The sequence below is a fragment of the Tamandua tetradactyla genome, chromosome 19 (assembly GCF_023851605.1).
Source record: "Tamandua tetradactyla isolate mTamTet1 chromosome 19, mTamTet1.pri, whole genome shotgun sequence".
Taxonomy (NCBI): Eukaryota; Metazoa; Chordata; class Mammalia; order Pilosa; family Myrmecophagidae; genus Tamandua; species Tamandua tetradactyla.
Genome location: NC_135345.1, coordinates 69,719,071 through 69,776,586, shown reverse-complemented (window position 1 = coordinate 69,776,586; position 57,516 = coordinate 69,719,071). Strand labels below are relative to the sequence as shown.

Below are 57,516 nucleotides of genomic sequence, written 5' to 3'. Positions count from 1 at the left end.
ACTCAACTGGATTCTATACCATTTTTAAGGAAATACATAGAAATACTTTATTTTTCTAATAAGTTCTCTCTATATGGATGCAGATAGTGATGTAAATATACGCACACATAAGGATTATAATATTTAATCATTTTATTTCTCAAAAATGAGTACCTATAAAATAGATTTCTTCGATTATCTCATTCCTACAATAGTGTACTGAGTGAGCATACGTTTCTTTTCTCACTGCACAGAAAGGTTAGGGTCCATTTTCGTGGGTACATTTTTAGCCTATTGTCCTTATTGATTATTGAATTCAAGCTGTGGCTTTATAACAGAAGGCTATTTTGTCACTTGACAAAATAACTTTGTCAAGTGAAAATGTACAAACATAAAAAATAATACTTAAATAATTTAATTTGAAAGCCAAATGTGTCATTTAAGTGAGGGTTTTCCTCATCCTCTGTGATTGTACCTTAGCCTCTTGGCATTCAGCACAGTCGGTGTAGGTTTAGGACTACATGCAGGAAAAATGAGAAGACAAATGGCCCCAAAACAGAATAATAGTAACTGATGTCTTGGAGGTAACATAATTCCAGAGTTAAAAATGTATATATCTGCATTCATATATTCTTTTTCTATGATTTTGTATGTATGAGCATATATATTTAAATTAGACTTAAAACAAAAATTAATCTGCATTTGTATATGGTTAGGTATTTTTTACAGGAAAATGCCATGATAGTTTATCTCTACTCTATTTTTAAACATTTTCTATCCTATCAAAATTGATACTTAGAAGTCAGTATTGTAAACAATGCTAAAAATGAACATCCTTGTGGCTAGTTCTTTGCACACATTCAAAAATGTTTCCTTAGAATAAATTCTCTCCTGTATAAGCACTCTCACAATTTCTGAAATACCATTCCATAATTATCAACTGTCTATATCCTAAACTTTTTTCACTGAATATTTCCTTTACCTCCTAGTTGAAATATAGTTCTTAACTCAAGGCACAACATTCTCTATAGCCTTCTCAAGTGAAGGTTTCTCATCCTCCCATGCTCCAAGATGCTTTAGGATTGAAGACTTAGTTTGTATCTGCCTTACATTAAGAAGTAATTGATTATTACCACAGATCGTTGCTATCCATACACTTGCAAAACCCTGTTGCTCCTTTGAGGCTCACACGATTTTGCCAAACCACCCTCTTTCCTCACTCATTGCTAAACTTACAGATTCTGTGGTTCCTCTACCCATTTATTGAAGACCTGACACTTGCTTCTCTACTCCTTTAAGTCCTACATTTACCCTCAGTGCCATGAGCATCTATGTGGTTGATTTTCAACATCCAACTCATGTATTGCCTTGCCCTTCTCATCTCTATAATCTTCTCCTCAACCCCATTTCAAATCTATTCTTATGTCCAGACTTTGTTATCAATTGGAAATACTCTATCTGAGTCATAACTTTGGATATCTCTTGAAATCCTAACCTTCCTTCTTACAGTCCTAGTTACTTCTAATGGATCAGCTAATTTTCTAACTCATTGGCTCTTCTAATTTTTAAATTCTTCACATCCATCACTGCCCATCCTCACTGAACACACACTCACAAACAGTCATCTTAGTTTTCTTCTGATCCTGAGGTTCATCATTTCAACAATTTTTTAATGATGTCTTAAATTCCACTAAATTCTCTTGTCCCATGGTCTTTTCATCATTCATACATGACTGAATTCCAGGGAGAATATAACTATCTGAAAAATGACTCACCTTTGCCCAAATCACCTCAGCTCTCTGGAGAAAGCTCCAAAAAAATGTCACAAATATGCAGGAACTTTCAATTCTTCTGGGCCCTCAACTTTGCTCACATTCTTAGTATATCCCTTTAGTCTATTCCCACTTTCCCCAATATCTGTTTCCAACTTCTGCAGTCCCTTCAAATCTCCAATTCTTACCACCTGCCCCTTCATCTTTCTACATATTTAAAAGAAATATTATGAACAATCAGATGAGAATTCCTTCAACTTACTAATATCCAACCAACAAACCTACCTACATTCATTCATACTTTTAAGAGGATGCTCACAGTGTGTCCATGCTCCCCAATCTATTAGGTTGACTCCTATGAAAATACCAATATATAACCGTTTTTTACCTACAAGAATGACAGTTTCATAGCGGTTAGTCTAATAGTTTAGAATTCATGGTCTTTAAAATGTGCTCTGGATCCAAACCCCTTCCCAGTTCAGGATCTGTACTGGTTTGTTTCCACCCTTGCAAGGCTGTCCAAAACTCTATATAAAGCAATAATAGCAATGATACTCCACCAATTCAATGCAACTTGTTGCTTTGTCCTCTCTTCTCATCCATAGTCAAACTTTACCAAAGCTTTTGTTGATATTCACTGTCCTATATTCTCCCTTCGATTTTTTTCCTCAAACCCACTGCAGTTTGCCTTCTGCCCACACTGATATGCTGATCTTCTTGTCATGGTCACCAGTGACTCATCTTTACTTATCCCAATGGAGATTCTAAATTTTTATCGTATTTGATAAAACAACATTTGACACTGTGGACCAATCTCTTCTTAAATACCCTCTATCCTTCATTATCATAGCACATTTATTTCTCCTTATTTTCTTCTTTGATCTCCAGGCATCTTCACACTTTGCCCATGTATTAACTGTTGGTTGCTTGAGGATTCTTCTCTGGGTCCTCCTCTCATTCTATTCGTTCAATTAAAAATATTCTTGAGCATCTGCCATTTTCCACTTGCCAAAACTACAATGATGAATTTGGGACTTTGACCGTACCCAGCTTGTTCACCAGCAGTGTTCTTAGTGACTCTTAGGATGTGGCATAGTATAACCTTGTGCAGCGAGCTGGTATATGGTGCACTATGGGAACACATGCTCAGGCAGAGATTCTACACAAATGACCAATTTATTACATACAAAGGACAAAGGGTCAATAGAACAGGGAAAAAGCTCCCATCATAGGTAGTCCCTGGAGAGGCAAACTGCTTCAGGGGTCAGCGTCGGTGAAGGGCAGCTCCACCAGTCCCTCCTGCTTCACGTCAGAGATGAGGGAGCTTGTGCTGCTTGAATGCTGTTTTTTTGTGTAGCCCATGGGGAAGAGACTCTACCACTGATCAAAAAGCATATCAAGCAACCTTTATTTAGAGTTCCCCCCATAGAAAGCAGCTAGGGATGCTTGTTCTTGGTTTCAGGTTCAGAAATAGAATGGTCAAGTCATTCTATTTCTGGGTGGAATGTTTTTCAAGGAGAAGCATGATGCTTCTTCAAGGCTATGAAATGAGTATATATTGAAGCATCTGCAAACAAACAGGCAAAAGGAGAAAAAGAGGTGGGTAGGTGGGGACTAGGAGATGGTCTCTGAGCTTGTCCAGAACTTCTCCAGCAGACCCCAGTAATCCCTTTTAAAATGGTAAAATTGTCAACATTGTATAATATTTAAAATGTCCCTGCAAGAGTTAGCAATGTAAAATAATGATTTTATTTTATGGACTTATAAAGGAGTAGTTTTTAGTCTTAAATTACTATCCATATACTATTAAACTCTTGTTCAGATTATATTCCCTTATTTTACAAGTACAGAGCACAGGTTTGTTTTTTTTTTCTCTCAGTTTATTGGCCATCTATGTGGGACAGTCTTCCAAATATTCCAGGATTTGATATTTTACCAGGATACAATGCAATCTTTGACCCTCAGTTTTGGTAAATGGTTCAGAAACAATTTCAGTCTCATATGCAGGGGTTGCAGTGAGTGCACACTGAGAAAATTTCTTATGTCAACCAGGAGTCTAAATAACAATAATGTGAGCCAATATTATTTCATTTCACAACAGCAAAAATGTTTTCAGTCACTACAAAATACAAATCTTGTAACTAGGCACATATAAGGGGAAAAAGAAACTATAATCATGGTCTCTGGTTAGGAAAGAAACTGAGTGAGAGAAAGCAATGAGAATCAAACACAATTTAGGATTGAATAATGGTTAAGCATAGGTATAATTAATGCACTTTCACAGTATCCAGACTTCTGGTTATATATGAGATGATTTGGGGTAGAATAAGGAAGGATCATTTTTAATTTAATGATTATATATTTACTTTAATATATATTAGAGAATATAGCTACTATGCTTAGCATCTGACTATATTAAAAATGAGATTTTTTTTAATCTAAGGATATTGATACTATAGGTGCTAGAGAATATAGCAAAATTTGTGATAATTACAAATGAAATTTGGAAAACACTCAAGAAAATAACAATTATATGTAAGTGATATAGAAAATGAAAATTTCAAATAAATAGATGGGTGAAATCTTAAAGATGAATACATTTTTTATAACTTGAGTAGCTGGCAAGAGGCATGCCAGCCTGGAATTATCAGACCCTGCTATGGTAACTAGGACCACTCATCGTAGGTTATGTAAGAGGTGTTTTGTTTTAAATTTTGTTACTGTTTTGACCAAATGTTGACATCCTCAAGAAAAAAACATAAATCACAAATCCTTTCTTTTAAAACAAATATTGATTTTATAGGTTTGTTATGTGGGAGTTCTTATATGCTTCAGAATGCCTTAATATATATCACAGGAGAAAATGCTATGAAAGATTTGATTTTGTAGTTTCCTTATTTTTTCTAAAATTACTATAATTAAATATTGCTTTGCTTATCATTTGACATGACTAGTTGAGTTTTCTAAAACTTTCCAATGTATACAAATGGAGTCCTCTATAATCCTTGCAGTTCAAGTTCAAATATCAACTCTGGCACCATATTCATGTCTTCTCCAAAAATTCTCCATTTTTCAAAAAAAGGAATACATTGAAACCAAGAATACTGAAATACTCCCATTACAAAATAAATAATGGTTTAGAGCAAATAGCATGGAAAAAGTGCTATATTTGGGGTCAGAGCATCTGGCTTTGAGTTATGACTCTTCCAGCTAATAATCTTTGTGAACATGTTTTTACCTCTGTAATGATACCTGAGATAAACACCATGAGAACTACAAAGTTTGCAAATGGAATTGGCTTTCATTGTCATGGATCCAGTAGGGGTGCTTGTGAGAATAAATTCAGTATATTTTAAAACAGGATTTGGCCATGACCTTTATGCTCAAGGCAGCTGTGAAATAAATGACCAAGTGACTTTGTAGGTTCTATTGTACTTTTTTGACTTGATTGCTACCCAGGTACCTGAGAACAGACCGAACAAAATGGTTTATTGGACCCCTACTTGTAAGCTAATTCATTCTCTTCACCAAAGGGTTTTAGATCTCTCCATTGGGAATAGTCATTCCCTGGAATCCACCTCTTTTGGGATGTCTTAAAAGTCACAGTGCAGGCAGACAATGACCTCATTATCATGAGACATATACCGTGTGACACAGGTGTGCCTCTCCCAGGGGGTCTCCTGGATGGCTCCACTGTGAGGGCCTGGCTGCCATAGTTACTCTACCTAGTCTTAGAAGCTCTTAATTGCTGCCATGTGCTATTCTATAAGTCTTGGGGCAATTCTAAACCCCCTGAATCTTGGCTGAACATACTAAAGTTATTTCTTAATACAATTATGCTCAGCAAAATTTACTTCCCTGTTTTCAAGCTTCTATGTTTCTAATATGTCTCTTTGACAATTGCTATGGTAATTTTTTATTCAAATCTGTGTTGCACAGGGAAATTTTTTCTAAGTCAAAGGCAGGGAACTTAGATGGACTCAACTAATTCCTACTTTTGTGATGTCAGACAAATTCCATTAGCCTCAGTTGTCTCAATTGGAAAATGGGCATGATAGCACTTACACTGTGAACCTTACATAAGTATTGGGTAGGTCAAGTGCTCAAGAGTAGATTAAAGCCATTTATAAACTTTAAAGGGCTATATAAGTGGAAGGTAGTAATTACCATCTTTATTATTATTTCTGAGGTGACCTGCGTTTCACCCTTACGATCCTCATGCCCTTACACCTCCACCTCTTTGTTCTCCCAAACTTGTTTGGATGAGGTGGTGCAACCATCAGTAAAGGGCTACTCCCTAGCTTTTCAGAAGCCAGAAGACTCTAAAGGCAACCTCTTGAGCTTGTGATTACCCTGTCCAAATTTATCAAGCACAGATAGAAAGAACCCTTAACAACTAAGGTAGCTTACCATGCATATACAAATGCCAAGTAATAAATACAACTTCTGGCAGGTATTTACCTTTAAAATGTGAGGGTGAGTAATCAGGAAGTGGAGAAGAGAACTATCCAAGTAGAGATCCCTTGGATACCATGTTGGCAGAATTTCCAAAATGATCATAATTTTTATGCCGCACCTTGACTGCCTTGAGCCAAGCAATTATCAATCTTTGCAGTTTTCAAACCACCTAATTGTGTTCAGCAGGGTCAGTCACAGCCAAAACCACTTCTTTAATCAAGTGTGATAATATAGTTAACATTGACTAAGCACTTGCTATCTCTCTGCATCCTCAATATATCTCAGTAGGGATCATCTCTATTATACAGATGAATAAACTCAGGCTCTGATAAATGAAATAATTTTCCCTAGGTCATACAGCTAGTGAGTGCTAAGGCATTCTGTCTGAGAACAGCCCAGGATTTTTCCACCATCCCTTTGCCTCTCTTCAGAGGGCTGGTGAGAGATTTATTTGACCAGGGCAACCTTTTAAGCAGTAAGTAAAGTAGGGAAAAATTGTTTGGTTTTTGTTAAAAATTTTGCTAAAATTAATTGGAAATAGCAGGATATAATGCAAAAAAACTACTTTCTTTCCCTAAAACCCATCAATGCATAAAGTAGAACATCACTGCATAGTCTTCAGGCAGTTAAGAGAAAGGTCTTCCTCTTAACTCCCTAAATAATTCCATCAATTCTTTACTTTTTTTTCAAAGCAAATCTGATCAATTGTAGGACAATAAAACTAGAACCCAGTCTTTCAATCCCTATCCCATACTCTCCTCACTTGCATTGCATTGCTTCTGCAGAAAACAGAACAAAGACAGTTCAACCAATCAATCAGGAATTTATTATCCACCTTGATACCGGCACTGTGCTAAATATTTCTTTGGCAACAGAAGGAAAGACAGAGAACATGGGCATGCAACCAAGATGTAAGAAAGACACAACAGAGCAGATATATTAGGGGGAGCTTGTGGATGCTCTTCTCTGATTATTTCAACTTTCTCAGTAAAACGGAATCAATGCTATCAGCTGTGGGCAAGGATGGAGGAAGAGGAATTGGAGATTTGAGAAAGGAACTTATTAAATAGCTATCTATTTCTCACATTAAGAGAGGGTGACTAAATTAGTGTGATGACCAGAAAGTACTGAAGACCTCTTTGAGGTTGGTTGTAGTGAATTTCAAATGAGGTTCATCGGCACTTTTTCCCAGCCATGTATTTGTAAACACAAGTGATATTTAACCAGGGTTGAAGTTTTGCTAGACCATTATTTTAGTGAGAATGTAATAGACTGACGGTCTATGTCAGGGAATGAGTATGACGAGGGACTGTGGGATTTAAGGTAGGTAAGGAGGGCACTGAAAAGATACTGGTGGAAAAGACACAACAAAAAAAAGGTGGTAGGATCTTTGGATTGTAGGTCCCAGTGAGATAGATGACAGACTAGTAAGGCAGTGAGTTGGAAGATGGTAGATGAAGAGTTGGATGATTAAAATTGAGTTTATGGAGAAATTGCAGTTAATAGTAATGACAGGGTATAATGAATGATGACAGGAGTGCGCAGCTGAGGTAGGGAGAAGGAAAAGGTCATTGGCATAAATAGCCAGAAGAAAGATAGCACATGACTAATGCAATAGAACAGGTATGGACAAAGCAGTATAAGAAGCTACAAGATAGTTACTAAATGGGGTGGAATAGCTGTGAAAGGAATTAGGAGGGAGAAACCATTTGAGAAACACATTGAACGACTTCCAGAAATGGAAATGCTGACAGCTAAGAAAAGGAAGATAGAATTACAGAGGTGGAGAGGGCATTTTACAGAGAGAAGATCTTGTTAGCAAAACACAGGAGTGGGTAAATGTAAAGAATGAAATAGTACATATGAAGGGACATACTATACATTAAGATATCAAAGGAAGCTTAGACTCATCAAATGAAAAGCCCTTATTTTAAAAATGGAAATCATATAATGGTCCTCCCACATTTAAGATCATCCACTGGATTCCTGTAACAGTCACAACAAATACACCTTGCCATGGGCTCCAAGGTCCTTTTGATATGCTCCTTGCTTTCCGCTTTGACTGAACTTTCCCCTACTCTTCCCAGGGTTCATCATGATCCAGATATAAAGGCCTCCTCTCTTCTGGCAACTCGACAAGTCCACTACCGTTTCAGCTTTCAATATTTATTTCCCACCTAATTGTTCTTTCCCCAGGTTTCCTTATAGCTGTGTCTGAATAATTGACCTCTCAGTTCTCTTCGGTGATGATTCCCTTGCTCCCTACTTTCAGTCACTCTCTATTATGTAATGCATTTTAGCTATACTAGTTGAAATTTATTTTTTACCTTATTTGTATTCTGTCTGCTTCCGTTAGCCTGTGAACACTATAAGAACAGTTGACCCTGTCTTCTTCACCACAGTTTTTCCAGCAACAAAATCAGTTTTTAACACATAATGGGATCTCTATAAATATTTTTGAATAAGCAAATGGATACTAAGGCAAAGGGTTTACAGGCTATGTAGTGAGAGTTCTATAAGGTTTTTGTACTAAAGTCTCATATAGGCAGAATAGTATATTAGGAAATGCTTTGGGCAGCGATCTCATAGGATGTCTTGAAAGGGAAATTGTCTAGAAATAAAGAGATTGGTTAATGTGTACCCTAATTGCTCAGATGAAACACATTGAATGGCTAAAATGGAATGTTAGGGAAAAGAAAAGAAGAGGGAAAATAGGAACAATAATTCAGATTAGATGGAAGAGCTGTGGATTTCAAGATTTAGAGAGTAGGCAACATGGAAAATTGTGAATAATTTTATTAATACTTATTTTGGTTTTAAAAATGTGATAAAAAATGTAAAAGGAAGGAAGGGAGAGGGGAGTATAGAAATGAACAGAATAAGGAATAGAGAGTAAGAAATAGAGAAAAAGGCAGAGGCAGTGGAAGAAAAGAGACAGAAAACCACTATGGGACATAAAAGAGAGGAAGAAAAGATTGGTGAAGATGTGGAGAATTTGTAATCGTCATCTATTGCTGATGGGAATGTAAAACAGTACAACCTTCTTGGGACCCTCTGATAGTTCCTTAAAAGGTTAATCATAGAGTTACAATACAATCTGGCAATTCTACTCCTATGTATATATCCAGGACAGATGAAAACATATGTTCACTCAAAAATTGGTATGTGAATGTAGCAGCATTACTCTTAGTAGCCAAAAAGTGGAAACAATCCAACTGTCCATCAATTGATGGGTCGATAACATGTAGTATATCAAGATAATGAATATTATTCAGCAATAAAAAAAATGAAGGGTGCACGGGTGGTTCAGTGGTAGAATGCTCGCCTTCCATGCAGGAAACTCGGGTTCAATTCCCAGACCATGCACCCACCAAAAAAAAAATTAATAAAAAGAAATGAAGTCTACATGCATGCTACAACATGCATGAATCATGAACAATTTGTGCCAAGACCACAAAGTGTATGATTCTATTTATATGAACATCTACACTAGACAAATTCATAGAGACAATAAGTAGAATGATTGCTATGGGGTTGGGGAAAAATGGAGAGTGACTGATAATGGATATGGTTTCTTTTGGGGTTGATGAAAATGTTCTAAAATTGATTGTAGTGATGTTTGCACAACTGTTTGAATATGCTAAAAAACATTGAATTGTACGATTTAAGTGGGTAAAGTATATGGTATATGAAGTATATCTCAATAAAGTTGTTTAAAAAAAGAAGGAAGGGAAAGGAAAGGAAAGAAAGAAAGAAGGAAGGTAAGTCGGTGGAGAAGGGAGGAAGGTAGACAGCAGACAGCTCTGGAAGTGCAGAAGTGTGTTTTCATTAAATCAAAATGCTGTCGCTCTTCTTCTCTGAATCTTTCAGTCACTTATCTAGTGTTATCAGTCTTTGTGGCAGTCACAGGACTTATCCAGCTATTCACATAGTTCTTTCAATACCTCTTCCTGACTCAAGAAAGACCTTAGTTGGTTTTCTCCTCAAATTTGAAATTTTATTTTTTAAATAAAAACTTATTTCCCAATGGCCAGATACAGTGATAACAGGACTTCTTCATTAGCAAAAAAATTGTAAACAATGCATTTGTGCATGTTTCAACTTTCAGAATAGCCCCATTTATAATGGAATAAAGACGTGTGGTTACGTAGTAGTACATGAGAGATGACTAAGAATGAACTATGCTTAATTGAAAACCTAAGCCGAAAGCAGGAAACGGTAACAACAATAACAAAAACACCCCGAAACTGAAGCAGTATTGTCAGAAGTGGAGGGGAAGTACTGCTCTGGCCCATCAACTTATCTTCAATAGCCTGAGTCAAAGGCATATACATCGTTTTTAGTCATCGTCATGTTTGTTTTCATTATCTTCAAAATCTAACATTTCCTTCAAGGAACAGCTTCTCATGGAACGCCATCATGTAAATTTGCATTAATGAGCAGAGCTTTGAAGGGTAGCGTTCAGACCTTGATTATCCTGCTTTGATCTACTAAAAGACCAGTTATTTGAATTATTTTTAATTATGAAATTTGTTAACTTTCTAGTTATTAAACAGTATGTCTTTGCTATTTGCACAGTGGAAGTTATGGAAACAAAACACAGCTTGTCAAAAAATAAAATGTAAAAAACACTCAAATCTGCATTTACTCTTTTGCACACTTTTAGCATTTCTGACCAGATCACAGATTTTATGGAAGTCTCATCGCATTTAGTGGTATAATTAAAATAATGTCCATCGGCCTTAGTAAGCCACTGTTATGAATAATAACATCACCATCCCCTGATTTACCTAACAATAACACCTTTCTAGAATTATTCTGTCTTCTCTAGACAATGGCATAAAACTCTAACTAGATGATTCATCCATCTTTTCCTAAATCTTTCCATAACCATGTTTTTTTCCCAGTAATTCTTTCCCTGTAAGTGCTCCAAAGTGTGTGCACCACATATACTGAATCCAGCAGTTACTCCTGCAGGCTCTTCCCACCAAGCTAGAAGTCTTTTTTGTATGCTGGATCATGCCATGGGAATAGGCAGGATTTTCCTAGGCTCCTGAGCTACTTCATAGTCTGTGAGTAGTTTGTTAATATGATGTTACCACTCAGATTCCAAGGTCCTGGTCACCAGTCCCCACTTTTATTTCTTCCATTCCACAATCCGAGTCTTACCTGCCACCAGCTTACTCCACTCTATCTCGGCAAAATCCTTGGTATCCTTTCTCAGTTGCTTTAGAAAAATTCGATTTTGTTGTTCATTTTCCCTGGATAATAATAATAATAAATAAGTCAAAACTCCTAAGCTCCTCCCATGTTTCAGTTACTGTTGTTCTAAGTACTATTAGATATATAAGTTCTTTTAATCATTACAATGAACTGATAAGGTGGTTATTATTAACCCTATTTTACCAATAAGGAAACTGAGATGCAAAGAGTTTTAATAATTGCCAAACTGGGGAGCCAGGAAAAGAACTCTGGCATCAAAAGCCACACTCTTAACTGCTATGCTGAACAATCATTTTAGGGGCCAAGAGTCCTCGAAATCATATGGCTGTTGTTGAGACAGTAAGAAATCCCTTTATTCACTACCTCAGAATTGTTGTTGAATGATACCTTTTCGGTACAAGAGAGGATTTGAAAAGCTCTGGGAAAAAGGAATCTTTCCTAAAAGATTGTAACATCAAAAGAAAATGGTTGGCATAAAACAGAGCAGAAAGAATTCTTTCCACTCTGCTGAGGTTTATTTCAAGAAAGACATTCTCATAAAGTGGTCTGTAAATAAGGCACTTGATTTTAAAGGTAGGGGAGGGTTAAAAAGACACTTTTTTAAAAATGATTTGACTCTTCTCTTCCTGAAAGCCTTTCTAGACGGACCTGCTGAATGGGTAGCTTTTGTCACAGCTCATTTCATTTTGGCAGAATACCTCAAGGGTGAGGTCACATATTTTTCTTTTGTTTGAACATCTGAGGTTTCTCTAAGGCTGGATTTCCTGCACTGCAATGAACTTGTTTAGTTGTCTCACTGGGATAATTTACAGTCTCACAAATTGTAAAATTAATTAATTAATAATTTATTTAATTAATAAAAGAAAATTAAATTATTTTTACTGGAAGGAGGATGAAGAAGGCAAGAAGGGATTTTTAGGTATAAGATTTGTAACTGTACTTTGGTTCCAGATGAACATTTTATTTCATTTCTCTTCCTGCCACGGATGGAGCAATTCATCACTAATAAGATTATCTGCTAAAAGTAGTTGCAAATGGCTTAGGAATATATAACCTTAAAACATATTGCTTCATTTGGTTGGTGTAGAGGGTTGAATTGCGTCCCTCCAAAACACATTTTCCAGTCCTAACAACCCCTAGTAACTTGTGAATGTGACCTTTTTTGGAAATGATATCATACTAGATTGGGGTGGGCTCTAAATCCAATGCCTGTTATCTTTGTAATGAGAGGGAGATAATTAGGAATATGGCCATGTAAAGAGGGAAGCAGAGATTGGATTGATGGCAGTCACAATTCAAGGAAAGCCATATATTACAAACGGTAGCTAGGAAAAAGCAAGGAAGAATTTTTCCCTAAGGTCTTCAGCAAGAAGATAACCTTGCTGAAGATTTCTGACTTCTGGCCTCCAGACTAGTTTGAGGATAATTTTCTGTTGTTTTGAGCCACCCAGTTTGTGGTAGTTTGTTATAGCCACCCTAGGAAATATTACCATTGACAAATATTTACCAAGTAACCATGAGGGGCAAGCTCTCACCAATCTACCACTGAACTTAGCAATTGAAAATTAGTTAAGGTATATGGTAAAGTTAGATAAGTGCTAAAGAAATTAGGAAGAAAAAATTTTATTTCTTAAAAAATCTAGGAATATTTTAGGAAATGTCTGCATGATTATGGCCTTAAGTAGAAACAATTTCTCACTTGTGACCCATATGTAAGACTGTAATTCAATCACAGTGATGTTTGGGGTATTAGAAGTGAACAATTCAACATGTAACCACATCCTTTAGAAGACAAGAATTTTGTTGCAAATCAAACTCCTTCTTTACAGACTGTTTTCTGTGCCTGAGTAAAAGGGGAGGACAATGAGATGGGTCAAGTCTTTTCAAGCTTTAAAAAATATATATTTTCCAGCCATTTTTTTTCCTCCAAAGAGAAACAATTAGTCCTTCTCCAAAGATCTCTTAGAACTTGATCTGCAACTTTTATAGCAATTTGTTTCCGTACTCCTCCTTTATAAGAATATAAATTACCTGGGAGGAAGATTCCTCTTTATATTCCCCTGTGTTTTATAGTAGTGATGCTCAATAAATATCTGCTAGATTAACTAACGAATAAATGCATTAGTTAAGTTTACCTCTACTCTTTCTCAAAATGTCTTAAGCTCTTATATCTCCTTATCTTTGCTTTTGCTGTTCCCTCTCTTTGAAGTATATGTGACCCTTGTCAATTTCTCCTCCTCAGTTCTCATGATCCAGTTCAAAGGACACCTTCTCTAAGGCAAAACCGTTTGTATCCACTCATCTTTCATAGCTTATTGAGCATAATTATAATTTTTATTACTTATATCATAGTAGTTACTGAATGGGTCTCTAGATTATACATCCTTGAAGATAGAAGACTGTTTCATTCATTTTTTAATTTCCAACAGCAAGTGTTTGAACACACAGCAGAAACTCAGTAACTGTTAACTAAGTCCACAATTGTCCATGGTGTTCTGTTAGTAAAGGTGATGGATTCATTTATCACCTCTTGCCTGTGCCCTAGTACTATTTCAGCTCTGCTGCAAATATGTCAGAGTTCGTAGATTGTAGTGCTCTTCTTTTGCCATCAGCCAAAGAGTAAGAGGTCAGAGTAACTTTAAATCCTTCCAGAAACACAGAAGAACTCAGAATGAGATATTTACTCAGCGCTCAGATGGATCGTTCTGGAATGAGGAAACTGTCTCTAGGATATCCTTTACTTAGATCCCAAAGATACCAGGGACATACACAGTCCACTCAGATCAACAATTCACAAAAGTGAGCCTAAACTGATACCTTCAATCATCTGGTTGGGACATACTGCCAGACTACCAATTTCAGGGAAAGTGATTCTTTCTACCCCTTTTTGATGTGTAATTTTAATAGAATAACCAGCAACTGACCTACATCCACCGGTGGTCTATACTCAGTACCATATATCTGTCCATTTCTTCTCTGGATTAAATCTCTCTGGACAACCTATGCCTATCTCATCCTAGCTGGTCTCAGCTCTACAATTGATCAGATTTGGTCTTTAGACTACGGCCTGTCACTGAGATGGGGACAGAGATTTGTTACTTTTTTCTGTTTACACAGGGTTTCTCGTGCTTTTGTTTTTGGTTTTATTTTTTGCCATATTTGTATACCCAAATACTACTGTTGTCTTAATATTTTCTTTAAATGCACTCGCTACTTTATTCAAGCAAATGTAGCCTAATCCTAAGCAATAACATCTATTAAAAAGCACAGATTTAATCATATAACCATATTAAAGAGATACTTATCATATACTACTAGTGGTTCTCATGCTACAATGTTCTTGGAACCAAAGTCTTGAACTATTGTTACTTGTTTGTTATATTAATGATATTGAGTTGGTTTTGCTAATTGCTTCTTCTTCATGGCTGCTTTTCTTCTATTTCCTTGTTTTTTGTCTACCCCATTTTAGATGTCCTTCATGTGCATTACGGATCGCTTGCCCTTTAAATGTGAGCCATAGAGCTCAAACAGCTCGACTCCTAGTTCTCACTCTCCCAATAGCCACCTTTGGTTCATTCTGAGCCTCTGTATATTCACTGTAGAAGAAGAGGAGTGACCCAGCTGCCCACACTTTCGGAGGCCCATTGTGATTTGAAGCATATGAATCACTTATATGGTATTAGCTCATTCACCAAGAAAAAAAAACTTCAAAACTTCTAGTCTAATGGTTCAGGAAGTATATGAAACAGTGTATTGAGTAGTGAAATGTAGTATAATGCTGAATTTTTATCAAAATATAAAGTCAAATGTCAATTATATTTTTATTGGTAATATTTTTTCAGTTTTTTTAAATAGAGAAATGTATTCAAATGTTACAGAATAACCATGAATTCAAATTAAAAAAATCTGGAAGTGAGACTCTGGTGTTAAAGTCCTATTTTTTTTTAATATACAACTCTCTCTCAAAAGACCAGCAATACCAGATAGAAGAGTAAATTCATTAAGACCATGGATGATTGCCGTTATAACTGCAGCTGTTGTGTTGGTTCTGGCAATAATCGTCGGTCTCCTTGTTTATTTTTTGGCGTATGGTAAGTATCTATCTCATATTGTTTTGAAAATTTGAAGACTCACTCATTTAAAACCTTGGTATTTTTTAGTATTTCAGAATGCAATTTTCATTTGAAAAATTCATATACATTTGGAAAATGATAATCTTTTATGTATAAAAATTACTTCTAGCATTACAATTAAGCTTAGTTCATTATAATGTTATCTCTCGAGCAGCACAACATGTAATATGAATCAATAGATTCATATCCTATGTCATTTTGTGATTTAATGATATTTAATACACTGACAGTAAAACTTATTTTAGTGGCAACTTTAACTTCAAAGTTAATTTAATGAGAAGGGGGTGCAAAGGTAGTTCAGTGGTAGAATTCTCACCTGCCATGCCAGAGACCCACATTCGATTCCCAGTGTCTGCCTATGTAAAAGAAATATATATATATATATATATATATATATATATATACACACAAAGTTAATTTAATAAGAACGTTGCATTTTATCATCATTTAATTAGAAGCTTAAATTTACCAATTATTACCAACAGGTGATAGTTGGGTTAGCACACAAGTGATAACTATGGTGACTATGGTGACTATGAGAACTTGACTAAAAGGGGTTAGAAGTAGGTATTGTCAGTAGCTATTGAATGTTTAATTCCCATGAGTTCACCAATTATATGGCATTTTTAATATAATTCCCTCTACTTCTTATATTTATGCAATCCAACTAGACTGAAAAGAAACCATCAATTTTTGTTATCCCTTCCAGATCAGAAGGCTCACTATTACCAGGCTTCCTTTCAGATACCCAGTATTGAATATAATCCTGATTTTGCAGTAGAACACTCAAAAAGTGAAACTGGCTTGAAAAAAAAGATCAGTAATGAGGTAAGCCTGGGCTTTGCCAACATCATCTCTACCCCTACAATACTACTGTGAAAAAGGAAGTTAAAGTAAGTAGCTAATTGAGAACATGCCTGTAAAGGGCTGAAAGGGGTCTCCCTCAAAAATATGTCCAAGTCCTAACTCGCAGCACTTCAAGATATGACTTTATTTAGAATAAAGGTCATTGTGTATATAAGTTAGATATGGATCTTGAAATGGGGATACTGAGTTAGGGTGAGCCTTAAATCTAATCATTAAGTTCTTATAAGTGACAGAAAAAAAGAAGAGAAGGTCACACGAAGAAAGAGACAGAGACTGGAGTTTTGAAACCCTAAATCAACTGTGGTAGATTGAATCATTTATCTCAGAAAAGACATGTTCTTAATCTTAATCTGTATTCCTTTGAGTGTGAACCAGTTTGTAAATAGGACCCTTTGAAGAAATATTACCAGTTGAACAAATGGGCGCACTTGTGAATAGGCCTTCTAAAATACTAGTTAAGTGTTGCCGAATTGAATCAGGGTGGGTCTTAATCCATATTACCAAAACCTTATAAAAAAGAAGGCAGAAATCAGAGAAAGCCAAGGAGACCAAGAGCATTGCTACGTAATAGAGGACTGCCATAACCAAAATGCTGCCAGCCTAGAAGAGAGCATGCTTTGTCAAAGCCTCACTTTTGTACTCTTCTAGTCAAACTGTGAGTCAGTAATTCCATTGCTAAGACAACCCATTGTGTGGCATTTTTGATAGCATTTCCATGAAACCAAGGCCATTTTTGGTACCAGAAAGCTGGGTACTATTACACAAAGCCTAAAAATGTGGAAGTGGCTTTGAAAGTTGGTAATGGGTAGAGGCTGGAAGAATTTTGAAGTGCTTGATAGCAAAAGCCTGAATTGCTTTTAAGAGACATGAATATTAGAAGCATTTCTGACGAGGGCTCAGAAATAAGTGACAGCTATAGAGAAAGTTTCTATTGCCTTAAAGAAGACACATAATGTCATGAAGAAAATGTTGGTAGAAATAAGGATATTAAAGGTGCTTCTGGTGAGGACTTCATAAGAAATGATTTGTCATTGAAAACTGGCAATCCGTGTTATAAAATGGCAGAAAACTTGGATAAATTGTGTTCTGATGTTAAAAGAAAGGCAGAACTTGCAAGTGATGAACCTGGATATTTATCTGAGGGTATTTCCAGGTTAATCATGAAATTTACAGACTGTTTTATCCTTGTTGATTATAGTAAAGTGAGAGAAGAAAGGGATAAACTCAGTACTGAACTATAAAGCATAAAGGAACCCAGCAACTGATGATTAGGAAAGTGCTCAGCCTACCCAGTTAGTATGTTCTGGTATTGGCCACCAACAGTTCTATCAGGGCACTTCCTGAGCTCCTGGATAACAGGGCCCCATGCTAAGATTTGGCAGGACAGTCGTTTGCTAGAGAGGTTAGGCCTGTAAACTCACAGGTCCAGTCAACCATCTCAGAAGAAGTCAAGATTAGAAATGCAGTTATCTAGGAAGACTCTGTGGAAAATACTTTTGTCTGATAGCTTGGAACCTCCTAAACAGAAAACTAAGAAGATTTTTGAAAATATTGTGTGAGCAGAAGCACTTCCAGACCGGACTGAAAGGGACTGAGATGAAATGAAATGAAAGAATAATGACTTCAAGGGTAGAATCAAGAAAGCAAAGATCTGGACCAAAGAGCTTGCTTTGGACCAAGAAAGAAGAGCTCCCACTTCTGCTTTTGTATAGCATGTGGCTTTCTCAAGCCATTTGGAGGAGGAGGGCCTTCTGCACCATTGTTTATCTACTGTTCCAAGAGGATAGGAACTATCCTCAGTGTTTAGGAAGAGTTCTGACCTAGTATTTGGAAAGAGTGTGCTGATACTCCAGCAGATGAGGAAAACTAAGTGTTGATCCACTGATTAACACTGAGAATCTAAATTCTCAGATTTTAGAATCCAACAGTTTTCCCTGCTGCATTTCAGTCTTGTTTGAGACCAGTGACCCCCTTTTTTCCTTCCATTTACTCTGTTTTGGAATTGGAATGTCTATTCTATGCCTATTCCACCATTGTTTTTTGGAAACAGATAATTTGTTTTCTAGGTTGCAAAGGTCCACAGATGGAGAGAACAAGCCAGGAAAGCCTCAGGATAGACCAAACCCGTAGCTGATTTTGATGAGACTTTTGGAGATGTAGGAATGGGGTGAGCATTTTTTGCATATGGGAAGGACGTGTCTTTTGGGGGTTCAGAGGGCAGACTGTGGTAGATCATATCATGTATCCGAATAAAAGTCATATTCCTAATCGTAATCTGCATTACTGTGAATACCAACCCGTTCGTAAATAGGACCTTAAGACGATTCATTATTATCAGTTAAGATATGGATTTACTTGTGAATAGTACTTTCTGAAATTCGATTTAGGTGTCACCAAAGGCAATCAGGCTGGGCCTTAATCCATTTACTGGAGGCCTTCTAAAGAATAGTCAGCAGTCAAAGAAAGCTGCAGGAGAACAAGTATATCGATATGTGATGGAGGACTGCCATTACCAAAATACCTCTAGCCCCAGGAGAAAGTTTAGCCTTGTCAACACTTCAATTTTGGACTTCTAGGCTCTCAAACCATGAGACAATAAATTCTTGTTGTAAAGCAAGCCCATTTTGCGGTATTTGTCATAGCATCTCTGGCACACTCAGACAACTAGGAACTTTGTAGGTTGCTGGCAGCCACTAGGGAGAGACATTGAGCAGATTCACCCTCAGAGTCTCCAGAAAGAACTAACCCTGGTGACAATTTGAGTTCATATTTCTTGACTCGAAAACTGTAACAAAATGAATTTCTGTTTATTTAAGTCACCAGGTTTGTGGTAATTTGTTAGAGCAGCCTCAGGAAACTAATGTGCCAACTGTACCAACATTAGTATTTTCAGATAAAAATAGAAAATGCCCAATTAAATATGAATCCAAAGTTTCCCTTTAAATATAACCCATGCAATTTTTTGAACATCCTCATACAAAAAAAAAAAACAACTATTAATTGTTTATCTGAATTAAATTTAACTAGATATTCTGTGTTTTTATTTGTTAAATCTGGCAACCTTATCTACATTAATGCAAGAAGCCTGGAAAAATACACCGGACAGAGAATGATTACACTGGATACTGAGAAACATAAGCCCAACAGAAAAATAATTATCTCAAATTATTAGAGTTATCTAGAATCATAATTCAATCAATCAAGCACAAATAGCATCATCACACACCATTTATTAAGCACCTACCATGTGTATCACCCTGATACATTTTCCATTAGGCAACTTATATAGAATATACTTCTGAAAACATACCACAGAAACACACAGAAGAACGCTTTCACTGAAGACTTTAGTTGAATACACATCATCTACTAAGTCCAACATTTACCAGATCATTCCTGCCAGGCTCAGAAATATCTCTGTAGTCATTTCCCAAACAAAAGCAGAAGCTGATGAAGTGAGTTATAGTATGCAACTGAGTGGGGCTGGCATGTCTTTTCAAAGATTCACCCTAAGGATATGTTGATTAGGGGAAAGAAAAGAGCAGAGTAGAAAATATTTTGCAAAATGAGGTAATATATTAAATTAGAGGGATCCCAAGCTTTGACGTCAGAAACCCCTAGATTTAACCCTTTACCAGCTTAACAACTATAGTTCAATTTCCTCAACCAAAAAAGGGGACAATTTTACCTGAGGATTTTATCTAAGGATTAATTGATATAATGAACTAAAAGTATGAAAAAGTGAGGTCTGAAATGTTAGCGTCTGTTTCTTATACTCACAGACCTTGTCATACATCTTTGTAGAGACTATTCTTAGTTCATGGGTCATAAAAAAACAGGCAGCAAATCATATTGGACCAATGGTCCATAGTTGCTGACCTCCATTTTAAACTATGGGCTTTAGTAATAGCAAAATGTATGCTAGCAGAAAAGACTAAAACCAGTATTTAGCTGGTTTAGAGAGTTTAGAGATTATTTTCTTTGGAAGTCATTTATCAGACTATGTACTCAATTGCCCTGAATAATACTTTATTTATAAAGCTGTGACTTAAAGGGAAACAGCAGGAAATAATGGAATTGGAAAAAGAATAGAAGGAGGCAGTCAGGGAACCTTGCGTGTATGTCTACATACATATAGAATCTATATATATGTATGTACACACATATATATATTATCTAGACATGTATATGTATAAATTTTAATAGGATTTTTCTTCAGATGACTTAGGACTGATTTAATGCATTTTATCATATTTTAATGTGTTGCTTGTTTTTAATTCGTTTACAATAATCATGTATTAGTTTTGTTATATGAATGCACAAGTATGTATAAAACTATTTCCTTAAAACAATTTCCCCTTCACTATCAATAAAAAGAGAAGCACATGGCCATTCATTTTTTAATAACAATTGTTCAGTGAATTTTTACTCACCCAATCTACCTGGTATTTATCTCAGGACACTTCACCAAAGAAAATTTCATAAACCAAATTGGATGAGTGAAAAGCACTGCTTTTACCATGCACCTAGTTTCTCAATTTATCAGATCATCACCTCTGAATTGTGGAACTAATTTGAGACTCAAGTTCCTTTTAAGTTTGGCATATGATCAGTCTTTTTTCTGACAAGACAGCTTGATGAGTCAATGATAATCAGCAAGGCTTTACGACCGGTAAGATTGTGCAAAAAGCTGTGGTTTATCTACAGAATAATTTGTTCTAGGAATTTAACCCACAACACATGATCCCATTAGGAAGATTAAAATGACAAATAAGTGGCATCTGGAATCTCATTGTATTTTAAGTCTTCGTTCTTTACAGTTTTCTTAATGACTATATTCATTTTCAAAAAGTACCAAATAAATACATATTCTCCTGCTATCTCCCACTTACAGTGGGTTCAACATTTGGCCTAAAAGTTTTACTAAAGCCTTAAAAAGCTCATCCTTCAATCATATTGTTGTGGATAATAACACTGTGCTTGAGTACTAGTGAATCGGGAGTGGTTGTAAGTCCATTCATACTGAGTTTTCAAAAATATTCCATCTTTGAGCCTCTAACTGGGTATATTTTATACTGACTATTTAAATGCCTTGATCCAGGCATTTAAACTCTTCATATCAGCCATCCTTGAGTAGGTAACAAGTTGTTCAAATATCAACATCCAATTTTAGGAATGATTTTTAGGAGAATAGGATTATGTTCCAAAATGCTTTCTAACAATAGTTGTAAAAACAGTACAAAGTAAAAGCCATTTGAATCACATCAGGTTTCATTCAAGAATTTTTCTGACATATTGAAATGAGTGAAATTCATATTTAACAAAGTTCTATTCTATTGCCTTTATTTGTTTTCTCAGATAAATAATATATTTCGAAGATCCAGTTTAAACCATCATTACATCAAATCCCATGTTGTCAACCTTAGGTAATCACACCTAATTAATTTATACAATAAAAAAAGCAAGTTTATATTATTTCGTTATTCTTCGATGATTTGCTTTGTTGACAGGTTCTGAAAATCTTAGATATGCCAAAAACAAAAGTAACTTAACAATATTGCATTTACAATATTAAATTTTAGTCCTTCTGCGCAGAGTACATATAGTGAGAGAGTTTCTGATCCTGGGTTATGATGAAAATATTCTACTAGTTGTCCTTTTGAAGACTTTTGTATGTTTGTGAGAGATTTTTACAATAATGAACTGTTTATCTAAATTTTATTTATTTATTCTTTATAATAAACAGCTATTATATATTTTTAAAAACAAGTCTTTTGATTTACTTTTCCAAAAAAGAAGATTCTAGAAGTCTCAGATATTCTTCCCTCTGTGACTATGACTAAATTTTACAAGCAGGGAATATTTCAGCTATTAACCCCTCTATAATAAATACAGGAGAAAACCAATGAAAATAAGATGCATAACACATTTATCTTGTGGTTTCTGAAAGATATGACTAATGACAGTAATAAATTATAACAATATAATTACTCTGGTTATGATCTCATCAATTTATTCCGGTATTTTTGTTTTTTCAGGCCAAGTAATGATGGCTTGAAAACAGATGTATTGCTCCAATTTCAATCTGCTTCAAACAATGCAAATGCAATAAAGAGGAAAGCTAATAATATCTTACATCAGAAGTTGAAATTGGATGAAAACTTCTTGAAGATTGATACTTCATTACCTTATCTTAGAGGCAAGATAAACTACTGCTCTTCTCTTGTTACTTTTATTCTTTTAATAATCTTCTCATCTTTGGATAAAATATCTTTATCTCACCATAAAATGAAACCACTTTTCATTTTTAACTCTTTCTAATTGATAATGAACGAATCCCCTTCTTCCACAATCAACACCAAAGATTATATTCCTTTAGAGTTGTACATTAAACCAAGTATAGCAGTACTTGTTCTTTCTTTTAAAAGATTTTAATGCAGGATATGCAAGGGTAGTTCAATGATAGAATTCTTGCCTGCCATGCAGGAGCCCCAGATTTGATTCCCGGCCCATGTACTTCCCAAGCAAGCAAACAAATAAAAAACAAACAAAGATTCAACAAATGGTGCTGCAATAATGGGATATTTACATGGAAAAATAATGAAATGTGACGTTGCCATACAGCATACCAAAAAAAAAAAAAAGATTTTAATGCAATTGTTTGGATTAATTAAGCATGAATATAAATGCAAACTGTACTATGGTACTGATACAGTAATCTGTAGTGCATGGCTACCCTTCTTGTAATACTTACCCGGTCCGAATCCAGAATGTAAAGGACATAGTTACTACAAAATTAGGGCACAAATATGATTTGGGCTGAAATGGAAGGAGACCTGGCATTTTAGATTACATTACCAATCACAAATTACCAGGAAATCTTCCCTCATTAATCACCCCTGCAAAGTGATACAGAGGGTTAGAGCAGCCATCATAATATTTTAATAAAAGAGAAAATTGCGTTATAGCTTTGTCCAAAATCAGAAAGGAAACAAGGGCTTGAAGATCAGAAATTGAAGATTGTAATATTCATGCAGATAGAACAGAGTAAACTGAATTCAATGCACCTGATCTTAGATAGTAGAGACAAGATTTCCTGAAGGAAACATTTTGTTGAGGAGATGTAAGTGTGTGTGAAATGCTACTTTGATTTTTTAAGAGAAATTTAATTTGGATTTTGAGCTCCTATTAGGCCAAATGGTAGAAACGTAAGCTCAGTCATTCCCGGATCTGTCCCACATTGCCATACACCCTCCACGGCGTTAAGGGACCTACATCCTTCAGTGTTGCTGCATGAGGGTGGGATGTTTAGGTCTTATTCATCATTGGTTCATGCAGATATCTGCTCGTGATCCATCTGTCCATCACCAGACACTCAGTGGCGTGTCTAAGGAGGTTATAGTTGAGTCATCCCTAATTCCCACCAAAAGACACCCTCAGAAAGGCACTTCTTCCTGGTACTCCTGTGTTTTCGTAAGGGTGCCTGGGAATTGCTTTAATTTTTATGTTTTGTTTCTCTTCGTAAAAGACTGCTAATTCCTTGCATGCAGGAGATGCATCTGTTGTAGTCATCATGGCACCCCCAAGATTAGCATAGGGCTCAGAACACCGTAAGAACTCAGTTTAAATGAATGATTCCCTGTTTTACCTTTAAATCTGTAAGCTACCCTAAACCTTCGGAAAGTGAGCAGGAAAACCCTTCTGTTGTTGTTGCTGCTTTCTAAAATTAATAAATAACAAAACACTTGGAAATCTTGGACATTTCCTCTTTCCACATAGAGTTTTATAAATGTACTGAAAAAAATGAGAGGTTGTACAGTTAAACAAAAATTTGAAAAAATAAATTTAGTTTCATGCAGTAAAGTAATATATACAGCACAAGGAAAAATACATATAACTAACTCTAGAAAAAGCTTCAAGTGCCAGTGGAAATAAATCTAGACTGTGACTCAGAATACCTGTGCTCTAACAATAACTACTGTTGTTTACTTTTGGCTAAGTTACTGAAACTTTGTGCTCCAATGACCTTTCTGCAGAATGAAGATAGTAATAACTATGGAAATTGTTATTTTGGGAATTTATCCTTCCCTGAGCCCAGAAAGTTGGAGAATTGATTAATTTGTCCCTTGTAAAAGACAGCTGGGAAACCAAAACACACACAGGGCCCAAACAGAAATACTGGAAAAATTGGCTAGGTAATATCTTAAATTCAACTCAGAAATAACAATACAGAAATGTATTAAGCTTGATCTTTTACAAGTATTTTTTTACAGGATTATAATAAAGCTTTCAGTTCAGTATTCTGGTAATAAAGTGCAAGTTTGTTAAAGGACAGTCTATGTATACCTTGTGTAAGAAAAAATGCAGAAGTAAAAATCTCCATAGGTAATTAGGAGACTTCCATTCCAACACGTATAGCCTTGTGATAATTTCTTCTCATTTTGTAGAGATCAGAATTCTCTCCAATGGCTCCAAATGACTAGGTTTAATAAAAGAAAGAAAGAAAGAAAAGGACAAAAATAGTTGAAAGAATAAATAGGCTGAATGTCGGGTTTTTTTCAAAAAATATATATTTTCAAATATTGTGAATTTTTCTACTTTATTGCCAATTTATAAACTTTCATAAAATTGAGTACTTAGTTTCTTCATTCCAAATATGTCTTTCTTTTTTCTTTTTCTCCTATCATTCAACATTTTAGATTATATTACCAATTTAAATTAAATTACAAAAAATCTACTTTTAGTTAATTATATTTGTACTTTTTCTTCAAAATGTCATCTACTTTTTCTTAACAAATGTTCAAACTTTGCCTCTAGCTCTACGTGAATTATCTTATGTCAAACCCAGATAGCATTTGATAATAGCTTTTATTCTCTGTAGTATAATTTTTTAAAAGTAATATCAGTCCTCTCAAAGTTTTTGACCAGTGAGACTTTCACATTCTAATTTTGATATTTAACATAATTTATAGCAGCTTTATTTAGCATAAGTATAAGCTAACCAAAAATATTAATCTTTAATGCTTAATTTGACCATTTTTGGTTTGGTTCCAGTGAAATATCTTTTTTTTCAACTGGAGTCAATACCTCATCCACTATTGACAACATTTTTTTTGTCAAATATGTTTATTTAGAACAGGAAATAAATCAATCGTTACAAATCACAAATTTTTAAAAGCTGACTGGTACTCATTCTGAACATCACAAAATCCAGAAAAAAAATCAATTTTTATCAGTTGGCTGACACATCTCTGCAATACATTTTTTTTCCTTACATTTTTGGCTGCATACTCTTCGATTTCTTCTCCAAATGACAATGCTTTTGTAATATTTTCTGCAAAGAGAATAAAAAGATAATGCAGACTTTCCACCAGCCTGCTTGGTTGATGTTGAAATTTTATTTTATAATATAGAAATATAGGTTCACAAGGGCCCACAAAAATTTTTACAAAGAATTTTCATGCACCTGCACCTTTTCCTCAGCTTCCCCCAGTGTTAACATCTTACACGACTGTGATACAATATCAGAACCAAGAAATTGACATTGGTACAATTCATAGAGCTTATTCAGATCTCACAGTTACACATGCATTCATTTGCATGCATCTGTGTGTGTGTGTGTGTGTGGTATAGCTGTATGCAATTTTATGACATGTATAATCTTACATAACCACCACCTTCATCAGATACTTTGCTATATCATCTTACGACCTCTTCATATAACCCCTTTATAGTCATTCCCAGCTTCTCTCCATTTTTAAAGCCTGGCACCCATTAATTCATTCTCCATCTCTTCAATTACATTGCTTCATGAATGTTGTATAAATTGAATCATGCCATTTATTCCCATTTGAGATTGGCCTTATTCCCTCAGCATAATATCCTTGAGGTTCATCCAGGTCACTGCATGTACCAGTGGTGCACTCCTTTTTGTTGCTGAGTAGTATTCCATAGTACAGATGTATCACAGTTTGCTCAATCATTCACCCATTGAAGGATATTTGGATGTTTACAGTTTTTCACTATTACAAATGAAGTTGCATGAACATTCATGTACAGATTCCTACATGAAAATGACTTCATTTCTCTAGGATAAATGTTGGGTTGCATTTTGTAAGAAACAAAAAACTGTTTTCCAGAGTAATTTACCATTTCATACAACAGCAAATTATAGGGGATCTAGTTTCTCTGCACCATCTCCAGCATTTGGTATACATGAAATAGTTTGTATATAAAATTGGTCTTAGATCCTCTTCTGTTTTAACTTATGTTTCAACAAATTGGCATGGCATTTCATTAACTAGATGCAGTTTTCCATCTGCCAAACAATATCCTTCTCTGTGTCAATGTTTTTATATTCACAGGCCAGGAATTTCCTGGAGATTACATGTTGTCAGAAAGAATTTTTTAATTCATATCGAGGTCTCAAACTTTTTGTAGATTTTCATTATGTTGCCTTTAAATTAAGATTTTCCTGAATATTTCCGTTCCTTCCAACCAGAAACACTTATAACATGCAGGCGTAATATTTTTACATTTATAATTGTTCCCTTTCTGAGCAGTCATCTTGTGTTTGTTTTTGTTTTATTTCCAGATGTGGATGGAGCACAAGCAGAGCACATTCTGAACAGCTGTAAGTTCAGAATGTTTATAAATCAAAGACTAAACTTCAAAACACATATTTTAATCTTTCTATAATCCCATATTTAATATTTCCTCCAAATATTAAATTATTAAATTCCCCAAAATATGTAATATCTCTAAATGTACAAGTAATGTAATTCTCCTGAAGGTAAAAAAAAAAAATTACTAGCAATTTGGAGTGTTATAGGGACCCCATGGAAATACTCGCTGTTCCTGAAGTCACTGGACTCCCTTGACAATTTCCTTGTATTTTATCTTAATTATCATTTTTTGGCTCATTTTGTTAAAGCAAAAAAATTTTGCTTAGAATTAAATAACACCAAACAACTTTAACGTGTGAATTTTGATATTTGCTATAAAAGCATAATAGTTATAATATTAGACAATCATTTTAAAAGAGTAGAGATGACATTTTTCTGCAATAAGTAGTGTGTGCATTTAGCACTCGAAAAATATCGAATATCACTGGTGTAAACTGCTGCACATAAGAAGCATGACCCAGAAAAATAGGAAACACCAAAATTTAAAATGAAAGTGTAATATATGTACCAGTGAGGGTGTTAAATAGTTTTTATTTTTAAATTTAATCCTTTTTCAATGTAAAGAATCATTACGGTATGTAATGTTAACCTTGATTAAAATTTTTACGGCCAGGTACACCTACAAATGCTTCCTACACTATGTACCAAGCATACCTACAAATGCTTACAGTTCTCTAAAAATAACCATCTTTTCCTATTCTGGCAGGTTGTGGCTTAGGGAGGGAATCTGCACTCTCTTCCATGGAAAGAATTGCAGATGGTAATGTGGCAAGGAAAGCTGCTTGGCCATGGCAAGCCAGCCTACAAATAGATGGCATTCACTTCTGTGGAGCATCTTTGATCAGTGATCAATGGCTCCTGACTGCTGCTCATTGTTTTGACATGTAAGTCTTTCTTCTGACTGACAGGGTCACCGATTCCACTTCTTTCACCTTCATATCCTACAGTTTCTGACCTTTTTTCATTTCCTGTGTGAATATCTTAGGCCTCCCTTTGGTTCCTGTCATGGTCAGGTTTATGTGTCAACTTGGCCAGGTGGTGGTACCTGTTTGTCTGGTTGCGCAAGTGAGGACATTTTATAGAATTAAATCACGATCACGTTGGCTACATCCACAGCTGATTCCATTTGTAATCAGCCAAGGAGAGTGTCTTCTTTAATGAGTGATGCTTAATCTAATCACTGGAAGCCTTTTAAGGAAGATTCAGAAGAGACAGGCTCTCTCCCCGCTTCAGCTGGTGAGCCTCACCTGTGGAGTTCATCCAGACCCTCCATTGGAATTGCCGGCTTCACAGCCTGCCCTATAGATTTTGGACTCTATGTTCCCATGGTTACATGAGACACTTTTATAAATTTTATATTTATGAATATTTCCTGTTGATTCTGTTCTCTAGAGAACACTAGCACAGTTCCCATGATTAAGTACTTAAGAAGAAGTGACAATTATTGAAGAATAGTAGAAAAGATTAGAGAGAGTATCTTCAGCTCTAACTGAGCATACATTCCCCAGTAATCTAAATTTAATTAAGATCATGCCATCACCGTAGAAATTTAAACACGCTCACCAGTTTTCCTAAGATATATTATGGATATATTTTACTCTGTTAATAGTATTTAAATCTGCAAAACTTACATCTGATTATCCCACATGAATATTTTTGGCGCTATGTTCTTCTGAGATGCATGTGTCTTTCTGAGAATTAACAAATGGGCATTGGGAAATAATAAAAAGATAGTCTAACCTTAAAGAATTCATCTAAATTGGGAAAATATTCTGGATAAAATCTAAGTAAAAAGAAAACATGAGAACAATAACAGAATACATGTTATTTTAAAGTCCATGGAACAACTCTACACAAATGGTGAACCTTAAACAGAACTTAAACCATGGACTTTAACTATAAAATGTACTATCATCAATTGGTGTGAAAATTGTTGGTGGTGGCTGGTATATGGGAATCCTGTATTTTATGCATGATAGTTCCCTAAACCCACAATTTCTCTAATGGGGAAAACAATATTTAAAGTATGCTCCAATGTTACCTATCTATACTTATCTATCCTTCCTATCTATCCATCTTCCTCTCTACCTACCTACTACCTACATATCTACACAGCTCTATATTTACATTTATGTAACTGTGCATGGATTTGAGTGTATATTGCATCTGTGTGTAAATATGTGGGTACACATGGCTAATTTTTATTTATTTATATTTTCACCCACTAATCTGCATTATTTTTATAATAAAAAATAACAATCGTGTATTGTTTCTTTTAAAAAATACAACCCCTCTTCCCAGGAGAGTAATTTAAGCTACCTTAGAAAGGGATTTGTTATCAGCTAGATGAAAGCAGAGCAGTCCTAGGGGAGAAGGCTCAAATAAGGTGAGAGGACCCAATTGACCATCACATTAAAAATATGGTCTTCTCACACCCTAATGTTCTAAGCCCAGCCAGAGTCCTGGGCAGTTTTATAGCAGAAATGAACCAACTGTGATCTTTTTAATCTGTGCTCAGTTACAAAAATCCCAGACTATGGATGGCTAATTTTGGAACAGCCTTGAACTCTCCATTGATGAGAAGAAGAGTGCAGTCAATCATCATTCATGAAAAGTATGCTGCCCATAAGCACGATGATGACATTGCTGTGGTGAAGCTTGCTATTCCCATAACGTTTTCTGACGACGTGCACAGAGTCTGTCTCCCAGAGGCTACTTTTGAAGTCTTGCCTAAGAGTAAAGTGTTTGTCACTGGATGGGGAGCATTGAAAGCAAACGGTGAGTATCACAGCAAAACAATGGAAGCAAAACAAGAAATCTATCCTTCATTTGAATGGAGATATGAAATAAGACACAATATCAGAATTGTATATAGAATAAGAGATTAAATTGAGACATTCCATGACACACGTGGCAAAAACAACAAGCAAAAACCTAGATATATTGAATTACGAACACTTTGGTTGTACTATACACAATATCTACGTTTAATTGCATTTTTATGGATTATTTGGAAACTTGTTATTACTTTATTTTTAAAAATTGTTTGAAAATATTTTAGCATAGTTTATTTTTCCTTTTGTTGCTGTCCTTCATACGTACAGATTCTCCTGTGGCTATATGATTTATAATGCATGTAATTTGTGAGCAATGGTAATCAGCTTCTGTAACGTGTAATGCAAAAAACAGAAATAGCCTTCTGAGCATTCTGAATGGACTATTCTTTACCTGACATAAAATATGAAATGGGGTGGGCCGCGGTGGCTCAGCGGGCAAAGTGCTTGCCTGCTATGCCGGAGGACCTCGGTTCGATTCCCGGCCCCAGCCCATGTAACGAAAACGGAGAAACAAAATACAATAAAACAAGAAAATGTTTAAAAGATGTTTCCCTTTCTTCCTCTCTTCCTTCCTTCTATCCTTCCTTCCTTCTCTCTGTCTTTCCTTTAAAAAAAAAAAAAAAAAAAAAAAAAAAAATATGAAATGGGACATTCTGATCCATGTATCTGTGGAATGTATCTTTAGCCTGAGGCTTCATATATGTGACAAGTAAGACATTTATCACATTTAATAATACATAAGCAACTATAAAGATGGATAGACCTTTAGTTCCTGAGTCTCCAATTCCTGCTATAAGGATGTCTTTTGGTTGGCTCATTTACATATGGTTTCTGTTCTCAAATGTCTGTGTCTTTCAGGTCCTTATTACAAAGTCAAGTCTTTATTCACTTGCTCAAGCATAGTTTTAATCTACTGAGTCTTTATCCACAGAAGTCTTTGCTCCCTCCAACATACACTAAAAATTCTGACACTGGTTCTAGATTGCTGCAGTGTTCAGATCATCCTTAGAACCCTCTTCCTCATCTCTGTGGGGCAATGACCAAAAAGAAAAGGTGACGACTATGAGGGGGGATGAAATCCTTTAGGAATAGAAAAAGCAGTTCTTCCTGGAAGGAGAGACAGAAATTCTTCCAGACTGTAATTAAATTTAACACAGTCTCCTCCCAGGACATAGTAAAGGAGTGATTTAGGACTTCGTCATGAATCAGTGCTCGATAGTGTGCAGATTACTGTGCATTGAGCTATGAGCTGTAACAACTTGAAAAACTTTCAGAAATAGCATTATGAATTTGCAGGACATGAGTTTAAGGTTAAATATTATCGACACTTTATTATGTTTTTTTTCTTATGTTTTGAAACTGAGACAGGGAAATGATATTCATGTTTTTCTTCTCTTGCCTGCCAAGATTTTTCCAACAATACTTGTTTAGAAACATTGCAAAAGTGTTTTGCAAAGAAACTTCTACTTCTTGGATATATTCTGCCCTGTAAAGCTAATATATAAAGTAGCTTGCTATAGTGTTAAGCAGTTGAACTGACTTTCTTATTCTTCAGATTAAAAAACTATAAGTATTCAAAATTTAAATCTCAACACCCTAGACCAGTTAGTTTAAAAAGTGGCGTGCAAAAATAACTAGTGTTTGGAATAAAATTGATTAAAATCTCAGAATGCCTAAATTTTAAAATGATAATTACAGACAACAGAAATAGATAGTATTTAATAGTGCTGAAGCACCTACACAAATAATTTAGATTACTTTTAAAAAATATGTATAAAGAGAAGATGGTGAGAATATTCTATTACTGGAAGCATTTAAAACACAATCAGAGATGAAGAGAAAAGAAATGGTCATGTAGTAAATTTTCTATTCTTAAAAGTGATAACTGAGGTGCAGAAACTCCTCAGAAAGTAATCTTTCAGGAGTGTAAAGAAGTTGGGCTTGTTTTTCTAGAGAGATGGTTAATCCTAGGTCAGTGAATTTATCAGTTTTAAGCAAAATAATTAGATTTCTGTGCAGTGGGTGACACCATCCCTAAAAATCTAGATCTCCTCTTCTAAAAGCTTTATATCACCATCCATCCCTCACACTGAAGAGACAATTTCCAACCCTCAACATCAACTGATCCAAATGGATTTTAAATATATAACCCTAATTTCTATAACTCACTCTAATAGCTTCCGTTTATTGAGAAATTAATATGGAGCAAGGTACAGTTACAACTGGTTATATCCTTTTTTTTTTTTCCAACATGGCTAAGCACCGGGAACTGAACCCGGGTCGGCAGGTGAGAACTCTGCCACTGAGCCACCATTACCCACCCTACATTCATTATTTTTTAACCTTCACAATAAACATGTGAGATAGGTATTATTGTGTCCTCTTAACAGGTGAGTAAAATTATGTTTAATGAGAATAAGTAACTTGCCCAAGGTCACATAACTCATAAATTATGCAAATTGTTCAAACTCACATCTGCTGCTTCTACAACGAGAGTCCATAAATATAAAATTGTTCTGACTCATCATTTTAAAACTGCCCTCTCTCACCCTCTCAATTATCATTGAACCTTGTTTAGATTTCCTTGGCTTCCTAAGCAAATACTATGCAATGGGGAGGCTTAGCCAATGATAACTTAATGGCTCTGGTTCTGAGGCTAAGAAAAGTCCAAATCAAATCATCTTCAAGGTGATGCTTTCTTCCCAAAGACTGGCTTCTAGGACTGGTTCCTAGTGATCATTGATTCTGAGATCCTTTGTCACACGGAATGCACATGGTGGTCTCTCTTGGCCTCTCCCTTCTCTTCTGGGTTCCATTGACGTTCAGCTTCTTATTTCCCCTAGCTCTTTCTATTTCAGTCTGAATTTCATCTTAATGAACTCCAGTAATAGGATTAAGACCTATCCTGACAGTAAGCCACAGCTTAACTGAAGTAACCTCATCAGGTCTTACTTATAACAGGTTCATACACACAGAAATTGATTAAGTTTAAGAACATGTTTTTCTGGGATATGTACAACTTCAAACCACCACAAACTTTTTATAAACAGAGCATCCATCTCTACGCAAAGAATTATTACACTCTTTAAAATAGAATATCTTAAAGGAAGATGAGGACAATATAATGGTTTAAAAGCACATCAACTGTAACTAAATAACAACTTTCAAATAATAATAATTAAATGTATGGCTAGTTAATTAAACATGAGCTAACTATTTTTTATCCTGGTATGCTATTTATCCTGGTGTTTGTTTTGTACTGTATGTTGAGCTATTATTAAATCAAACACCATCCTTCTTGTGAAGCAGTAGTATTTCATCTATCCAGTATTAAAGTTACTTCCTGGTGCTACAGCCTTGTTATATACTGCTCTTCTTAAAATATTGTCAATTCATAAAATATTTGTGCTCTTTGTAAAGTGATGAAACAGATTTCAAGGAAAGGTGGTAAATGTCATAGATTGTCCCATGTGGTGAGAAATGTCCTGGGTTTTAATACTAACTTTATCCCGTATTTAGTTATGTGATCATAACAAGACTCCTAACCATCTAAGCTTCAGTTTCCTCACATTAAAGAGTGTCATAGCTATCTTTGTTGGTTGTTTCACGGATGAAACAAAGTAGTGGGAGTAAAAGTGCCAAGAATGCTACCTAGCACAGAGAAGGCAACCAAGGCACGTAACTTGCATCTAGACTCTGTGATACAGCCCAAAGTCCTGCAAATTCAGAACATATGTTTCATTGCAGGCCTGTCTTTTATAAGACATGACAAATAACTATCTTAAGTAACATCCTGGAAATTCTTCAGTTATTTATTTTTCCCTCTTTAGGTCCTTTTCCCAATACTCTTCGACAAGTTCAAATAGAGATCATAAGCAATGATATATGTAATAAAGTTGATGTATATGGTGGTGCTGTATCATCAGGAATGATATGTGCTGGATTCCTGGAAGGAAAATTAGATGCCTGTGAGGTAAGAATAAACTCAAATACACAAAAATGACTCTGTTGAATGGGTTTGGCCTTACTGACCACAGATCAATGCAACTTCATGAGACTTCAAGAAATTAAATTGTGGAAGGGAGAGAACAATGTAATAAAAAAAATAATAATTTAACAGCATTCCTTAACACCCATTATTGTCCAGAACCATGTGTAAAATATGTCAAATATGAATTCTGATTAGAGAGCAGGACTGGAAGCAGATAGTGGAAACCAGTCCAGGTAGCAATCATCACTTCAAACCATAACCAGTAATGCATAGATAGGCAGTTATTGCTACTAACTGTGAGGTGCTGTGGAATGAGGACTGCAGATGTCTCCATAGTCAGTGGTGGGTCATCCCACCAGAACCCCAATCTCTGACTTTAAATAGTGTACATCCAGGTAGAATTACACTATCTTGAAACAAAAAGAATACATATTTACTTATACTTATGCATATAAAAAAGTTATCTGACTTACTGGTCATATCCACAAACTATCTAGGTAGCATTTTTTTTTCAACCACATACAACTTCATTTTAAACATTAAACATTTGAGGAGCGTACCAGTTTTACAATCTGTCTATTCAAAGGACTACAAATAAATAATGAAAACAATAAGCACTTGACATAGCACATTTGAAACTGGGTCTAGCATTTTAGGAATTCTTTGAAGGATTAGGAATGGCTTGAGAATTTCATGTGTATGAACGCTTTTCTTTATGTAAAAGGAAAGGCACTACTATTGATATGCCATTGGCTGTTGGTGATGTAATGGTAACACACATTCACTCATTTATTCATTTAAAGTTTTTGTGAGTCTATTTAATACTGGGTACTAAGGAAGTTACTTAAGGGAACACAAAGTTTAAAAAAAAGTCATGATCTCTTTACACAATGAATCTACAATTTAATAACGTAGCACACAAGTAACTAAAACAAACAAACAAAAAACTAGGAGTTAGCTAGTTCTCTGGAATGCAGTTTCCCTGCTCTCCCTTCCCGGAGGAGAAGGAGAAGCAAAGTGATCCAAGCTATAACTGGATCATATGACTTTAAAGGAGGAACATAAATATACATATCTTTCCATTGGATGCTTTTTCTTGGGCTCATGCTCCCTTGCTTCCTTTCATCTCTAGGACAATAAATTAATAAAGGTGTTTCCTTAGGATAAACCTAAGGAAAACTAGCTGAGAATTCATTTTGGTGTAGGTCAGGGTTTTTACATTCCCACAACTGAACACTGGAGGTTGCTAAGAAGTATGGGAAGAGAAGGGAAGGGCAAGGAGCTGATAGGACAAGGTCCTAGGACCGCTCCTGCTTCAAACAGAATAATTTATCTTATAAAAAATTCTGTGCTGGTTTTCACATAATATTTCTTTCTAATGAATTGGTCCATTGTTAAATGATAAATTTAAAACTGATTGTTTAAACATTGGGCTAATGCTATCAGAGAAGTCTTTATGATTCATATGCCTTAAACCAGGTCATTAGAGACAAAGATTCTGTCTCAATTTGAGAGCAAAATACTTTCAATAAAAAATAGCGCATTTTCTTAGAGGGTCCTTTGTTTATCTTCCATTGCCCAAACCTACTGCTGCACAGGAATCCAAGATGCCTTGTCATTAACTTGTGCTAGTGGAACAAGGCAATTCAGATTGAAAGCAAGAGATAAATTAGTCTCTAATAGAGTTAGGACAGCTTCACTGGAGGCAGCCTTTTAGTTGAGCCTTGAAGTCATCATTTATTTAAGAATTGGCTGCTTGGGCTCAGTCTCAATTTGTGGTTATCATTTATTCAGAGCAAAACTAAAAATGGCATAAGGATGAAACTGAAACCGTGGCTTTATTCACATCACTTTCCAGATGAAGGCCTTAACAGAAAATATGTATTAAACTCATTTATCATAATAGTACTAATTGTAAGTAAGATAGTATTAATTGAACATTTGATTCAAGATACTGATTTATTAGACTTTCAAATGTCAATTAACTTATTTCTGACACTCTTTACTTATCACATTAACCATAATATTTTCTTCTTCTCCAGGGTGATTCTGGAGGACCTCTGGTTATTGCACGTGACAGAAACATCTGGTATCTTATTGGAATAGTAAGTTGGGGAATAGACTGTGGAAAAGAAAACAAGCCCGGAATTTATACCAAAGTGACTCGTTATAGAGATTGGATTAAGTCTAAAACAAACATCTAATGAAGCAATCACCTCTATATCCAAGATAGAAATGTCATTGGCAAATCGTCCAAACAGATTGTGTTTAGTATGTGTTGCCAGGTGTTTTGTCATCAAGTTCAAGATCTGACAATTAACCATGTAAATGCTTTCACATCATCTGGAGTATTTTGCTCACCGTGAACATAGAAGATGCTATCACTTTGCAATGATCTGCTGCTGTTGAAAAATGTCGCTGATTACTGCCTTGCTCATCTTGCTACTACACAGTACTGATTTTAGAACAATTTAACAGTTTAGTCAGTTAAGTACCAATGGGCCTAACGTTCTCTTATTTTTTCACTGACAGAGCACTCTGCCCTTCCCTGATGACTTTACAGTTTTGTCTTCCTCATCAAATAATTAAGAATCTGTACATTCATTTTACAGACCAAATCAAAGTAATTAACACAAATCATGGGATTGGGGTGGGGAGCCTGGACATGAAACTAGGATATGAGAGAGAGCCCTATTGTGAGGTCTTTTCCCTTTGCCCACATATATGCATTTAACCTCTATTTGAAATTTAGAAAAAGGTGACATTTCATTTACACCTAATAAAGCAGAATTGAAACTGGACAATTGCACTAATGTTTTTGTTTATTGTTTTTTTGGTGAGTAATAAGTAAATCCTTGGCTAGACACCAAGAGAGTTAGAAATATTGTCTAGCATAGGATTCTGCTCTAAACTGTATATCTTTTAGTACTCAGAAATTAAAGGCAAAGCTTCTTGGCCTTTTCATTAAGTGGAAATGGGAAGAAGAGGCAAAGAGTCAGTGAGAAGGAGCCACTTTCAGCTCCATCTCTAAAAATGGGAGAAGTTCCAATCCTGGTGCAAATTTATTTTTCACTTGTTACATTATGGGTGATTTTTAAAGCAATAGATTTCTCTTCATTTTATTTTTTAAGCAGTTTTATTTTCAGTAAACTGTAGAACAATTATGGAATCCACAGAATAGAATACAATATTCATTATATATTTATGCACAATTTACATAAGAAGCCATATTTCATTTGATACGAGATTTGGTAAAGAACTTATATAATATTTAGATGTTCTGTTAAAATAGGATGCATTCTTTGCAGAATGGTATTATAGACAATATTTAAATAAGCATGAGAACATATTTTGATTGGTTTAATTATTATAATAATATGCTCATATTCCTCTGTATTTAAATGCATATTTTGTAGTATTTTACATGACAAAGGATTGGTATTCAACAAAAATATTTTTCTTTATCTGATTCAGTGCATCTAAACCTTTATATGCTTTTCCCCACTTCTTTTCCAATTAATTTGGTTAATGAAATAACTGCTATGTTAAGATTTTCTTTTATGTTTTATATCAAATAAGAATCTCTCTTGCCCCACATATTGTATTGTATACATTAAAATATATTTATGCTAATAAACTCAAACTCCTTCTCTTTGGATAATCACCATAATGCAGCATTCCTCAATCTTGGCATTCTTGACATTTGGGCCCAGATCATTGTGAAAGAAAAGAGTGGGACTCTTTTATTCATCATAAGATGTTTAGCAATATTCCTTGCCTCTGCACTATAGAGAGCAGTAGTAAACCTCTCCCGATGCCTACCCCCAAGTTTATGATAAAACAAGTCTCCAGAAATTGCCAAATGTCCAGAAGTGCAGGAGTGGGTAGGAAGATCACTCTCAGTTTGAAAAACACTTCAATTAATAAAAAAATCGTCACTGTTAAATATCATGTAAGTCATGATTTTCTTACATAAGACATATATCTTTCTTCTCCCCCATTTTTATAATGTTGATGCATTTAAAATGCTAAAGACTATCTATCATTGCCACTTCCAATATCTATACAATCTTAGGCTGGAGGCAGAAGGATGTTCAAAGGCTAAGCTGCTACAGGCAGATAATTCTTATTTATGTGTACAAACACACACACAGTTGAGTTATTGTCAAATGCCTAAATCCTGCATAACCCTACCATGTATACTCTATTTTGCATCCTCTGAATGTGTTAGAAAATACTGCTTGGTTTATGTATTCAGCTAAGGTGAAGTGATTCAGCCCACCATCCTCCAGCATTGCAAAGTGGAGAATATAAAATTACCATCCCTAAGCACTTACAGCTGCACTGTCCAATATGGTAACCATTAGCCCAAATGGATCTACTTAGATTTTAATTAATTAAAATGAAATACAATTGAAAATTCAATTCCTTGGTCACATTAGTTACATTTCAAGTGCAAAATAGCTCATATATGAGTTGTGATTACCACACTGAGGAGCACAGATATAATATCAACACAGAAAGTTCTATTGGACATCAATGATCTAGAGTATTCACGTATTCATTCATCTAACAAATATTTCTTGAATCTTTTCTTATGTTAGGCACTGCTCTAAATATTGGGTATACAAATGTGGATAAAACCAGGTCCCTGTTCTTAAGACCACATAAAGAGGTGAGAGAGTGTTTAATAAGTGCTTCTGAAAGCAGCAGACCCTCTGGGGGTTGTGGTTGGCCAAGCTTAGCACAACCACTTGTACACTTTCCTTGACTTTAATGGCTCTGGTCCACTAGTGTAATGGGCATCTCTGTATGGGGTAGAGCAGACCCACAGGGGACCCATAGGTGAGAATGAAATGGTCAGAAACTGGTTTCTCAATATACCCTAGAAGAAGATCCCAGAATTTCCTCGATTGCTAGTATATTAGAGAATCAGAAAGAGTTTTGTGCTGTTTTGTAAATCAAGAGGAAATTTCTTACTACCCAGAGAGTTATATCAAAGGCAATCCAATAAAACAGAAACCACTAATGGAGTATCAGAGTGTTTTACCCACAAAGGTTAAAATAACAGATGTTTTAAGCAAGCAGTCAACCCAAATAAAACAAGGACTGTGCAATCTATTAAATGAATCCAGGAAATGTGGAAACAGCAGATGAGTGGGACCCACACCTATGCTCATTGAAATGTAGACTGAAACGCACTAAAGAAACGTGGGCTATGCTGCCATCTCCTGGTATGTGTCATTTTAAAAATATGCATTATTGTGATTCCACTTCAAGCCATAAAGTTACACAAGCTCTTTCCCAAGGTGGAATAATACAAAGAAAAACATGGAATATTTCCCTGAATTCTCTCCTAAGGTAACCAGAGTTTACAGCTTTGTATTTCCTTTCATGTTGTTCTCTATGTTTATACTCACATAAGCAAATGCATGCATTCCCTTATAAAAGGCTTACTCATGACCTTTTTAAAAAATTGTGTTTTATGTTCACACACACATATATGTATACATATACATACAGATGTATGCAACATATTTATTTGAGTTTTAGGTTTCTGCTAAGATAGTGAACTAGCATAGGGTTTTTGCTGCCTCCTCCATATCTACTCCATATATAACTATAGAAAAAAGAAGAAAACATAGTTTTTAGACCAGGAATTTACAATAACAAGTGAGAGTCTGGAAGACTGAAGGTTTTCCTAAACTGATGTTTGTAGAGAGAGCAGATGGCTAAAGTCTTGAATGGAATCATAGAATAAGTGGGAGAAAAACTCAGGTTGTTTATTATGCATCCAGCAACACCTTGCGTGGCCTATACTGCCTTGGGATGATTTTTGCCTGTTTTTCATACCAGAAACTTGTCATGGTCATCCTGACCAGCAATTTCAGGAATGTCAGGGCAAAAGTTCACTGAAGGGAGAAATTCCGGAAAAAGATGGTGTAGCCAGAAGAGAACCAATGATGTATGTGTATGTTTATCTACTTATCTATATAAGGAACCGGCTCGTACGACCGTGGGCGTGGGCAAGCCCGTCCTCTGAACGGCAGAGGCTTCGGACTGGAAACTCCAGCAAGATGATGTTAAAGTCTTGTCTGAATTTCCCAGGGGAAGCTGGCAGACTAGAAATTCCAACAAGAGTTGATGTCGAAGTCTTTAGGCAGAAATTCTGACAACCGGGACCCTCAGTTCTTGCTGTTAAGAACTCCAACTGACTGGGTGAGGACCAACAAAATTGTGGCATTGTGGAGGGTCATCTCCTTTATTTACATAAGGTCAACTGATTACAAATGCTAATCCCATTGACAGAATATTCTGGGTAACAATCAGGCCAGTGCCTCCTTGACCAAAAAACTGGACAGTATAAACTAACCAAGTTGACAAATAATATTAACCATCACAGCTCACCCTCTGTCAACTTGGTGTCCATACACATCTCCCTGAACCATACTTCACGTTGAATAAAGACAATAACAGAGTTATAGTACCACCTAATATGACGCAACTATCCTGGGTACAACTGGAAACACACTAACCCTTTTCCCAGAACAGGATGCAAGTCTCTGGGTGATATTCACACTCCTCCTTGATATCCTGTAACTTAAATACTATGACATAAAGTTAATCCAACTTATAATTTTATGATTAAGTGATAAAAGAGGGAAGAAAACACAAAAAATACATACATAATCACACAAAACATATTCATAACAAAATAACATCTGCCCTCCACCAGTTACAGTTCCAGCAGCTACAATCTTGCAATAACTCCCCTTCTTCAATATTCGCCCTCCAGCAGTTAAAGCCCTGGCAGCTGCAGCTTGTGATAACTCCCCACTTAGCCCCTGCTTCTAAACCAACCAATAGAAACCTGCCAACTACCGTGTTCAGGCTCGACTTCCCACCACCCAACCTATATAAGCTGTACTTCTCCTGCTCAGGGCTATGGCCATCTTAGGCTTCAGCCTGGCTGCGCATAACCTCACAATAAAGCTCCTATGATTGAGTTTTGGTCTCTTCTACCTCTCAGTGAAAAAACCTATTATTTTGGTGCTGAAACCCAAGACTGGGGATGGAGATGAAACCTCCATGGAGGGGATGGAACTCACCTGCCTGACTTCAGCACCAACACTGGCAAATCACCTCAAGTTAAGAACAAGCCTCCTCTTCTCTATCTGGCACTCTCTCTTACCGTTGTCCCTGACAATGCATCTTGGAATCCCAGCGCTGGGGGAGGGCTGCCTCTGCCGTGGGTCCAGGACCCGAGGAGTGAGAGAAATAATGAGATGCCTCCACCCACTCTAAGTCTCACGGGGCTAAAACACTCTCAAGGGTGGACACATTCTTGATTGCTTCTAGGCTATCTAAGAATGAGAGTTTCTCCTTGCCCTATCCACTGTCATGGGAAACAGGCAGTGCCCACCTACCTCCTCACAACACCCCTTTGAGTTGCTTATTTCAAAATCTTAATGTCCTTGGTCATGTTGTTGATTTAAGACCTAAGAGATTAATTTCTATCACAATATTGCCTGGTCACAGTACAAATTAGATAATGGGTCAGTTTGGCCAGAAAATGGAACCCTTAGCCCACAAATTCTTCTGGACCTTGACAGTTGCTCTCAGGGTCTAGGCATGTGGCATGAAGCCCCATATATCCACGCCTTCTCTGGCTTGCACAAGTGCTCCTCTCTCTGCCAAACTTGCTCCACTTATCAAATCCTTCTTCTCCATTCCCCTCTCCCAAAACAACCTATTTCCAAACCCAGCACTCCTTCTCCTCCTCCTCCTAACTCTTCCTTTGAGTCATCCAAAGACCTTGTCCTTCAATCGCCTCCCCCTCCTCCCTATGCAGCCCCTCCCATCAAGCTGCAGCTGCTGCTGTGGCACAGCCAGAAGATACCCATCCCACATCTTCTCTTTTCCCCCCATCTCCAGACTCCACCAGAGTCTCAGCCCTCCTCTAATCCTCCCCCTCCCCCATACACAGCCCCTCTTGGCTGAGCCAAAATCGCTGCTGAACCACAGGCAGTAGAAAACCCTCCCACATCTTTAAGCTCCACCTCAGAATTTTACCCTTTTTTATCTTCCCAACAGAAGACCTGGTCCACCCGGCCCCAAACTGCACCCACTTGAGAAGAGTGTGCAGGCTAGAAGGACCTTTCTGCATCCAGTTTTCCTTTCTGACCTTTCTCAAGTTGAATATCATCTAGGTTCCAACTCTAGTGACCCCACCTGATTTATTAAAAAATTCCAGTAATTTACTGTGGCTTATGACCTCCCCTGGAGAGATCTCTATGTCATTCTCTCTACCTGCCTCACTCCCAACAAGGAGGAACAAGTATGTCTAATAGCCCCAGCTCATGCAAATATCTTGCTAAAACCTGGCTAAATAGCCAGGACCCTACTAACAGCAACATGGGAGCCGCCTCAGTGCCCTGAGAGGACCCGATTGGACTGACCAGGATGAGGAACCTGGCCGACAGTCTTGCAACCTTATGATAACCTGCCTCGGTGCAGGACTATGCACAAAGCAACCACACACAAAGCAGCTAATTATGAAAAATTAAAAGAAATTTCTCAAAAAGGTGATGAAAAAGCAGTCTTTCTAGCTAGACTCAAAAAAGCCCTCAAACACTATTAATATCAACCCAGACTCCACTGCAGCACTTTACAACTGTTTTAAAATGCTTTAACTACACTCTAATAAGTTTTATTTTTATGGTAATTGTATGTTATAAGATGTTTGTTTGGAGACAATTTTCAAAATCATTTTTGGTAACAACTATGAAGAATATAAAGAATGCTGTTTTTTTTTTTAATTAAAAAGAAAAAGTTTAGTTTTGTCCTAAGATCAAATGAATGGTTATTACAGAATGAGGAAAATGTAAGACAAAACTTGAATGGATCTGGAAGGTTGTAGAAAGTTCACGGACAGAAAAATTGTAGTCAAAATTAAGAAGTTTATGGGTCTACATATACTAATACAAAATTGAAACAATTATCTGCTAAAGTGACAAAGTTTTCTCAAACTATTATTCCATCTTCAATAAAGAGTTTGCCTTAAGTAAAAATATAGAAGCAAAAAGTCTATAGTTTGCCAAAATAACTTCTTGTGTCTGTGTTAACATTAGCATATCCTTAGTTGTTCAAAACAAAACTTCTATGTTTTTTCCTCAACTATAAATAAATACATATATATGTATCATTTCAAACCTGACTACTTCCAACATTTCGCTTTCTTGAAGTCAAACCCTAAAAATATCCTTTTATTCCAAACAGCTGAAAAAATTTATTCTTTCACTTCATAAAAATTAAGTGCTAAAAATAGCTAAATTTTTTAATATACTATATGTTGCATAAAAAATGTTCAGTGTTATATTAAATTTCTCTATCAATTATTTTGTTTCACTCTAATCCTTCTCTAAGAGTGTTTGCAGTAAACCACAAATCAAAAATTCATCTTCAATAAAAGGAGACTTTTAAAAGAAGCAAGGCAAGTGTATAAATTATGTTCTACCTGTTAACTAACCTAAGCTTAGTTATATTAGAAAAAGAAACTAAACCTCTGTTTTAACTTTAAAATCTTAAGAAATAACATAAATGTAATAAAGAGAGCCCAAGAGGATGCTACATATGTCAATTCATCATGGCTAGAATCTATTCTATCTTACTCCTATCCCCTAAAGACAATTTTAATTCCACTTTTAACACCCTTTCTCATAATTATACTACTCCTCATTTAAAGTCCTGTCTCTTAAAACTCTTAACTAGCTTTATTTGCAGAACTCTCCAAGCAATAACAAATCAAGCTGTCAGCGACACGCTACTCCTTCAACAGGCACACCGGCACCAGTCAATTCCCTGCAATAAGAACTAAGAACAGTTCTATGCCCTCTGCCAGCTAGAAGCAGGTAGAGAAAGCAGACATCCGCCCATCAATATTCCAAGAAAAACTAAAAAGAAAACTCTGGAATGTTAGGCTAGTCCCCCTCCCCCCTGCCATGACGTAACTGACCCTTAGCAAACATTCCAAGAAACTTCACCCACCTATAACTTCCAGGAGGACCCTAGCGAAAACCAAGCCTGCCCCAGCTCACAAGACAGTCACAGGATTGTTCTTACATTCGCCTCTGGTAGCTACAATCTTGTGATAGCTCCCCTTATCCAACATCTGCCCTCTGGCAGTTACAGCCCCGGCACCTGCAGCCCTCATTAACTCCCCACTCAACCTCCCACTTCTAAAGTTACCAATAAAAACCTACCCAAACTCAAACTAGAATTCCCATCAACCATCCTATATAATCTGTACCCCTCTTGGGGCTGCCACTGTCATAGGCTTCAGCCTGCCTGCACATAGCATCGCGATAAAGCTCTTTTGATCTCTTCTCCTCCCTCCTGGTGGAAAAACCCTTCAGTCACTGTGGAAGCCTACCACTAGCAAAGACCTTCCTATAAAGCAAGCTAACCCGCTCCCACTCAGTGCATATTTCTCCCCTGAACACATCTGCGGTAACTTCTTTAATGTGTACTCTCTCTCTCTTTATAATAAACTTGGCTACTTATTCCTATTTGCCACCGTGTCTCTAAATTCTTCTAAGTGTTGAGACTTCTGAACTTGGAACAGGGCTCAGCTGGTACTATTGCCAACAGGCACCGGTTACACACTCAGGCCTTAATTTGGGATTTGAGGTGTAAGAGATAATTGGAAAAAGTGGCTGTGGAAAAATGCCATACAAACTGGAGAAGTCAGAGAGAACGTTCAAAATGCAGTGCAGGTCTGAGCCCTGTGCAATAGAGAGGGAAGAAAGAAGAATTGGATAGGAAAATTCTCACACTGAAGCACAATTCTAAGAAAATTTGGCCAAGCCGATGGGGAGTCCTCAAGCCAAAGTTGCTCTTTAGAGAAATCCAATTTCTCAGGAATGGATGTGAGAAACATATTTCCACATCATCCCAACCACAGATCCCTGCCTAAAACTATGCACAGAAAGGAAAAGGAGCAATCTCAGTAGAAATATGAGCAAAGTATAGAAACAATGTTCAAAAAAATGGAAAAAAGCTGGCAGGCATAAGAAATACTAAAATTATTAGTATTCAGAGAAATAAAATTAAAATAATAGTAATGCATCATTGTATATCTAACTGACATGCAGAGAATCCCAAGAGTAGGCAAGGATATGGGATCTTCATGGGGTACTGGTGGTAGCAGAAAACTTTAGTTAAATGACATATATGCATGCTCTATGACCCAGAAATTTCTTTCTGAAGTTATTGCATATAATGCAGAAAGTTAATTTTTAAATTTTATACCAGTACATTTTCTTCACATTAGAAAGGTCTTTATTTTCGCATATAATTTCAAGTGCAAAAACAAAATAAAAAACACAGGAGACTTCTGGCAGAAGGAAAAACACAAGTCCTTTAGTAATGCTTCCAGTTTTCATATAATCAATGAGACATCATTATATTTATTGTTAAAAGAAGGAGAGATCATTTTCTCAGCTTTAATAAACTTATCCAAGTTGTTAGATTAAGAGCTAAAGAATTACCCTAGAATAGCACAACAGTGTGAATGTGATTTATCCCATTGAATGTTATGCTTGGAATGGTCAAGATGGGAAAATTTATGTTGTATATATATTTTCACAATTTAAAAAAAGAAAAAGGGTGAATAAAGAGACATTGACAATTAAATGCAATTCATGACCTTGAACTGTATTTAACAATGGAGAAGAAAAATCCCAAAAGGCCATTATTAGGAAACATAAAAATTGAAATATAGACTAAAAGCTTTATAACACTGTTAAATTTCTTAAACTTGATAGCATCATTTAAGGCAGTTACCTAAGTGAATATCCTTCTTCATAGATAGATAGATAGATAGATAGATAGATAGATAGATAGATAGATAGATAGGTAGATAGATAGAGTGAAAGAGGGAAGGAGTGAGGAAGGGAGGCAGGGAGAGGGAGAGAATGATATAACAAAAGTTATTTGTTATTTGACAAAATGCTAAAACTGATGATTCTGGGTATCTGGGGAAGGTGGGTAGGTTGAAGTTCTCTGAATAGGTTTTAAGTTATTTTTGCAATTCTTCTGTAAATTTGAAATTATTCCACAATTAAAAAAAATGATTACCCTATGTCATGGTCAGGTTCATGTGTCAACTTGGCCAGGTGGTAGTGCCCAGTTGTCTGGTTGGGCAAGTACTGACCTGTCTGTTGTTATGAGGACATCTCATGGACTTAAATCATGATTATCTTGCCTGCATCCACAGCTGATTGCCTGTGTAATAAGCTAAGGGGAATGTCTTCTGCAATGAGTGACACTTAATCTAATCACTGGAAGGTTTTTAAGGAGGATTCAGAAGAGACAATCACTCTTCTTGCTTCAGCCAGCCACCCTCTCCTGATAGTTCATTGAGAACCTTCATCAGAGCTGCCAGTTTGCAGCATGTCCTACAAACCTTGGACTCTACATCCCCACAGTTACATAAGACACTTTAATAAATTTTATATTTACAGATATCTCATTCTGATTCTGTTCCTCTAGAGAACCCTAGCTAATACACGCTAGAAATTCTCTGCAAAATAACCATGATAGAAAGATTTAATCTTTCAGAGTTTGACAGTAGAAAGAGAAAGGATACGTACACTTAACTTTCAATTTAAATAGTTTCTTCTATACTTAATACTTGTAAAAACTGCACCAACAACTATGATGGGAATAAGTACATTAATACATTTCTTTCTTTGTTGTTATTCTGTTTAATTAAAGTCATGGACAGTATGATGGCTACACTTATGATATTCCTAGATTGCCATCCAAGCCATGCTGTTTCTTTTGCCTAGAACAAGAAAAGTAGCCTCCTCCTAAAACCTGCAGGCTCCTAGTTTTCATAGGGATTATCTCTGAGAAGGACATATGAGGACTCCAGGCCCCCACCCCCCCACCACCACTTCAACCAGAACTACTTCAATGTGATTTGTTTTGTCTTCAGCATAAAATTCAGTTAGAACAAATGTTTACACTGCCTCATCCCCAAAGTTCCACAAAATCAAAGTTGTGATTCATTGTTCTAGGAAGATATTTGCTATCTTTTGTGATCCAAGATCAGTAGAAGTGATTTGAGACGTGGGTACAGATTCTTATGTGAATCAGAGAGAGATAATCGAGAGAGTAAATTCAGGTTACACCAATTGAATGGATGTGGAAAACCATGGAATGGATGGAGAAGGATTCATCAGAGAACAATGCTGAGTTTGGACGTACTGAATTTGAGATGCCAAAAAACAAATTCATGGAACAATCCCAAGAGGAGAATGCAGGAATTTAATTTAGAAGAAATGTAATGACTCTTTATAGAAATTTGGGGTCATATGAATATAGTTGATATTTGAATCTGGTGCCATGGATTTGATCATCAAATAAGAAAGGATGCTCAGGAAAACTGGGGTGAAAAGGGAGTGGGAATGGTGCCAGTGGATATCAAAAGGAGAACAAGTAAAGTCATGTGTGATGGAAATCGAAGGAGGGTTGAATTTCATAGAGAGTGAGTGATTGATAATATAGTATGGAGGAACAATATGAAAAAGGGTGTGCTGGTTTGAAAGGATTATGTACTTTAGAAAACCCATGTTTTAATCCTGATCCATCGTGTGGAGGCAGACTTTTCTTTTAATCCCTATTTAGTATTGTAGGCTGGAAACCTGATTAAATTATCTCTATGGAGATGTGATGCACCCAATTGTGGGTATTAACCTTTGATTAGAGGAAGATGTGACTCCACCCATCCCAAGTGGGTCTTGATGAGTTGATTGGAATCCTTTAAAAGGGGAAACATTTTGGAGAGAATTACTTTTGAGAATGAGGAGAGAGCTGCAGAACCATGACAGAATGATGAAGTGCACCAGCTAGTGACCTTTGGAGATGAAAAAGGAGAAGGCTGCCAGGGAGCTTCATGAAGCAAGAGAACTGGAGAGGAAGCTAGCAGATGTCGCCCTGTTCTCCACATGCCTGTCCAGTGGAAAGAGAAACCCAAACTTCATTGGCCTCCTTGAACCAAGGTATCTTTCTCTGGATCCCTTAGATTATACACTTCTATAGGCTTGCTTTTGGACATTTCTATGGCCTTAGAACTGTAAGCTAGCTACGTATCATATTCCCCTTTTTAAAAACCGCTCCAGTTCTGATACATTGCATTCTGGCACCTAGCAAACTAGAACGCTCCCTATAAAAGCTGTTCCGTTCCTGGTATATCATATTCTAGCAACTACAAATGAAAACAAAGGGCAAGGACTTAAGAAAAAGGTCTGTATATTTGTTATTAGAAGAGAATGGCTGGCTTTTAGAAAAGTTTCAATAATGTGGTCTAAATAATTTTTAATGGAGTTTTAGGGTTAGACAGAATAATGCAAATGTTATATTGAAAGCAATGATTGCAATACAAACCAAAATTTATATTGTGTCTAATAATTGTTCTCCCAGATCATTGTCCTTTCCAAAATGATAAATCTCACCATATCCCCAGGAAGTGACTTTTCTAGCAATCATAGCCAGTTTAAAAAGTCACTGACAATATGGTCTCAATAGCTCTAAATCTCTTCCATTTGTCAATTTTTCAGATATTTGTGGTTACTGTTTCCCTCCAGCTATTCTTGCTTTCACTTGATAGTTCCTAGCTTTTAAACATGCTCCGGTATGTTGATTTCCCTTGTAAAGAGTGACACCTGAAAACAAACTCAACATCCCTCTTTCTGTAAGAAAGCAAGGTCAGAACAAGACTATTTATTTTATATCCAGATCCTCTACACTAGTAATGGGATGCTAAAATGAACTTAAATGGAGGCACCACTGAGAGAATGTAGATGAAATTCCTAAGGAATGTATTAGATGACATTTGGTACCAAATACTTGTGCAGACTGTTGGAGCTTTCAATCGTGTCAAGAGCAAAGACAAGTCCGAAAGGGACATTAATGAAGTGATTTCTTTGAAGAAGGCTAGCGAGAAGGACTTCCAGGGACTATCTTGGAGTCCTACAAAATGGAAGTGAGCTTCCTACAGTTGAGAGACAGAGGACTGTGTTGTGAGGGTACTGAACTCACGACTGGAAAAGGCTGAATGGCCCATGTCCTGTTGTCTGACCCCTGCCTAGGAGATCCAGCAGAGGAGAGAGATTGACCACCTGTATGAGGTCAAAGCTAGGAGTTTAGCTGCTACTCTGAGATCAGCACTTACCAAAGATCAGATGTGGGCCACAAGAGAGAACACACCAAAACATGTCCTGGAGCTTATCTGATAGTTGCCTGAGAAATGAGGAGAGCTCATCCAAAAGAGGGAAATTCACCCTGGATGTCTCTGGACTGAACAAGGAATCCTCAGTAACCACAGTAAGCTGTCAGTTCCCTCTGACAACAGGAACAGCAGAAAAGAGTCAGCTTAGATATCTTCCAGGTCCAACATATGAAAAACCAGCAATAACGGTGGACACTCGAGAACGATTTACCCTATTTCATTACTTCTCCTTTTGAGCAAGTCTAGGACAATCAGTAGAGACAAGACAGCTTGGACTAGAGTAAGCAAAGGACAAAGAAAGGAAACCAACTACATACCTTTCCCCAGTACAGATTTTTAGCCAGAGCTGGAGGAGGGGAGAAGATATAATGCTAAATCAACTTAGAATTTTTGACTAATACATCAGACTGAATGTTTTAATTACTGAGCTGAGACTACAAATTGATGTGAAGACACATTTTATGATTATTACATTTTGTTCTGTTTGATTTTGTTTATTTCCTATTCTGTAAAGGTCACATGGAGTTGCAATTACTTGTATTATTTTTATTTGAGGGCTAGAGACATTGCCGCTAATTATAAAATGTTAATAATTGAGCAGGAATTGTAGCATGAGTACAATGCTACAAAGGATCAAAGGACAGGGTTTTATTGTTGGTTTTTAATTTTGTTTTAGCTTTTCCTTTTTTTAAAGCATTTAAGATCTAAGATTTATAAACATTGTTAAGTTAGCAGACATTAAAAAGAGTTTGTAGTTTTAAGTGAGAGATCATTGCTACACTATCAGAACATCCAAAATCTAATTTCCTGCTCCATGACTTACTGAGCCACCTTATAACATAAATTTTATTTCTATAAATTTTTATAAAATGTGATCATTGATAATTTCTTCAGAGTGGTTGAAGGATAAAATAATATAACATGTAATCAAATGAATGTGAACAATATAAAACATTAAACTGCTATTTGTTATTACTAATAAAAATATTGATATATAAGATGCGTAAATAAGCAGGTTAAATGGATAGAATAAAATCTCAGAAGAAGTAGGAGGTGATAGGACCAGACACAAAGAGAGCCAGGCTATCTTGAATAAGAACGTTTATGGCAAGGAAGGAAAAGTAAGAAGATAAAGACAAGTTATTGGGGCTCAGTAAAAGCATGCTAAGAGACTTTATATCACGTGGGATTCTTCAGTATCAGGAACTAAGCTGGTAGAAACATTGGGTCATGTTATTAATATATGTAAGTATTAAAAAATAAATATATTCCCCTTATGGTCTATACACAAAGTGATAAGAGAAACACAGTTTTTCTAAGGGTGACGATTGTTAACCAACATCAATAACTTCCCAGAGAACAGATTATATAGATGTATCCAACTGTGGCTCCAGCTTATTTGGGGAAAATAAATTGTGGCTAATGATAAAAATTAAAAACTGATAATCTAAGTACATTAAAATATAAAATATCTATCATCAAAAAGCACCATTAAAAAAACAAAAGCATATGCCGCAAACTGGGAGATGATATTTGCAATTCTTGTAGCTTAGAAAGGATTTGTGTTCATAATATTTACTTTGACAAATATTCATTGTGCCTAATGCATAAAAAGATTTACAAATAAATTAGAAGAAAAACAACCTAATAGAAAAGTGGGCAAAAATATGACCGAACATTTTAAAGGTAAAACATACTTAAAAATATGATAAATCTCCCTAATATTGGAGTAAATTTAAGGTAAAATCACTATGTAATACCGTTTTATACTTACTAGATGAGCAAAAATTAAGAAATCTGATAACATTAAATATTATTGAGGATTCAGGTCAATAAAAACTTTTATAAACTGCTAATGGGACTTTTAGTTGGTGCATTTGGGGAAGCAACTTTACACTAAAAGTGTAGAAAGTTACACTTTTGAAGTAAATATTCATGCAACCTATAGGCAGGCAAATCCATTCCTTTGGGTATCTTCTAGAGAAATCCTTGCATATATTGACTGAGAAATATGTGCAATAATGTTCATAAAGGAATGTGTTCTTAATTAGCAAAAAACTGGAAACAATCGAAATGATGTTTAACAGTAGAATGGGTAAAAAAGATTTGGAAAATTCACACAATGGAATATTAGACCACAGTGCAAATGAATGAATTACAGTTACATTAAAAAACATGGGTAAGTTTTAGAAATATAATACTGAGCTTTTAAAAACTCCCAGAGATTAAATACTATTTGATATTTAAAAAAAACAAAGTAAAAACCAAGCAAAACCAAATATGCTGTTTAGGGTTTCATATATACACAATATAAAAACACTTAAAAACATGAAATGATAAATAGATAATTAAGGGTACTGGTTAACTGAATAAGCAGAACTGGGAAGGGATAGTGAAATTGAGGGACTGATAGAAGGAACACGAAGTCATTCATCATGCTGGGCTAACAGGATTTTGTTTTATTGTTGTACTTCAACATATATTTTTCATATGTTCTTATGTATATACCAGAATTCACATAATATTAAAAGTTGAAAAAAAGGTGTTGGAGACAAAATTTGGTTGAAATCTATATATATATATTTGATTAAAAACTAAGATTCCTCATCATTGATTTTTTAAGTATCAGCAATCTCTCTTGTCAATAAAACAGTTCTACAAACTATTATACCTCTTTAATCATACTTTTCTTAATTTGTCTTTTAATTTCTAATTTATGCTTAACCAAATTCTGCATGGTTTGTATTAGCAGAAAGTTATAAATAACCCAAATGTCTACCAATAAGAAACACAAATAGAAGATATCTGAGAACATTCCTGAATTCTTTAGCAAAGAATGACACCTGACAGGAGAGATAATAAACTGTAGTTCATGCTTTTGCTTCACTATTATATGTTATGAATTTCTGGTAATGGATACACAAAAAGGAAAGATAGATGAAAGATATTAGAGAGAAATCACGTGTTCTAGTTTGCTAGCTGCCGAAATGCAATATATCAGAAACAGAATGACTTTTAAAAAGGGGAATTTAATAAATTGCTAATTTACAGTTCTAAGGCCGAGAAAATGTCACAAATAAAACAAGTCTATAGACATGTCCAATCTAAGGCATCCAGGAAAAGATACCTCGATTCAAGAAGGCCAATGAATCCATGGTTTCTTTCTCAGGTGGAAAGGCACAAGGTGAAAACGGTCAGGGTCCCTCTCTCATCTGGAAGGGCACATGGTGAACACAGCATCATCTGCTAGCTTATCCTCCTGGCTTCCTGTTTCATGAAGCTCCCCAGGAGGCATTTTCCGTCTTCATCTCCAAAGGTCGCTGGCTGGTGAACTCTGCTTCTTGTGGCTATGTCATTCTGCTCTGCTCTCTCTGAATCTCTCTCATTCTCCAAAATGTTTCCTCTTTTATAGGACTTCAGAAACTAATCAAAACCCTCCCAAATGGGTGGAGACATGCCTACATCTAATCCAGTTAACAACCACTCTTGATTAAATCACATCTCCAGGGAGATAATCTAATTACAACTTTAAACATACAATGCTGAATAGGGATTAGAAGAAACGGCTGCCTTTACAAAATGGGATTAGGATTAAAACATGGCTTTTCTAGGGTATGTACATCCTTTCAAACCAGCACAACAAGCAATAAAAGAAATGAGCTGAAGTTTTTCAGGATTTTTAATTTTTTTTCTTTTGTACATGTTCACATTCAAGTGTTTTCCGAATTTTACAATTGCTTAAAGCACTCAGCGAAAATATTTATCTGAAACATAAATTAAACATTAAAAAATAGACAAAAATACACCTGAGACACTGAAAGATGAATACAAATATTTAGTATAAAGTAAAACAAGTTTCTATGGTAGAAATTTGCTATTTGGGGGGCAAAAATAACCCTAATTCCCTTTAAAGAACTTCTCTTCTAAATCCCTTCTTTTTAGATGAAGGTGAAAGTAGGTTAGGTATAAGAGAAAACAAAATCAAAAGCGATTCCAATATTTTAGCCTGAAATACTGGCCAAGCTGAAATAATATCACTGAAATAAGGAAATAATTGGTATTATTAAACTGCCAACAACTGAGATAATAAAACAATCAACTGAAACAATAAAATGATATCAACTGAAAGAGTAAAACGAGTTGAAGGAGTTTTTGAAAGGAGAAACAGTTTTGGATAAGTTCAGGTTGAGATGTCTATTAGAAATTCATGTGATTGTGAGTTAGTCCCAGGTAAATGTTGCAAACTTGTCACAAAGTAACATGAGGAATGATCACAAATCAAAAGCAGATTCAGCAAAACTATAGTTTAGGTGTATAATGCAATTTATTTGCTTACTTAATCAAAAGCTGCCGATATAACTAATATGCAATAACCGGGTCAAGGCTGCACAATGCATTTAAAAATAAAGGTTTTAAAAATCCGTTGGCCCAGAGGCCAACACCTGCAAATCAGTACCTTTAATAGGAAGTCTCGGAAGCTGGTTTAGTACAGCATCAGTGGAAGGGTCCGAAGCCTTTGGTGTGGAGGCACAGGTCTTTGAGAGGCAAGGAGGGCAACAAACCTCCCGGAATAGCATAGGCATTGGAGCTAGAAGTCAGAGCAACTGGGTATCATTCTGCCTCTACCAGATGTTCACCTGAGTGGCATCTGCACTGGGTTCATTTGCCTCAGAGATATGGTCATTAATATCTTTATTGAGGGAGCATCCCTCTGGTAAGTATCAAACCAGTCCACAGCGTATTCTTTCTTACAGAAACACGTTTTGCTCAACTTGTTTACATTCTTATTGTGGTCAACATGTTTACAATATTTTGGGGACTCAAGATCATTAATACCATTTCAATACACAACAGTAAGCAGTGTAAGCAGTAAGCAGATAAATGAGCTTAGAGTTCAGAAGAGGACTGTGGCAATTATTTAGTGGTTTATTACATGAATGCCCCAATTCTTCTCCTCACTCCATCCCTGCTCCCAATTATATGATTTTGCAAAGTCTATTTCCCCACCCTTTGCACCTGGCTCAATATGTGGTTTGCTTTGGCTAAATGGAATGCAGGAGAAATGAATAAACCTAAGTCTCAAGAGACTTTTCATGTTTCTGACTTCTCTTCTATAGCTCTGCAATCATCATGAGAATGACATGTCAGGCTTGCCTTTTGGTCACAATCCATAGATGCAGGAGTAAGCCAGTTAACTTTTTTTTTTTTTTTTTTTTTAATGGGCAAGGACCAGGAAACAAAGCCAGTTGACTTTCAGATGCATGAGAGAGGCCAGCCTGGGTCAGCTGGATCCCACAGATATTCAAGAAATAAATGTTTATGCCACTCAAATTTCAGGGCAGCCTTGTTATGCTGAAATAGCTGATTAATACTGCTATTTGGGGTCAACAGTACATGGTTATTGTAAAGCAATGGGAAAATATGAGGTAACCAAGAATGAGGATAGAGAAAAATATCTGATGTACTCTAACATTAAGAAATTGGAGAGATAAGTAAAAAACAGCAAAGGAAACTAATGGAAAATCAATGGGGCAGAGAAAATAATAAAGGAAAATGATGATTTATAAACAAAATTTAAAAAGATTATTAAAGAGGAAGAAATAATTTGGTCAAATGCTGTTGATGTATTAAGAAGGGATTAGGATTGAGAATTTAGAAGCACTAGATTTAACAACATGGAGGACACCAAAGAACTTCATAAGAGTAGTTTTGGTAGTATGGTGTGGAAGAAAACCTGATTGATTCAACTTAAGAGATAATTGGGAGGGGAGGAGTAGAAAAGAGCCAGCACAGGCAACTCTTCTGGGGAGTTTTGCTATATCAGGGAAAACAGAACAGGAATTGGAGTAAAGAATTTTTTAAGGGAGAAATAGGAACAGGTTTGTATATAATAATGAGAATGATCTAGTTGAGAGCAAAAAAATGTGATGCTGTAGAGGAAAGAGGAAAAATTTACTGAAACGACGTGCTTGAGGAGGTAAGAGATGATGGGACATACAGTACACAAGAGGAGAGAATGTCTTTAGACAGAAACATGGAAAGTTCATATTTCGCAATAGACCAGAAGGAAGATTATGTGCGTGCAATAGGTAGGTGAATGTGATGGAGGGTGGGGGAACATTCTCGTCTGACTGCTTCAATTTGTTGAGTGATGTAGGAAGCAAGATCATGTGAGATGAGTAAGTGAGTGTGTTTGATGAAAAAGGAAAGGTTTGAGAAAGTATTACCCAAGAGAGTGGGAAAGTGAATGATTTAGGGAAGTATAAAATGACTGTAGCATTAGGGGTCCAATTGCAGATAATTCAGTTTGGTTGTGTGTTTTCCTATGGCCATGTTATAGGAAGAGTATAGATAGAGAATAGCAGAAATTTGGATTGGTCCGAGTTTATGTTTCATTGAAAGAATACAAAGTGAAAAAGAGGTAAAAGAGTTGATGATATGTGTAAGGAAGTGATTTTAATATTGCCCATGGAATTTAAACTAGGTAAAGGAGAATACAATATATATTTCAAAAGAGTGAGTGTGGGAATTTGTGGGATAAGTAGGTTGAAAGTCCAACTTGAATCAAGGGATGGCTGGAATTGAAGTACCAGGTTAGTAAACTGGAAAGATAGGTGGTGTTTGGAAAGTGAGAATCATGGACTTGAAATTATAGTGGGGTGCAGATATAGATAATTTCTAGAGTGTGTCTGAAGTTGTATGTAGGAGAGAAGTTCAAGGAACCAAATGACCAGGTATTGGAAGGATCATACTCATTTATATTGAAATCACCAAGAATTACAACAGGGATCATAGTGGAGAGAGTATTAATGAGTCAAGAAATAAAATATTTAAGACCTAAGAAATGACCCAGCGTTCAATTGATGATAGCCATGAGGATGGTGCAGTGGGTGATATAGTCTGATAGTATGAGATGCAACTCTGAAAGATTCAGGGGAAGGAAAAAGAGTGATTTGAAAACAACAATGAGGTGGAAGGAGGACTCACCACAGCTCTTGGTTTGAATGATATTAGGGGTATGGAAGAATAAAAAGTCACTACTCAATAGGAATGAACGAAAAAATATTTTCAATTTGCAGTGAAAACTCCAAACTACTTGAACTGGCCCACCAGGCTTCTTGTGATTGGTCTGATGCCTGACCTCCAACTTCATCCCTAGAACCAGACACATATTACTGCACTTTAGCTACACTGGATCTCTTACTGCTCCCAGAACATATTATGGTAGCTCCCGTTATGGGCTCTCTGCCCTTGCAGCTCCCTCTTTCTGTTGTTTCTTCCATGATGTTCACACAGCTCACTTCACCGTAGTCATGTCTCAGCTCAAATGCTACCTCTTGAAAGAGGGCATTCCTCCACCCTACTCCAAAGAAGGATCCCATCACTCTCTAATCTCTCAGTCTGAATTATTTTCTGCATCACAGTTATCCCTAGCTGAAAATACAATTTAAGTAACTTTTTAATTAAGAGATTATATAGCTCAATGGAGACAGGGTCTTTTTTCCACAACCTTAATCCTAAAAGACCTAATATATTACCTGGCACATCATAGAAGCTGTGCAAATATCTGTTGAATGAATTAATGAATGTCCTAATGTTTAACAGGTATAGCTTCTCTGAAATACCATGACATGATAAAGTCTGAGCATACGATGTGCATTGATTTCTAAGCGATGTGGAACTTTCCACCTGGTCATTTTCAACAACACAACAATACCTATTTGCTACTTTTTATCAGCTTTCTAACTTCCTCTTAGCATAGAGAGGAAAAGTAATACAAATTGGAGAAAAATCTCATTTAGAGAAGTATCTTACATCTCTCTCAAGGACAGTATAATTCTATTGCCTTATGACAGATTCCTTATGTTTTATAGTTGTATTCATCACATTGGCACATTAATCTGAGGATATAGAAAAGCAGCAGCATATTCACTTAGGAGTGACAAATCCTTTTTTTTCTTTGTAATCCCTAAGGAATAATTTCCGCAAGAAATTTCAAATCTAAAAATACAGGTTTAGGTACAAACTACTCCATGCAATTTAGAGATATTCTGAATTATTGAACCCTACTCCTGTAGATACCAAAAACCAATATATATATATATATATATATATATATATATATATATATATATCTCATCCATCAAAAGTGTGATTGTTGACAGTAATAATAGTTTACAATTTTGTTCCTATCACACATCAAAAAGTAGATTGGGACACTGTAGTTGCCTGAGGTGGTACAAAATAAAAGAGAGACTACAAATTGGCTAAGAACT

At 35.9% G+C, this 57,516-nt stretch overlaps 1 protein-coding gene across 1 annotated transcript; it reads left to right on the top strand.

Annotated features, from left to right (window-relative positions):
* The first annotated feature begins 7,491 nt into the window (after positions 1 to 7,491).
* LOC143663414 (transmembrane protease serine 11G-like) lies at positions 7,492 to 36,275 on the top strand. Its single transcript, XM_077137092.1, has 10 exons — positions 7,492 to 7,532; positions 15,402 to 15,523; positions 16,275 to 16,393; positions 21,791 to 21,858; positions 22,471 to 22,631; positions 27,027 to 27,065; positions 27,824 to 28,001; positions 29,636 to 29,895; positions 33,785 to 33,927; positions 35,988 to 36,275. Exons 1-10 carry the CDS (start codon positions 7,492 to 7,494, stop codon positions 36,147 to 36,149), a joined length of 1,293 nt encoding a protein of 430 aa, XP_076993207.1. The 3' UTR covers positions 36,150 to 36,275.
* The last annotated feature ends 21,241 nt before the right edge of the window (positions 36,276 to 57,516 follow it).

What these genes read in the sequence shown, in the direction of transcription:
- LOC143663414 (XM_077137092.1), top strand. Translation starts at nt 7,492, where the DNA reads ATGTCAGGGAATGAGTATGACGAGGGACTGTGGGATTTAAG. An exon ending in TGTTTATTTTTTGGCGTATG is followed by an intron (nt 15,524 to 16,274) that starts GTAAGTATCTAT and finishes TATCCCTTCCAG; the next exon opens with ATCAGAAGGCTCACTATTAC. An exon ending in TCCCATGTTGTCAACCTTAG is followed by an intron (nt 21,859 to 22,470) that starts GTAATCACACCT and finishes TTGTTTTTTCAG; the next exon opens with GCCAAGTAATGATGGCTTGA.